This window comes from Salvelinus alpinus, chromosome 17 (assembly GCF_045679555.1).
Source record: "Salvelinus alpinus chromosome 17, SLU_Salpinus.1, whole genome shotgun sequence".
NCBI lineage: Eukaryota > Metazoa > Chordata > Actinopteri > Salmoniformes > Salmonidae > Salvelinus > Salvelinus alpinus.
The window spans coordinates 814,241-886,329 of NC_092102.1; the positions used below are offsets into that span (position 1 = coordinate 814,241).

Below are 72,089 nucleotides of genomic sequence, written 5' to 3' on the forward strand. Positions count from 1 at the left end.
GGTTTTTTGTCACTAGATGTCCCCATTGCACCTTTTTTGTACCTTTTGTTTTTCCCTTGCTCTAATTATTGTTTGCACGTATGTATGTCGTTCCCTTGTTAGTATTTAATCCCTGTGTGTTCCTCAGTTCCTTGCTCAGTGTTTGTATGTTAGCACCCAGCCCCAGCCCAAGCCTTGTTGTGAACATATATTTTTCTCTTGTTGGATTTTCCAGAGGTTCTCTGGTTTTGTTCTTTTGTATTTTGGATTAGACTTTTGAGGTTTGTTTTTCCCTTGCTGTTTTTACCACTTTGTGGATTTTCTTTGTATTTTGGAAGATATCTATTTTTTATTAAACCACCATCTCTAGTACTGCTGTGTCTGCCTCATCTTCTGGGTTCTGCCGATTTAGTGACTGTTTCTCGCACCGGGTCCTGACAGAAACACTGAGCCATTAAAATGAACCCAGAGGCAGCCAGTACCCAGGACTTTTTTCCCATGCTGTCCCACCACGAGGGGACTGTCCAACGTCACGAAGCTGCTCTGGTTCAGCAAGAGGCCTTAATGGCTGGACATTCTCAACTTCTGTTGGAGATGATGACTTCCATAAAGCAGATTTCTGATCAACTTTCTCCTGCAACCGCTTCTGCTCCAGTTCATCAGATTCAAGTGCCCGTGGCAGTTAACCCCCTGGCTGAACCTCGTCTGCCGCCTCCCCAACGGTTCTCAGGTGATCCGAGTGGTTGTAAGGGGTTTTTCACCCAATGTTCTCTCTCCTTCGAGCTGCAACCCTCGTCATTTCCCACCGACCGGTCCAAGATAGCATATATCATCACCCTGCTGTCGGAAAAAGCCCTAGCCTGGGCTACTGCTGTGTGGGATGCCCAAAGTCCCTGCTGTGCCAGCTACTCTACCTTTGCTGAAGAATTCAAGCGAGTGTTTCAAGGTCCTACCAGCGGTCCTGACTCAGCCAAACAGCTCCTGACTCTCCGCCAAGGTCGGCGCAGCGTGACGGACTATGCCATCCAGTTCCGCACGGTGGCAGCAGCGAGTGGCTGGAATGACGAGGCGCTCACAGTGTGCTTTTTGAAGGGTCTTTCCGACACCATCCAAGATGAACTGGTCACTCGGGAACCACCGGACAACCTCGAGTCCCTGATCAAGTTGGCTTCACGCATAGACCAGCGTCTGAGAGAGAGAGAGCTCAACCGTAGATCTCTCACCCTAGCTCCTATCGGTCCCAGCTCCGAGTCTCCACCTTTATCCCCGCTGACTCCACCGGAACCCATGCAGGTTGGACGCATCTCCCAGGCTGAGAGAGACCGCCGGATGAGGGAGCGATGCTGTCTATATTGCGGCAAACCGGGCCATTTCCTCTCCACGTGTCCCGGGCTCCAGGGAAAACGCACTCTCCCGTGCAGGCCTGGGAGGACGGTAACGGGAAACATAACCTCCTCTCATCCATCCAACTCCCGCCTGCTCATTCCAGTTACCCTTTCCTGGGACAACCACGAGCTTCCCCTTCAAGCCTTGGTAGACTCTGGAGCCGCAGGTAACTTCATGGATGGTGTCTGGGCGAAGGAGAATGGCGTTCCCTCTGAACCTCTAAGTGACCCCATAAGGGTTACTACGTTGGATGGAAGCCCTTTGGGATCTGGACTTGTCACTCGTGTCACTACCCCCTTGCGTCTTTCAGTTTCCCAACACCAGGAAGTGATGAACTTTCATCTGACCTCGTGTTCTGAGTTCCCTCTCGTCCTTGGATACCCCTGGCTTCACAGCCATAACCCTCACATCGACTGGTCTGTGGGCACTATCAAGCAGTGGGGTCCTACGTGCCAAGCCACTTGTATCTTCCCAAGTTCCCCGAGTTCCCCTCCCGAGTCTCTAGAATCCATCGACCTGTCCCGAGTTCCCGAGTGTTACCATGACCTCAAACCGGTATTTAGCAAACAGAGGGCCACCAAACTACCACCCCATAGACCTTACGATTGCCCCATCAACCTGTTTCCGGGCACCTGCCCCCCCAGGGGTCGGATCTTTTCCCTATCTCCTCCCGAACGAGCTGCTATGGATACCTACATCAAGGACGCTCTGGCAGCAGGCCTCATGCGTCCATCCACCTCGCCGGCGGGAGCAGGGTTTTTCTTTGTGGCCAAAAAAGACGGGGGATTACGTCCTTGCATCGACTACCGGGGACTTAATGGCATAACCGTCCGTAACCGCTACCCGCTACCCCTTATGGCCACAGCCTTTGAGCTGCTCCAGGAAGCAGTGGTCTTCACTAAGCTTGACCTGCGGAACGCATACCATCTTGTGCGGATCAAACCCGGTGACGAGTGGAAGACCGCTTTCAATACGCCTACTGGTCACTACGAATACTTGGTGATGCCCTTCGGCCTGACCAACGCCCCGGCTGTGTTCCAAGCGCTCATAAACGATGTGCTTAGGGATATGCTTAACATTTTCGTGTTTGTTTACTTGGATGACATCCTCATCTTTTCGAGCTCCCTTCAAGAACACACTAAGCATGTCAGACAAGTGCTCAAACGCCTCCTAGACAGCCATTTGTACGTTAAGCCGGAAAAGTGTGAATTCCATTCCTCTCGAGTACAGTTCCTGGGATTTGTAGTGGAACCCGGTCGAGTCCAGATGGACCCCAAGAAGGTAGGGGCGGTAGCAGATTGGCCCACCCCCAAGTCCGTTAAGGAAGTTCAGCGTTTCCTGGGCTTCACTAACTTCTACCGCAAGTTCATCAAGAACTTCAGCTCGGTGGCAGCCTCTCTCTCAGCTTTAACCAAGGGTGGCAACACAAGGTTTCTGTGGGGAAGAGAAGCTGAGACGGCCTTCCAAGGACTCAAGCAGCGCATCCTCTCTGCTCCCATCCTGACACTACCGACGGCGGATGAACCTTTTGTGGTGGAGGTAGACGCATCAGAGGTTGGTGTTGGAGCTGTCCTGTCTCAGAGGGGTGAAGACAAGAGGCTTCATCCTTGCGCCTTCTTCTCTCACCGGCTTACCCCGGCCGAGAGGAATTACGATGTGGGGGATCGTGAACTCCTAGCGGTTAAGATGGCATTGAAGGAATGGAGACACTGGCTCGAGGGGGCTTCTCAACCGTTTCAAGTGCTTACGGACCACAAAAATCTGGAGTATATCCAGCAGGCGAAGCGGTTGAACTCCAGACAAGCTCGATGGTCTCTTTTCTTCAGCCGATTCCAGTTTATTCTCACCTATAGACCCGGGTCGAAGAATCTCAAACCGGATGCCTTGTCACGAGTCTACTCTCCTGCCATTCGAGAAGATACTGACATGACTGTTCTTCCTGCCGCTAAGATCGTGGCTCGTGGAGGATACCGTGAAACAAGCTCAAGCCATCGAACCGGGCCCTGGAGGAGGTCCTGCTAATCGGTTGTTTGTTCCCAAGGCAGCAAGATCCCAAGTCCTTCTGTGGGGGCACTCCTCTCGCCTCACCTGTCACCCGGGCGTAGGTCGCACCTTGGAGTTCATCCAGCGTAAGTTCTGGTGGCCCACCATAAAAGAAGACGTTGCCACTTTCGTCAAGGCCTGTTCCGTGTGCTGCCAGGGCAAATCTTCTCACCTCCGCCCTCAAGGACTCCTTCACCCTTTATCTATTCCCCACCGACCCTGGTCCCATATCTCGCTGGACTTTATTACTGGCCTTCCTCCGTCCCATGGTAATACTACGATCCTAGTCATCATCGACAGGTTTTCTAAGGCGGCCAGGTTTGTTCCCTTGACCAAATTACCTTCTGCCAAGGAAACAGCTGAGTTGGTGATTAACCATGTGTTCCGAGTCTTTGGCATCCCGCAAGATATGGTTTCCGACAGAGGTCCCCAGTTCGCCTCAAGGTTTTGGAAGGCCTTCTGCCAACTCATAGGGGCCACGGCCAGTTTATCTTCAGGGTACCATCCGGAGTCCAACGGCCAAACTGAGAGGATGAATCAGGAGCTGGAAACCACCCTCAGATGTATGGTTTCCAACAACCCATCCACATGGTCATCCTTCATTGTTTGGGCTGAGTACGCGCACAACACCTTGTGCTCCTCCTCCACTGGTATATCCCCGCACGAGTGTCAGTTTGGCTATGCTCCTCTATTGTTCCCGGACCAGGAGGCAGAAGTCAGAGTGCCTTCAGCCTCGAGGTTCATCAGACGCTGTCGGCTTACGTGGAAGAAGGCCCGTCTTAATCTTCTGCGTTCCTCACAGCAGTACCAACGACAAGCCAACAGACGTCGCCGTCCCGGTCCTACCCTGTACCCCGGCCAGAGAGTATGGCTCTCAACAAAAAACTTACCGCTACGGGTGGAGTCTCGCAAGCTGTCCCAGAGATTCATCGGACCCTTTAAGATTGCCAGGAGAGTCAATCCCGTTACTTTTCGCCTGCACTTACCCAGATCCCTTAAAATCAATCCCACATTTCACATTTCTTTATTAAAACCTGTTGTTTTTTCTCCCCTTATTCCGGCAGGCAGACCTCCCCCTCCGCCCCGTGTCATCGGAGGCCAGTCGGCTTATACCGTCCACCGGATACTGGACTCCCGCCGGGTGCAGCGGTCCTGGCAGTATCTGGTGGACTGGGAAGGCTACGGTCCCGAGGAGCGCTCCTGGGTTCCTGCCAAGGACATACTGGACCCTGACCTCATTCGTCAGTTCAGGGCCCTCCACCCTGAGAAGGCTGGTAGGAACGTCAGGAGCCGTTCCTAGGAGGGGGATTCTGTCAGGTTTTGGCCAGGACTGTTCTGGTTTTTTGTCACTAGATGTCCCCATTGCACCTTTTTTGTACCTTTTGTTTTTCCCTTGCTCTAATTATTGTTTGCACCTGTATGTCGTTCCCTTGTTAGTATTTAATCCCTGTGTGTTCCTCAGTTCCTTGCTCAGTGTTTGTATGTTAGCACCCAGCCCCAGCCCAAGCCTTGTTGTGAACATATATTTTTCTCTTGTTGGATTTTCCAGAGGTTCTCTGGTTTTGTTCTTTTGTATTTTGTATTAGTCTTTTGAGGTTTGTTTTTCCCTTGCTGTTTTTACCACTTTGTGGATTTTCTTTGTATTTTGGAAGATATGTATTTTTTTATTAAACCACCATCTCTAGTACTGCTGTGTCTGCCTCATCTTCTGGGTTCTGCCGATTTAGTGACTGTTTCTCGCACCGGGTCCTGACACTTATGTATACACTCTAAATACACATTAAATAGTACATCAAATAACATGTATTATACAATTATCCACACACTCCTATCTGCAGTATATTGTGTATATTGCACAAACACAAAAAACACCACACACACACACATACTACTGACACCGGCATGCTCACCTACATTCCATAGATGATCTCATTGTGCCTATTCAATGTTGTTACACGTATGAATCAGATTATCACAATTTAGAAGAAGATGACCCCGACATACATTGCAGCTCTGCTTCTAGCTCCTAAGAAACTTTGCAGTATTTCTTACATTATTAGCCCAGAATGTTTTTGTGTTATTACATACGGCCGGAAAGAACTTTTGTCACAATACAGAGGCGGATGCAAGATGCAAGCAACGATGGTTTAATGAAACAGTTTACAGCATCAACAGGACAGACAGAATATACTCAGACGGAATCCAACCCAGGGCCTAGGGCGCATCCTCTGATGATAGCATGCTGAGAAATCCAAGGGAGTGTGTCCGGCTGGGTAGGAAGGAGCACAGCAGATAATCCACACAAGGGCGGCGAGAGAATGAGCACTGACACACGACACAACCTCAGGGAAGAAACAACGATCTGACAACAAGAAACACAGGTTACAGAACATATAAAGGGGAAGATAATTAATTCCAGCTGGCGCAGACAATCAGGCCAAGATTGGGAACCACGCCCACACAAACACGAGAGAGAGAGAGAGAGAGAGAGAGAGAGAGAGAGAGAGAGAGAGAGAGAGAGAGAGAGAGAGAGAGAGAGAGAGAGAGAGAGAGAGAGAGAGAGAGAGAGAGAGAGAGAGAGAGAGAGAGAGAGAGAGAGAGAGAGAGAGAGAGAGAAAAGAGAGAGTGAGGCAGTGGATTCATGAACCGTGACAATACCCCCCCACCTAGGAACGCCTCTTGGCGTTCCCAGGCAAATTTACCTGTCGATTGAAATCATCGATAAGGGAGTGATCCAGAATGTCCCTAGCGGGTACCCAACTTCTCTCCTCCGGACCGTAACCCTCCCAGTCTACCAGGTACTGGAATCCGCGTCCCCTCCTTCTTGAGTTCAAAATCCGATTGACAGAAAAGGTGGTCTCCCCATCAACAAGTCGTGGCGGCGGGGGAACCGGGACCGGCGGGTTAATGCGTGCCTGAAACACCGGTTTTATCTTGGACACATGGAAGGTAGGATGAATTCTCCTATACGCCGGAGGAAGCTTGAGCCGGACCGCCACCGGACTAATGATCCTGGTGACCTTGAACGGCCCGATAAATTTGGGGGCAAGCTTGTTAGAAACGGATCGGAGTGGAATGTTCCTCGTAGAAAGCCACACTCTTTGTCCAACGACGTATACCGGAGGCTTCGACCGGTGGCGATCGGCCTTAGCCTTGGTGCGCGCCCCCACCCGGAGGAGAGTCTCACGGGCTCTGCTCCATGCGTGATGGCACCTCTGGATGAAAGCGTGAGCGGAGGGAACAGTGACCTCGGACTCTGTACTGGGAAAGATAGGTGGCTGGTAACCTAAACTACACTCAAACGAACGAACAGCCAAAACAGTCCCGTGTGGTGCACATACACTGACACGAAAGACACAGGAGACAATCACCCACAAACAAACAGTGAGAACAACCTACCTTAATATGACTCTCAATCAGAGGAAATGCCAAACACCTGCCTCTAATTGAGAGCCATACCAGGCAACCCTTTAACCCAACATAGAAACACAACACATAGAAATGCCCACCCCGCTCACGCCCTGACCAATAAACACATACAAAACAAGAGAAAACAGGTCAGGAACGTGACAACTTTTGGATATCAGAGCGACAGTATTGCGACCAGCATTACGACCAGGAATACAACTTTCCCAAATTGGATCCTTTGATCGTACCCACCAGGGCAAATTAACTTATCCCAGAGGCTGCTCCAAGACGCCGCGGGCAGAGAAGAGATATTCAGATTAGACTTCCAGTCCGACTCAGGAGGCGTGCACACCATCCCCCGCTTCTGAGTATATTACTCACTAATGTTCAGTCTCTGGACAGTAAAGTAGATGAGCTCAGGGCGAGGAACTCCTTTCAGAGAGATATCAGGGACTGTAACATACTCTGTTTCACGGAATCATGGTTCTCTCCGGATATACTGTCCAAATCCACACAGCCAGCTGGGTTCTCAGTACATGGTGCAGACAGGAATAATGAACTCTCCGGGAAGAAGGGTAGTCGTGTATGTTTCATGATTAACTACTCATGGTGTGATTGTGATAACGTACAGAAACTCAAGTCCTTTTGTTCACCCGACCTAGAATACCTCACAATCAAATGCCAACCGTATTACCTCACAAGATAATTCTCTTCGGTTATAGTCACAGCGTGTATATTCCACCTCAAGCCAATACCATGACGGCCCTCAAGGAACTACACTGGACCTTATGAAAACTTGAAACCACATATCCTGAGGCAACATTTATTGTAGCTGGGGATTTTAACAAAGCAAATCTGCCGGTCCAGACATGATCCCTAGCCGCGTCCTCAGAGCATGCACAGACCAACTGGCTGGAGTGTTTACGGACATTTTCAATCTCTCCCTATCCCAGTGTGCTGTCCCCACTTACTTCAAAATTTCCACCATTGTTCCTGTACCCAAGAAAGCAAAGGTAGCTGAACTAAATGACACTTCTGTCATCATGAAGTGCTTTTAGAGGCTAGTTAAGGATCATATCACCTCTACCTTACCTGACACCCTGGACCCACTTCAATTTGCTTACCGCTCCAATAGATCCACAGACGATGCAATCACCATCGCAATGGACACTGCCTTATCCCATCTGGACAAGAGGAATAACTATGCAAGAATGCTGTTCATTGACTATAGCTCAGCCTTCAACACCATAGTACCCTCCAAGCTCATCATTAAGCTTGGGGCCCTGGGTCTGAACCTGTGCAACTGGGTCCTGGACTTCCTGACGGCCACCCCCAGGGGGTGAAGGTAGGAAACAACACCTCCACTTCGCTGATCCTCAACACAGGGGCCCCCAAGGGTGCGTGCTCATCCCCCTCCTGTACCTCCTGTTCACCCATGACTGCGTGGCTACGCACGCCTCCAACTCAATCAAGTTTGCAGACGACACAACAGTAGTAGGCCTGAATACCAACAATGACGAGACAGCCTACAGGGAGGAGGTGAGGGCCCTGGCAGTGTGGTGTCAGGAAAATAACCTCTCCCTCAACGTCAACAAAAGGAAGGAGCTGATCGTGGACTTCACCAAACAGCAGAGGGCGCACACACCTATCCACATCGACGGGACCGCAGTGGAGAAGGTGAAAAGCTTCAAGTTCCTCTGCGTACACATCACTGACAATCTGAAATGGTCCACCCAGACAGACAGTGTGGTGAAGAAGGCGCAACAGTGTCTATTCAACCTCAGGAGGCTGAAGAAATTCAGCTTCACCCCTAAGACCATCAAACTTTTACAGATGCACAATTGAGAGCATCCTGTTGGGCTGTATCACCGCCTGGTATGGCAATTGCACCACGCCCAACCGCAGGGCTCTCCAGAGGGTGGTGCGGTCTTCCCAACGCATCACCGGGAGTACACTTCCTGCCCTCCAGGATACCTACACCACCCGATGTCACAGAAAGGCCAAAAAGATAATCAAGGACATCAACCATCCGAGCCACGGCCTGCTCACCCCATTATCATCCAGAAGGCGAGGTCAGTACAGGTGCATCAAAGCTGGGACCGAGAGACTGAAAAACAGCTTCTATCTCAAGGCCATCAGACTGTTAAATAGCCATCACTAGCCGGCTACCATCCGGTTACTCAACCTTGCACATTAGAGGCTGCTGCCCTATATACATAGACATGAAATCACTGGTCACTTTAATAATGTTTACATACCGCTTTACTAATTTCATATGTATATACCCTATTCTATTCTACTGTATTTTAATCAATGCCACTCCACCATTCTTTTACTTTAGATTTGTGTGTATTGTTGTGAATTGTTAGATACTACTGTACTGGTGGCCTCCCGAGTGGCACAGGGGTCTAAGGCACTGCATCGCAGCCGGCCGCGACCAGGGGACCCATGAGGCGGCGCACAATTGGCCCAGCGCTGCCCGGGTTAGGGGAGGATTTGGCCGGCCGGGATGTCCTTGTCCTATCGCGCTGTAGCGACTACTGTGACGAGGCCGGGCACATGCAAGCTTACACGGTCACCAGTTGTACTGTGTTTCCTCTGACACATTGGTGCGGCTGGCTTCCGAGTTAAGCGAGCAGTGTGTCAAGAAGCAGTGCTGCTTGGCAGGGTCGTGTTTTGGGGGACGCATCGTTCTCGACCTTCGCCTCTCCCGAGTCCGTACGGGAGTTGCAGCGATGGGACAAGACTGTAACTACCAATTGCTTATCACGAAATTGGGGAGAACTAAAAAAAACTAAAATACAATTAAGAAATACCAAACTGTTGGAGCTAGGAACACAAGCATTTCGCTACACCCGCAATAACATCTGCTAAATATGTGTATGTGACCATTAAAATTTGATTTGTACCGATAATACACTGAGTATACAAAACATTAATGTTCTTTCCATGACAGACTGACCAGGTGAATCCAGGTGAAAGCTAAGATCCCTTATTGATGTCACTTGTTAAATCCACTTCAATCAGTTTTGATGAAGGGGAGGAGACAGGTTAAAGAAAGATTTTTAAACCTTGAAACATGGATTGTGTATGTATGCCATTCAGTGGGTGAATGGGCAAGACAAAAGATTGAAGTGCTTTTGGATGTAGAATAGATGCAAGGCGCACAGGTTTTTGTTAAGAACTGCAACACTGTTGGGTCTTTCACGGTCAATAGTTTCCCATGTGTATCCAGATTGGTCCACCACCCAAAGAACATCCAGCCAACTTGACACAACAGTGGGAAGCATTGGAGTCAACATGGGCCAGCATCCCTATGGAATGCTTTCGAAACCTTGTAGAATACATGCCCCAACGAATTGAGGCTGTTCTGAGGGCAAATATTAGGAAGGTGTTTTTAAAGGAAAGGTTGACCCATTTTAATTGTTATATTGTTTTGTGCATCTCTGAGTGATGTGCTATCGATTCCCTGGGTCATTTCATGTTTTCACGTGTATCTGAGCTATTGGCAATCAAGCACTCAGAAATCCGGCCTGTATGACATAGCACTGTGATAAAGTCGCTCTCACTACACTGGAAGTTAATAGGAATACGACTTTTAGATTGCGATAACATCTTTCATACATGTCAGATTTCAATACTGGCCGATGTCATAACTCAGGAGGATGTTTTCTCTGAATGACCCAGTGATCATATTTTTGCGATATTCCCACCTCGAGACATTTTTCATTTAATGAAGGGTCTAGCACATTTTTCCTATTTGTCTGCCTCTTTTGTCCAGGGCGCATTGCTTGGTGCCATTGCCAGAGAATGAATGAAGGAATGAAGGAACGTATGTATCCCCACCCAGCAGACAGTCGACCAATCGTGTTTACGTTGTCATGCTGCGTCACGCGGTTGCTAAGCTAATCGTCACGCAATCCCTTCTCAAAATCAGAGTATATCTCGACAAACGTGTCTATTTTCGTCAAAAGTACGTAATGTCACGATTCCAAAGCTATACGATATTACAGATAGCATGTTAATGATCTCACATCTTGAAAACGATTTGTAATGTACGTTGACAAAATTCAAGCTAATGTGGGATTTTTGAGCTAGCGCACAATAGACTCCCATTTACTCCTTGAAGGAGAGTGCTCCTTGTCCCAGAATTGTCCAGAATGCACGGTGTGGCTCATTGATGTACTATGGGCAACGCTTCCCATCTCCTCAAAAGTATATCTGCCGTTGCGAATGTCAGACTCCACTCTGTGAGGCACATCAGTCTGCAGGTTGAACATGGTGAGATTGTAGACACCTAAATTGATAGTGCAGTTTGTTTAGGCGATTTTACAGCTAACTAGCTACCTTACATGCTGATATAGTCTTTGGTATTATTGTGTGTAGCTACATTTGATAGCTACCTAGCTAGCTAGCCAGCCACCCCATAGAGAGCATTGCATTGTTGATTTAGTAGTCTACCTGAGCTGCAACAGATTTCCACAACAATTTTCCATGTTGCTACCAACCTTATTATGATGCCAAAATGAAACAAAAAATATTGTTCTCACATATTATTCTTATTTAACACTGTAAATTAAAGGAATTAATGGTTTTGGGAGTATTTTTCCTTTAATGTTTGGTATACTCAGTATATGTCTGTTATTATTGTAAATACTGTATATTTTTATTTTATAATTAACAAAGCTAAATCTTTTTTAGATTAATATTACTATTTGTGTTTATTCATCTTATTTCTATACATAAAAAACGATTGTAATATTGACATATATTGTACTCTTTCTCTAAGCACCACCACTATTGTTATCATTATTTATTTTTTACTGTTATTGTCATTATCTCACTTCGCTTTAGCAACAGTGGCTTTGTCATTCATGCTAATAAAGCTTATCTAGAGAGAGAGAGAGAGAGAGATTGCCAATCGTAAATAAAACCCATGTTTATTTTTTTTTTTTCCCTTTTGTACTTGAACTATTTGCACATAAGTATGACATTTGTAATGTCATTATTCTTTTGGAACTTATTTCACTTTTGTTTAGCATCTAGTTCACTTGCTTTGGCAATGTTAACATATGTTTCCCATGCCAATAAAGCCCTTAAATTGAAATTAAATTGAAATTGAATTGAGAGAGACAGAGAGCACAAGAGCAAGTGCTTTTTTCTATTTGTTCACGGCTCACATGAACTTATTTGACCCACACCGCTCCCTGTTGTCATCCCACAGTATTTGACCTTCATCATGATTTATGACAACCCGGTTCCCACGGTAACCCCGAGGAAACTCTCAGCCTCATTGCTTCTTGCCCAATTCCCAGAGAGAAATCTTGAACCTCTCAAAAGGTGACAAGATCTAACCGATGATATCAACTAACTGTCTTCTCAGTACATATTCATTGAACAGGAAAATACTGCAACAGAATACCCTGATGGCACTGATATTGTTTCAAGATATAGGCAAGTCATATTCTTTGCACTGTCATAGTTGTTACCTAGACTGATGCTCCTTTTTCTTTCCTCTTCCGTGGCCTGATCCTGTCCTGGATGTGTGTGTAACCAGCTTATTTTTGACACCCTGTAGGCCTAGGCTGTCTTAGTTCTGGAGCAGTGGGTTTGGAGTGGAACAAGTACCCTGCCTGAGGGGGATATGACGATGAAGAGTTCCCAACAGTTCAACTACTCTACTCATCAACCGTTCTGATCCGTGATTTCTGATGATGCTCTCAAAGGATTAGTGGAGGACTATGCTCTAGGGTTGATAAGGTTGTCCCTCATATTCCAATCCCATTCCACCAATCCAATCTATTTGAGTTGACAAAGATGATTGGATGCTTGCCTGTTGTTAAACATGGAACCACCAACCAGTAGATTAAATTAATTGAAAGTCATGCCCCAAATGTTACCTAATATGGACACTTGGCAAAGTCACTGTGAAGAAGTACTTGAGGCCATAAGCTTCTGAATTATGCAACAGTCATTGGTGTAGTAGACTGCTCCTATTAAGTTAAACGCATATAAAAACTAGGCGCTAGGACCCAGTGCACGTTAGCGCTGCTGCTGCCAGAAGATGGAGACCAGACGGGAGGGAACAAGAGGAAGAGGCGAAGCAAGAGGATTTACTCCGCCCAATTCTGTCCTCGTGAGATAAGACATTTTTGTTTGGACGTCTATGAGAGAGTGTCGGATTACGTGAAGCTTATTTGATCGAATATACATTTCATAATGTTTAGGCTGTTGCAAATGTAACGATATAAGTGGATGAACGTGGCATTCCGGCAACTTTCAGAAAAACTACTTAGTTGTCCCTGTTGTTCACATGTGTATCTGCACTCTCATTGGCTAGAATTGTCCCACCTGATCTCGCCTGCCTTCAATAATTGAGGACATGTATTTCCATTGTTAGAGCGGTCCCTCGGCTATCTTGTCGGCTAAATAGAACATATCATCTTTGAGAACAATGCAAGAGCTGTCTGGTAGTGCTACAGAGAGATTGAGATTGGGAACAGTTGTGAAAGGGATAGTAAAAAGCTAACCACATATTCCATTGCTTGTAGTAACAGACAATACCAGCCTGACGCAACGAGGAGAAATTGAGACACGGTGAATAGGTGCAGATAGAGAGTCGGGTCATTTTCCACGCAGGTTGAAAAGTATGCTGCAAATGAATGAATTTGATGTGGTGCTGAATTGGGTCATGCAGACCACAAGAAAAGCGAAAGACACACACACCTGCCTCCCGTTGCCTTGCAGGTTGAGCGGTGTGCGCTTTCCATAGAGGAACGGAAAATCTTGCCACCCATTACCAAACCGTAGAAGATAACGGTGTCAATTCTCCAGTGGCGCCGAATAATCCAAAACAGAAGAGTGCCTTTACGCACGGAACCAAACAGAGAATTACCAACACAGACGAGAAAACAAGACACAAACCCGGACCGCAATTCAGTTCACACTGTAGGCTATACTTTTTTCAGATAAAATAACACAGCATAATTGTGCTTTTATTATAAACTGTCATATTATTGACTCATTCGTTAATGTTGAAATATGATTCATTTAATTTAAATCAGAATAGATCAAAAACAGGAGATCTCGCCGACCAGACCCCAGTGAATCAACCGGTCAATTAAAGAGTGCAGGTGCTCCTTGCACCGCGCGAATGCAGGACCACGGAGGAGAGAGACAGGTCGCCAGCAGGTGAGTTTAGTTTCAACATCTGATCGGATTATCACACACAGATCATTTGAAAGTTACCTGATTAACATAGGCCAGCCATACATCGTGTAAATATGATGCAATGGCAATTTAAATCATAAACGCAATGAACCGTTATTTATTGGTCAGTATAGGGTTTGTTTGTTTGTAGGCCTATGATGCTTTAGGCTATATGCATCACAGAGAAAGATCCCTAATATTTTGCTGAAAAAGTGCATACTTTTTGGTGTAGTCTGAAGATTTCCAGTGGACTTGATTGTGGATTATTCATTCAGCAGATTGGGGTCATTAGGCCTATGTCCCATATATTTGAGGAACATTTTCTCTAGACTTTAACTATTCACCATGCAATGTGTTATCTTTGGGGAAAAGGTGACATCTTCATGATAGATTTAAGGGGCAAGGGTATGAGGTCAGGTCAATGTAAAAGTGATCTCTTCTGAACCAAACTCACTGCGACAACACCACCATCCTTTTCATCCCCCAAAAGGTATTAATCTAGTGCCTGTACATTTTAAATCAGGCAGGATATCCTTTACCGGGCAACACTCTGCATTTGCTATTCAGTACCATTATACACAAATAGATTAACGAAATGGGCACTCAGGAGGCATCATAAAGTGAGTGTACAGTCTGGTCAGTGGTGGTAATATCTCACTGGTAATGCCCTGAAATGCATTTAAATGAGTGTCTGACTCTATTGAACAAAAAACAATAGAAGCCGCAAGCCTTCTGGGGAGTAATGCACTCTAAATGAAACATGATGACAGCGAAGAGTTGGACATTCATTTACTTCACCATGTATTGCTTGATAACAAAACAATACTTCCTTGCCTTGACCTTGTATGGCAATAACAGTACCATACTTTGTTTAAACCTTTACACACGTGGAAATGGGCCTATATGGATAGGGCCAAATGTAAATGTTTCTAACTGAATAAATATAAAAAGCATATGCATGACCATGGTAGCAATTGAAAGAGAACACTTTGGAGATTATGGAGAAATTATCAGACCAAAGGTGAGGAGACAACAGTTCTCCTGACTGAAGACTGAATTCAAACATTAAAACTGTTAATTTTATGTGCATTTTACATTTACTGTACTTTTTGCAGCATTTGTCAATAATGAAATCTGAAAATACTCTGGATACATTCAGTAACATATTAACAATATTCATGAAAATGTTGAGGTAGGTGCAACATATAAGAAACAATTATTACAAAGGTTTGAGTGAGAGGCCTAACTGGTGTTTAGGCAATTAGGCAATCCCCACAAAACTTCCATTATAAATCTCAATCTGGGTCAGGTGGGCATCATTTGTGAACATGACTAGCTAGTTATACTAATATGATCTTACAGTGTTAGGCTTTCACAAGGCACTTCAACTAAACATATTGTAATTTTGGTGCACATAGAATCAACTCATGAGTGCAAATTTTCTTCAAAATATGACAAACATAGGTTCATTCTGTTTAGGACAACCCAGGGTATGACGCATGTCATCCTTGTAACTGTAAATCAAACATAGCGATCATAAATGTTGATATTGTAAATGACATGAGTTTTGAAATATGGAAATGGGAAGTGCACATTTGGACTCACGGGTGTGTGTTTCCATCCAAGGTCAGCCATACAGGGATTGTTACAGCCAAACCAATGATCAAGGACATCAGCTGCAGCTGCACATCTATGTAATATCATCAGACAAAATGAGAGTGAGAGACAACCAAATAAAACAGACAAACAAGGAATATTCAATGACCTTAAAATACACTACTGAATTCCAAGAATCAACACTTTTATTTATTATCATACGAAGAATGCCTGTGTAAATGGTTAGTGGGTTTGGGCGCAGGTTAATGTTTATTGTCATAAGTCTTGTCCTGGAGGGAGAATGGAGCGATTACATTTTTATACATTTTAATTATTATTATTATTTTTTTTTTAATCTCGTTAGTAGGGACGTCAAACGTTCAGCCTGCTGCATAGGACCTATGGATGCTCTAGTCTAGAGCACCTGGTTAAATTGTGCTTAGGAGGATTTTTTGAATCTCTAAATGGTTAAACTTGTGAAATATTTGATAATTTAAAATATGCGAGTTTGCTTTATTTACTATCATCCTAAATGAAGATATTTAATTAGTTTGTCATATCCAATTAATGTACAGTATATTACGCTACTTTACATGCCGTGGACAGTATGTGATCCTACCTTACACAAGCTGACATTTTGACCACATCGAATTGGGGGGGAAATTACACATCCTTTTTACCTCAGATTGTTGATGTTAGTATAAAAGCTTATAGTCACAATGACACGAGCAATTCCTTAAAACAGATCAATATCTTTGGCTTTGTACTGTTGATTTTGTCATACTCGCTGGGGGTCGCAGGACTTAAAACGCAGCTATCATTTTCTTTCTGAAATGGAACGGATAATTTGGACGGTCTCTTTATATAAATGTCGCTGGCCACACACCAATACACAGATTTGAAAGTCAAACTTTAGTCACTGTTGATATCCTATGGCCAGTCTTGATTCGTTGAAGTTAACAGAAAAAGTTGTTTGCTCCCTTTTTCCGTGATGGCGGTCTCCCAAAATCAACATCTGCCATTCCAAAATGTAGATAGAAGCCTTCTACAAATTCTCATAATCTTGTCACATCTAGCCACTGGGATTTTTGACCGTTCTTCAAGGCAAAACTGCTCCAGCTCCTTCAAGTTGGATGGGTTCCGCTGGTGTACAGCAATCTTTAAGTCATACCACAGATTCTCAATTGGATTGAGGTCTGGGCTTTGACTAGGCCATTCCAATACATTTAAATGTTTACCCTTAAGCCACTCAAGTGTTACTTTACTTTAGCAGTATGCTTAGGGTCATTGTCCTGCTGGAAGGTGAACCTTCGTCCCAGTCTCAAATCTCTGGAAGACTGAAACAGGTTTCCCTCAAGAATTTCCCTGTATTTAGCGCCATCCATCATTCTTTAAATTCTGACCAGTTTCCCAGTCCCCGCTGATGAAAAACATCCCCACAGCACGATGCTGCCACCACCATGCTTCACTGTGGGGATAGGGTTCTCAGAGTGATGAGAGGTGTTGGGTTTGCGCCAGACATAGCGTTTTTCTTGATGGCCAAAAAGCAACATTTTAGTCTCATCTGACCAGAGTACCTTCTTCCAAATGTTTGGGGAGTCTCCCACTTGTCTTTTGGAAAACACCAAACGTGTTTGCTTATTTTTTTATTTAAGCAATGTCTTTTTTCTGGCCACTCTTCCATAAAGCCCAGCTTTGTGGAGTGTACGGCTTAAAGTGGTCCTATGGACAGATACTCCAATCTCCTCTGTGGAGCTTTGCAGTTCCTTCAGGGTTATCTTTGCTCTCTTTGTGGCCTCTCTGATTAATGCCCTCCTTGCCTGGTCCGTGACTTTTGGTGGGCGGCCCTCTCTTGGCAGGTTTGTTGTGGTGCCATATTAAATTTTTTAATAATAGATTTAATGGTTCTCCATGGGATGTTCAAAGTTTTGGATATTTTTTTATAGCCCGACCCTGATCTGTACTTCTCCACAACTTTGTCCCTGACCTGTTTGGAGAGCTCCTAGTGGTGTTGCAGACTCTGGGGCCTTTCAGAACAATTGTGTGTGTGTGTGTATATATATACTGAGATCATGTGACACTTAGATTGCACACAGGTGGACTTTAACTGATTATGTGACTTCGGAAGGTAATTGGTTGCACCAGATCTTATTTAGGGGCTTCATAGCAAACGGGGTGAATACATATGCTCGCACCACTTTCCCATATTATTTTGGGGGGGGATTTTTTGAAACAGACTATTTTGTGTATGTCCATTAAATGAAATCCAAATAAAAATCAATTTAAATTACAGGTTGTAATGCAAAAAAATAGGAAAAACGCCAAGGGGGATGAATACTTTTGCAAGGCACTGTATTGATTAGGTTATTCCAAGTTTCTATGTGGCCTTTGAATAGTGTTAGTTTAAACAGCGCAACACCCCAAACGTTTGTCCCCTGTTCTATTGATTTCAGCGTGATATCGATGTAAGTGATTACCAAAAACATTACACTTACTGCGTTGGTGACCGACTTTAATCAAAATGCAACACTTAAAAATGTAGCTAGATGTCTTCTAGAAATTGTCCTCATACCAGTGATGTACACATTATTCCCGGATTCTGTGGGGTTTTAATAGGATGTGCAACCTCCCCATTGGGCGAACACTGGTTGAATCAACGTTGCTTCCACGTCATTTCAATTAAATTATGTGCAACCAACGTGGAATAGATGTTGAATTGATGTCTGTGCCCAGAGGGTCATCTTTCCCCTCTCGTGCAATTGATTTCAACATGATAAGCGATAGGAGTGATTGCTTTTCTCTTTCTGTTTTGGTGACCCCCGTATCAAAATGCAACATTCCAAAATGTAGGTGACTGTGTTCTGCAGGTTGTCGTCTAACAAAATATATCCAATTTCCATGTGGTTTTTGAGTTGTGGTAGTTTCGGAAGCGCATATCTCACCCTAATCGATGAGTGATTTATTGCCACTGGACAAAACAAGTAGCAATAGTGCGTGTGCAGTTGATACGGTGCTTGTTTTATCAAATACAAAGACTTATACTGTCTGATTACTATTGTTGCACATGTACTGTATGTGTAAATATGTTTAGGTTTTCAATATATCACAAACAGTTTTTCATATTGGTTATTGATTTGGACACTTAACTGTATTTTGACATTGGGCTATTTATCAATATGTCTTGTTAACAGAAAGCAGCAAAAGCATCAAGTTTCATGAATATAAATTGAACTTTCAACATTTATTTCCAAAGTTATTGTACGTAATCAGGTAAAAACTGCTGAATGAGTCCAAAAACATGCTGTGATTTGATTTACTTGTATGATATACCAGAAATCACCAAGATAGGCTAGCTGCAAAGTCAAAATTGGCTATATTGTAAATGTTCTGGATTTTCTTGTTGTTACTTTTTGTTTGGGATAGGCATTAGGGTTAGCAGTGTGGTTAGGGTTAGGTTTAAAATCAGATGTTATGACTTTGTGGCTGTGCTAGCTAGTGACCACTGCAGAGCTGCCTCCAGAAAAAAGATTAATGACGAAAAAAGCTGACCTGCAGTTTAGACATCCGTCTTAATCCAAAACAAAAATGTAACAGTTAAATAAGTAGTGTCTAATACAAATAATAAGCAGAATGTCAGGTGTTAGGGCTGGGCTGGAACAGAAACCTGCACAACCAGAAGATCTCTAGGAGTAAGGTTGGCCGTGCATGTTCTAGGCCTATGCATTGTTACTTTTTAACAGAATTGTTGTAGTCCTACAATCAATATTAACAGTAAACCAATGGCATGTAACCAATTGGAGATATACTGTACCCTTCAGTCTATTCAGGACTTGGGACTTTCATTAGGACCTTAATCCGCAGACAGGGTTTAGCAGCTTTCACAGGTCTCTGCAACTGAGATTAGGAAACAAAGAAATTAGACCAGGACTTGCTTAATTATTCTCAAGCGATATAACATTTGATATTTCGTTGCGATTGTGTTTTTGTATAGTCATAGCTAGTTTTGTCTTTGGGAATGGAAATCTGTTCATTATTTAGTTAGCTTGTATACTAGCTTGGTAGCTAACATTGTTGTTTTTAGCAGATAAAGCTATGTTTGTGTCATAAAAAAATATTGGATGGCTGTAAATCCTATTTATATGTAGCTAGCTAGCTAACGTTACCTAGAATAGATGGTTAACTTGATAAACAACTTTCCCATGTGCTACACATCATCGTGGCACCTTCACCTCCTGCTGCTAACTTTACTATCAATTCAGGTACTTCATCCCGCTGCGATGCTTCTTTGGGAAATCTATCAACTTTAATTTTGAAAAATAGATTTGTTCCCAGTCGTAAGGATCATCCCACCCTCAAATAATATGGTCAATATGCACATTTTCATCTCGAGAAAAAAATTAGACTATCTGTTTACAGCCACAATTGAACACTGTTGTCTACAAATGCACCAATAGTTATTTGGGTTTCAAGGTTCACTTGCGCTCCTCCTCAAAAAGCCTTTCAAAAATTGTATTGAGATGTGCCTTTGTTAAGTAAATCAGGTGTTCAATGAGGGGAAAAGGAGACTGGAGTGCCACTTTAAGTGTTCACTAGCAGCTATGAATGACTCACAGCACAGTTTCACCTTATTTACAGGAACATTGTTCAGTACCATACTGTATTATTCATAGTAGCCTATCATACACTGGAGCATATGATACATAATAGAACACGCTGTACAGCAAACATTATACACACCACTGCCCTGTAATTGTCACACATCTACTGTAGCCTATGTCCTGTGCAGGGGGCAGGTTGGACACGGGAGAGCTGGTAGGATGGTACAGCATGACGCACTTTGGTGGCAGGTAAGGCGATACACTTACAGTGTAGCTGCATGGATAGGTATGATATTAGAGCAGCCCCTGCAGCGGCTGCATTCCATTCGGAATCGACAAGGTCCGAGGAAAGGGGAAGAAAGCGAGTGATAAGATTGGACTGGATTGCGTTGCAGCCCCTCTGGCTCAGGAACCAAAAGTAGTCAACACAACAGCATGGATTGATGTCACCACAGGGTTGGCATTTGGTGGTAGGATCCCCCCATCGTCATGGTAATCCATCAAGATCTGGTTTTCTGGTTACATTGGTCCCCTCCAGCAGATGTCTGAATGCTTGGTAAATGGCCAAATTCCTCCTTAGTTCCTCCTCATCATATAATACAGCCAAACCGTCTCTCTCCCAGCCCATAGTAGACTCCAGTCACCTCCAGTACAGCCTTGGAGTCACAGTACCCCCATCCATTTCACATCAAAGGGATGGATTCTCCTCCCTGCCTCGGGGATGTTGTGTTTCGATACCATTCCATGTCCTCAATCCTATAGTGTCAGTCATAACATTAAACATTCCTACACTGTAGAATACATGCAAGATGAGGGGGTTCTATAATCTACAGTATATTTTCCTGTTGAGTGCAGTTATTTGACTGTTGAGTGGTTTTGTGTGTCTATGTCTTGTTAATTGCTTTTGTTTGATGTAGACTAGCTATTTCATGTTGAATGGTGATCTGTAGCTCTACAATCAGCGGTCTCCAACAGGTCGATCGCGACCAGTAGCTCGCAGCCCATCTAGGAGTAGCTCGCCAAACAATTCTGAAAGTGCATCTATTTTTCACGTGTTCCACCGCAAACTGTCATAAACAAATCTCACAAGTATCATACACATCAAGCTCCCTGCTACTATCCAATCAAATCCACATTAACATTATTCCACCCCTAGTTAGCCACAATTGGCTTAAAAAGCTAAACGTAACACAATATCTGCCAATTAATTTTCAGCAATATTGCCCCTGTATGTATGTGTGGTATGAGTGTCTGCTATGCACGTAGTGTAGCATAATTATATCATGATTGTATCAATCGGGTGGCCTTTTGTTTAGCAAACTCTGTCATGACAAATGTTTTGCAAAATGCACAATTAAAGGGGTATTACACTCAATTTGAAAGCTGGGAAAAATGTATGATTAGCTCACGACATGTTTCAGAATTTAAAGTAGCATTTGTAGTTAGCAGTAGCACACTGCCTAGTCTAGTGTCTCTGAATCGAACTGTTAAACTCACAATAGAGCAATTGTAGATGGACAGTTGACTGCTCTCTGGTTGTTTATCTTCGGGGTAGGGTTAGCTCTCGGTTCTGCGGTCCATGTGGTCCACTCATGCTGTTACGTAGACGATTCAGTTATTTACTACTGAGCGGTGGACCGCAGAGCTCTATGACACTCACTCAAGAACAGGACGCTCTGATTGAACAGGGTGTTTGTTGAGGTTATATGGAATGAAGTGTTTAGTTGTTCCTCTCAAGCAGGTCCCCAGTGTTCACAAAGTGTGATTGTGTGTGTGAGAGAGACCCTTTACCTGTTGTGTGAGAGACAGTGTGACCCAATGTATGTGTCCTTGTCTTTGACGGGAAACTGTACACAGCTAGATCATTCTTAACTGATAATGAATCTTCAGCTGAGACAAGAGGTAGAGTCTGTTTGGGCCTGGCAGAGAGAAGTGAGTCAGACCATGAAATCAAATGTTTTATTTCATTAGTCTATTGTTTACATTTCTCAAGAATTATTGGGGAGTTGGACTAAAAAAGCACTGAAGAGAGCAATCTCTCTATATTGATTTGCTGTGTGGACATTTGCTGTTTTAGACACCCACTCCCCATCTTTTCAAAGTTATTATGCCATTTCCCCAGAATGGAATGCAACAAATGTCCGTGTTTCATTTCATTGAAGGTTTTTCACCCCTCCAACCCATCAGCACACATTGCTGTTTGGCTAAAACCCAAAAGGTTACATTGGCCTAAAATAGACCTACAGTAATGATGACATGAATGCAGCTATGGTTGATACAAGTGAGCCACTCAAAATAGTGCCCCAGTTTACAGACAATTTGCCAAAGCTTTTCAACATAGTTATATATTTTTTATATCCATTATATTGGCTGATTTGCCTAAACTCAAGCATGCTAGCAGATACCCATAGACTTCCAGTCATTGCGCTATCGCTAATTAGCATTGGCTTGCAAAACTAACTCTAACTCCCTTCACACTGGCCAAAGAGACATAACAATTATATCGCTTAAACCCTTAACTTAATCAATCCCAGAACAACAGCAAAGGACCTTGTGAAGATGCTGGAGGAAACGGGTACAAAATAATCTATATCCACAGTAAAACGAGTCCTATATCGCCATAACCTGAAAGGCCTCTCAGCAAGGAAGAAGCCACTGCTCCAAAACCGCCATAAAAAAGCCAGACTACGGTTTGCAACTGCACATGGGGACAAAGATCATACTTTTTGGAGAAATGTCCTCTGGTCTGATGAAACAAAAATAGAACTGTTTGGCCATAATGACCATCGTTATGTTTGGAGGAAAAAGGGGATGCTTGCAAGCCGAAGAACACCATCCCAACCGTGAAGCACGGGGGTGGCAGCTTCATGTTGTGGGGGTGCTTGCTGCAGGAGGGACTGGTGCACTTCACAAAATAGATGGCATCATGAGGGGGGGAAATTATGTGGATATATTAAAGCAACATCTCAAGACATCAGTCAGGAAGTTAAAGCTTGGTCGCAAATGGGTCTTCCAAATGAACAATGATCCCAAGCATACTTCCAAAGTTGTGGCAAAATGGCTTGGAGTGGCCATCACACAGCCCTGACATCAATCCCATAGACAATTTGTGGGTAGAACTGAAAAAGCGTGTGCGAGCAAGGAGGCCTGCAAACCTGACTCAGTTACACCAGCTCTGTCAGGATGAATGGGCCAAAATTCACCCAACTTATTGTGGGAAGCTTGTGGAAGGCTACCCAAAACGTTCAACCCAAGTGAAACAATTTAAAGGCAATGCTACCAAATACTAATTGAGTGTATGTAAACTTCTGACCCACTGGGAATGTGATGAAAGAAATATTAGCTCTACTATTATTCTGACATTTCACGTTCTTAAAATAAAGTGGTGATCCTAACTGACCTAAGACAGGGAATTTTTACTAGGATTAAATGTCAGGAATGGTGAAAAACTGGGTTTAAATGTATTTGGCTAAGGTGTATGTAAACTTCCGACTTCAACTGTATATACAAAAGTATGTGGACACCCCTTCAAATGAGTGAATTTGGCTATTTCAGCCACACCCGTTGCTGACAGGAGTATAGAATCTAGCACACAGCCATGCAATCTCCATAGACAAACATTGGCAGTAGAATGGCCTTACTGAAGAGCCCTGTGACTTTTAACGTGGCACCGTCATAGGATGCCACCTTCGCTAAATGTCAGTTTGTCAAATTTCTGCCTTGCTAGAGCTGCCCTGGGCAACTGTAAGTGCTGTTATTGGGATGTGGAAATATCTAAGAGCAACAACGGCTCAGCTGCGAAGTGGTAGGCCACACAAGCTCACAGATTGGGACTGCGGAGTGGTGAAGCGCGTAGCTCATAAAAATCGTCTGTCCTCAGTTGCAACACTCACTACCGAGTGTTGACGTTGCGTCCAGAGTCATAAGAACTGATAGTCGGGAGATTCATAAAATGTGTTTCCATAGCCAAGCAGCCGCACACAAGCCTAAGATCACCATGCACAATGCCAAGCGTCAGCTGGAGTGGTGTAAAGCACGACACCGAATACAAACAGTGTAGCTATTCCCTCCGCAAGGCAATCAAACAAGCTAAGCGTCAGTATAGAGACAAAGTAGTTGCAATTCAATGGCTCAGACACAAGAGGTATGTGGCAGGGTCTACAGTCAATCACGAACTACAAAAAGAAAACCAGCCCCGTCGCGGACCAGGATGTCTTGCTCCCAGACGGACTAAATAACTTCTTTGCTCGCTTTGAGGACAATACAGTGCCACTGACACGGCCCGCAACCAAAACCTGCGGGCTCTCCTTCACTGCAGCCGACGTGAGTAAAACATTTAAACGTGTTAACCCTCGCAAGGCTGCAGGCCCAGGCGGCATCTCCAGCCGCGTCCTCAGAGCATGCGCAGACCAGCTGGCTGGTGTGTTTACGGACATATTCAATCAATCCTTATCCCAGTCTGCTCCTCCCACATGCTTCAAGAGGGCCACCATTGTTCCTGTTTCCAAGAAAGCTAAGGTAACTGAGCTAAACGACTACCGCCCCGTAGCACTCACTTCCGTCATCATGAAGTGCTTTGAGAGACTAGTCAAGGACCATATCACCTCCACCCTACCTGGGCCTAGACCCACTCCAATTTGCTTACCGCCCCAATAGGTCCACAGACGACGCAATCGCAACCACACTGCACACTGCCCTAACCCATCTGGACAAGAGGAATTCCTATGTGAGAATGCTGTTCATCGACTACAGCTCAGCATTTAACACCATAGTACCCTCCAAACTCGTCATCAAGCTCGAGACCCTGGGTCTCGACCCCGCCCTGTGCAACTGGGTACTGGGCTTCCTGACGGGCCGCCCCCAGGTGGTGAGGGTAGGTAACAACATCTCCACCCCGCTGATCCTCAACACTGGGGCCCCACAAGGGTGCGTTCTGAGCCCTCTCCTGTACTCCCTGTTCACCCACTGCGTGGCCATGCACGCCTCCAACTCAATCATCAAGTTTGCGGACGACACTACAGTGGTAGGCTTGATTACCAACAACGACGAGACGGCCTACAGGGAGGAGGTGAGGGCCCTCGGAGTGTGGTGTCAGGAAAATAACCTCACACTCAACGTCAACAAAACAAAGGAGATGTTTGTGGACTTCAGGAAACAGCAGAGGGAGCACCCCCCTATCCACGTTGATGGGACAGTAGTGGAGAGGGTAGTAAGTTTTAAGTTCCTCGGCGTACACATCACGGACAAACTGAATTGGTCCACCCACACAGACAGCGTTGTGAAGAAGACGCAGCAGCGCCTCTTCAACCTCAGGAGGCTGAAGAAATTTGGCTTGTCACCAAAAGCACTCACAAACTTCTACAGATGCACAATTGAGAGCATCCCGTCGGGCTGTATCACCGCCTGGTACGGCAACTGCTCCGCCCACAACCGGAAGGCTCTCCAGAGGGTAGTGAGGTCTGCACAACGCATCACCGGGGGCAAACTACCTGCCCTCCAGGACACCTACACCACCCGATGTCACAGGAAGGCCATAAAGATCATCAAGGACAACAACCACCCGAGCCACTGCCTGTTCACCCCGCTATCATCCAGAAGGCGAGGTCAGTACAGGTGCATCAAAGCAGGGACCGAGAGACTGAAAAACAGTTTCTATCTCAAGGCCATCAGACTGTTAAACAGCCATCACTAATATTGAGTGGCTGCTGCCAACATACTGACTCAACTCCAGCTCACTTTAATAATGGAAATTGATGGGAATTGATCAAAAATGTATCACTAGCCACTTTAAACAATGCCACTTAATATAATGTATATGTATATACTGTACTCTATATCATCTACTGCATCTTGCCTATGCCATTCTGTACCATCACTTACTCATATCTTTATGTACATATTCTTTATCCCTTATACACTTGTGTGTGTATAAGGTAGTAGTTGTGGAATTGTTAGGTTAGATTACTCGTTGGTTATTACTGCATTGTCAGAACTAGAAGCACAATCATTTCGCTACAATCGCATTAACATCTGCTAACCATGTGTATGTGACAAATAAAATTTGATTTGATTTGACCATTGGACTCTGGAGCAGTGGAAATGTGTTCTCTGAAGTGATGAATCATGCTTAATCATTTGGCAGTCGGACAGACGAATCTGGGTTTGGCAGATGTCCGGAGAATGCTACCTGCCCGAATGCATAGTGCCAACTGTAAAGTTTGGTGGAGGAGGAACAATGGCCTGGGGTGGTTTTTCATGGTTTGGGCTAGCCCCCTTAGTTCCAGTGAAGGGAAATCTTAACCCTACAGCCAACAAAGACATTCTAGATGATTCTGTGCTTCCAACTTTGTGGCAACAGATTGGGGAAGGCCCTTTCCTGATTCAGCATGACAATGCCCCCGTGTACAAAGTGAAGTCCATACAGAAATGGTTTGTCGAAATCGGTGTTGATGAACTTGACTGGCCTGCACAGAGCCCTGACCTCAACCCCATCGAACACCTTTGGGATGAATTGTAATGCCCACTGCGAGCCAGGCCTAATTGTCCAAGATCTGTTCTCAACCTCACTAATGCTCTTGTGGCTGAATGAAAGCAAGTTCTCACAACAATGTTTCAACATCTAGTGGAAAGCCTTTCCAGAAGATGGCAGCAAAGGGGGAATAAACTCCATATTAATGTCCGTGAGATTTTTGATGAGCAGGTGTCCACATATTTTTGTAATGTATTTATAAAAAAAATTGACCATTGTTTCCAATTAAAATCACAGTAAGGTACTTAATTGTTACCCAGAAATGATTTGATATTGAGATAAAAATGTCTGCATTGGACCTTTTAAAGTGTAAGAGAGAGATGTCCACTTGAAGTTGGAGACAGTTCCCATGGAAATGTAATGTTAATTTCACACCAAAATGACTAGAGATGAATAGACACTCAAACAGAACAGAATTGTAAGATAGATGAGACGAGGCAGGAGCGATCAATTATAGATTCAAGACAAACAATGTCTACACAAAACAATGCTATGTTTAGTAAATAACAAAATGGACATACAGGTAACTGCCGAAATAATGTAAACACTTTTTGTTTTATTTATTAATTTAAAAATAACATTTTAGGGGGTAGATCCGATTTAATATTACAGATTGTAGCTTCCATCAATGTAATTGTCTGCATCACTTCCAATCTCCCATATATTTTTGGGCATTTTATATATACACTGCTCAAAATAATTAAGGGAACACTAAAATAACACATCCTAGATCTGAATGAATGAAATATTCTTATTAAATACTTTTTTCTTTACATAGTTGAATGTGCTGACAACAAAATCACACAAAAATTATCAATGGAAATCAAATTTATCAACCCATGGAGGTCTGGATTTGGAGTCACACTCAAAATTAAAGTGGAAAACCACACTACAGGCTGATCCAACTTTGATGTAATGTCCTTAAAACAAGTCAAAATGAGGCTCAGTAGTGTGTGTGGCCTCCACGTGCCTGTATGACCTCCCTACAACGCCTGGGCATGCTCCTGATGAGGTGGCGGATGGTCTCCTGAGGGATCTCCTCCTAGACCTGGACTAAAGCATCCGCCAACTCCTGGACAGTCTGTGGTGCAACGTGGCGTTGGTGGATGGAGCGAGACATGATGTCCCAGATGTGCTTAATTGGATTCAGGTCTGGGGAACGGGCGGGCCAGTCCATAGCATCAATGCCTTCCTCTTGCAGGAACTGCTGACACACTCCAGCCACATGAGGTCTAGCATTGTCTTGCATTAGGAGGAACCCAGGGCCAACCGCACGAGCATATGGTCTCACAAGGGGTCTGTGGATCTCATCTCGGTACCTAATGGCAGTCAGGCTACCTCTGGCGAGCACATGGAGGGCTGTGCGGCCCCCCCAAAGAAATGCCACCCCACACCATGACTGACCCACCGCCAAACCGGTCATGCTGGAGGATGTTGCAGGCAGCAGAACGTTCTCCACGGCGTCTCCAGACTCTGTCACGTCTGTCATGTGCTCAGTGTGAACCTGCTTTCATCTGTGAAGAGCACAGGGCGCCAGTGGCGATTTTGCCAATCTTGGTGTTCTCTGGCAAATGCCAAACGTCCTGCACGGTGTTGGGCTGTAAGCACAACCCCCACCTGTGGATGTCGGGCCCTCATACCACCCTCATGGAGTCTGTTTCTGACCGTTTGAGCAGACACATGCACATTTGTGGCCTGCTGGAGGTCATTTTGCAGGGCTCTGGCAGTGCTCCTCCTGCTCCACCTTGCACAAAGGCGGAGGTAGCGGTCCTGCTGCTGGGTTGTTGCCCTCCTACGGCCTCCTCCACGTCTCCTGATGTACTGGCCTGTCTCCTGGTAGCGCCTCCATGCTCTGGACACTATGCTGACAGACACAGCAAACCTTCTTGCCACAGCTCGCATTGATGTGCCATCCTGGATGAGCTGCACTACCTGAACCACTTGTGTGGGTTGTAGACTCCGTCTCATGCTACCACTAGAGTGAAAGCACCGCCAGCATTCAAAAGTGACCAAAACATCAGCCAGGAAGCATAGGAACTGAGAAGTTGTCTGTGGTCACCACCTGCAGAACCACTCCTTTATTGGGGGTGTCTTGCTAATTGCCTATAATTTCCACCTGTTGTCTATTCCATTTGCACAACAGCATGTGAAATGTATTGTCAATCAGTGTTGCTTCCTAAGTGGACAGTTTGATTTCACAGAAGTGTGATTGACTTGGAGTTACATTGTGTTGTTTAAGTGTTCCCTTACACAATGCCAAAAAATATATGGGAGATTGGAAGTGATGCAGACAATTACATTGATGGAAGCTACAATCTATCTGGAATATTAAAGGCGGATATATATATATATATATATATATATACATACATACATACATACATACATACATACATTCATACATACATACATACATACATACATACATACATACATACATACATACATACATACATACATACATACAGTGGGGAGAACAAGTATTTGATACACTGCCGATTTTGCAGGTTTTCCTACTTACAAAGCATGTAGAGGTCTGTCATTTTTATCATAGGTACACTTCAACTGTGAGAGACGGAATCTAAAACAAAAATCCTGAAAATCACATTGTATGATTTTTAAATAATTAATTTGCATTTTATTGCATGACATAAGTATTTGATCACCTACCAACCAGTAAGAATTCCGGCTCTCACAGACCTGTTAGTTTTTCTTTAAGAAGCCCTCCTGTTCTCCACTCATTACCTGTATTAACTGCACCTGTTTGAACTCGTTACCTGTATAAAAGACACCTGTCCACACACAATCAAACAGATTCCAACCTCTCCACAATGGCCAAGACCAGAGAGCTGTGTAAGGACATCAGGGATAAAATTGTAGACCTGCACAAGGCTGGGATGGGCTACAGGACAATAGGCAAGCAGCTTGGTGAGAAGGAAACAACTGTTGGCGCAATTATTAGAAAATGGAAGAAGTTCAAGATGACGGTCAATCACCCTCGGTCTGGGGCTCCATGCAAGATTTCACCTCGTGGGGCATCAATGATCATGAGGAAGGTGAGGGATCAGCCCAGAACTACACGGCAGGACCTGGTCAATGACCTGAAGAGAGCTGGGACCACAGTCTCAAAGAAAACCATTAGTAACACACTACGCCGTCATGGATTAAAATCCTGCAGCGCACGCAAGGTCCCCCTGCTTAAGCCAGTGCATGTCCAGGCCTGTCTGAAGTTTGCCAATGACCATCTGGATGATCCAGAGGAGGAATGGGAGAAGGTCATGTGGTCTGATGAGACAAAAATAGAGCTTTTTGGTCTAACTCCACTCGCCGTGTTTGGAGGAAGAAGAAGTATGAGTACAACCCCAAGAACACCATCCCAACCGTGAAGCATGGAGGTGGAAACATCATTCTTTGGGGATGCTTTTCTGCAAAGGGGACAGGACGACTGCACCGTATTGAGGGGAGGATGGATGGCGCCATGTATCGCGAGATCTTGGCCAACAACCTCCTTCCCTCAGTAAGAGCATTGAAGATGGGTCGTGGCTGGGTCTTCCAGCATGACAACGACACGAAGCACACAGCCATGGCAACTAAGGAGTGGCTCCGTAAGAAGCATCTCAAGGTCCTGGAGTGGCCTAGCCAGTCTCCAGACCTGAACCCAATAGAAAATCTTTGGAGGGAGCTGAAAGTCCGTATTGCCCAGCGACAGCCCCGAAACCTGAAGGATCTGGAGAAGATCTGTAGGGAGGAGTGGGCCAAAATCCCTGCTGCAGTGTGTGCAAACCTAGTCAAGAACTACAGGAAACGTATGATCTCTGTAATTGCAAACAAAGGTTTCTGTACCAAATATTAAGTTCTGCTTTTCTGATGTATCAAATACTTATGTCATGCAATAAAATGCAAATTAATTACTTAAAAATCATACAATGTGATTTTCTGGATTTTTGTTTTAGATTCCGTCTCTCATAGTTGAAGTGTACCTATGATAAAAATTACAGACCTCTACATGCTTTGTAAGTAGGAAAACCTGCAAAATCGGCAGTGTATCAAATACTTGTTCTCCCCACTGTACATACATACATACATACAGTTGAAATCAGGAAGTTTACATACAACTTTGGTCAAACGTTTCAGGTAGCCTTCCACAAGCTTCCCACAATAAGTTCGGTGAATTTTGGCCCATTCCTCCTGACAGAGCTGGTGTAACTGAGTCAGGTTTGTAGGCCTCCTTGCTCGTTTCAGTTCTGCCCACACATTTTCACACTATACGATTGAGGTCAGGGCTTTGTGATGGCCACTCCAATACCTTGACTTTGTTGTCCTTAAGCCATTTTGCCACAACTTTGGAAGTATGCTTGGGGTCATTGTCCACTTCCTGACTGATGTCTTGAGATGTTGCTTCAATATATCCACATCATTTTCCTCCTTCATGATGCCATCTATTTTGTGAAGTGCACCAGTCCCTCCTGCAACATGATGCTGCCACCCCCGTGCTTCACGGGTTGGGATGGTGTTCTTCGGCTTGCAAGCCTCCCCATTTTTCCTCCAAACATAATGATGGTCATTATGGCCAAACAGTTCTATTTTTGTTTCATCAGACCAAGGACATTTTTCCAAAAAGTATAATCTTTGTCCCCATGTGCAGTTGTAAACAGTAGTCTGGCTTTTTTTATGGCGGTTTTGGAGTAGTGACTTCTTCCTTGCTGAGAGGCCTTTCAGGTTATGGCGATATAGGACTCATTTTACTGTGGATATAGATAATTTTGTTCCTCCAGCATCTTCACAAGGTCCTTTGCTGTTGTTCTGGGATTGATTTGCACTTTACACACCAAAGTACGTTCATCTCTTGGAGACAGAACGCGTCTCCTTCCTGAGCGGTATGACGGCTGCGTGGTCCCATGGTGTTTATACTTGCGTACTATTGTTTGTACAGATGAACGTGGTACTTTCAGGAGTTTGGAAATTTATCCCAAGGATGAGCCAGACTTGTGGAGGTCTACAATTTATTTTCTGAGGTCTTGGCTGATTTCTTTTGATTTTCCTATGACGTCAAGCAAAGAGGCACTGAGTTTGAAGGTAGGCCTTGAAATACATCCACAGGTACACCTCCAATTGACTCAAATTATGTCAATTAGCCTATCAGAATATTCTAAATTCATGACATAATTTTCTGGAATTTTCCTAGCTGTTTTAAGGCACAGTCAACTTAGTGTATGTGAACTTCTGACCCACTGGAATTGTGATACAGTGAATTATAAGTGAAATAATATCTAAACAATTGTTGAAAAAACTACTTGTGTCATGCACAAAGTAGATGTCCTAACCGACTTGCCAAAACTATAGTTTGTTAACAAGAAATTTGTGGAGTGGATGAAAAATACGTTTTAATGACTTCAACCTAAGTGTATGTAAACTTCCGACTTCAACTGTGTGTGTGTATATATGTATATTTGTATATATACATGTATGTATATATGTAATATATATTACTGTTCAAAAGTTTGGGGTCACTTAGAAATGTCCTTGTTTTTGAAAGAAAAGCACTTTTGTCCATTACAATAACATAAAATTGATACAGTGTAGACATTGTTAATGTTATAAATTACTATTCTAGCTGGAAACGACTGATTTTTAATGGAATATCTACATAGGCGTACAGAGGCCTATTATCAGCAACCATCACTCCTGTGTTCCAATGGCACGTTGTGTTAGCTAATCCAAGTTTGTCATTTTAAAAGGCTAATTGATAATTAGAAAACCCTTTTGCAATTATGTTAGCACAGCTGAAAACTGTTGTGCTGATTAAAGAAGCAATACAACTGGCCTTCTTTAGACTGGTTGAGTATCTGGAGCATACTTGTCCTCTTGCTCAGTTGTGCACCGGGGCCTCCCACTCCTCTTTCTATTCTTGTAAGAGCCAGTTTGTGCTGTTTTGTGAAGGGAGTCTACCATGGCTATGCTTCCATAGGATGACAGTGCCCCCATCCACAATTGAACACTTTTGGGAGATTCTGGAGAGGCGGCTGAGACAGTATTATTTTTCCACCCCAATCAACAAAACACCAAATTATAGAATTTCTTGTCAATTCATGGTGTCTCATCCCTCCTATAAAGATCCCAGACACGTGTATAATAATCTATGCCAAGGTGCATTGAAGCTGTTCTGGCTCGTGGTGGCCCAACTCCCTTTAGACACTTTATGTTGGTGTTTCTTTATCTTGGCAGTTAGCTGTACATGAGACAGATACACGAGACAGATACACAAACTGAGAACAACAAAAAAAGAGACCATTTGGCATTAGTCTCCCAGGATTCAGCTCTATTCTATTCTCAAGCCAAGAGTTTGTTCAGTAAAGGTTGTCTGGCTATTCCACTAGCCATCTCGTGTCTATGCATGTGGAGGTCCAAGCTGTTACCATTTTGATATGTGTGTGTGTGTGTGCACGCGCACGCTTACACAGGTTCTGTCTGTTTGTTAGTGTGAATCAGAGGAGGTTGGTAGGAGGCGCTATAGGAGGACGGGCTCATTTTAATGGCTGGAATGGAATTAATGGAATGGTATCAAACACATCAAACATATGGAAGCCACATGTTTGACTCCGTTCCATTTATACCAATCCAGCCATTACAATGAGCACGTCCTCCTATAGCTCCTCCCACCAGCCACATCTGGTTCAGACTCTTCTGGACCTTAAAGGGTATGTTTTTGTCCATTAGGGGCATTCTGGGCTTTAAAGGTAATATCTTCCCACTGGGCACACCACGTCATTGCAACATGAAGAATTGGGAAATATTTGGCAGATATGTTAATCAATGAGATTCCACCCTATTTTGACCCACTCAAAAAGACAGCCAAAAGTTTGTTGAATTCTTAATGTGTTATCACTATGCTTTCAACCATCGAAAAGCACCGCCAAATTCCAATGGAAAATCAATGTCTGATTTTTGGTTTACTTGTCACCTAAATGTGTTATCGCTGCACTTTCAACCATTTTTAAAAGCACAACAAATTTAAAATGGTAATACAATGTCATATCTTGTTTATTTATACAACAACTTAATGTGTTATCACTGCTTCATCTAATAGCACAACCAAATGACCTGGATTGCAGTTGAGATTACATTGAAGTACATGGTGCAAGTGATCAATGCCGTTTGAGATTCTGCACAGATTATTATAGCAATTGTGAAGATTTCCACAGACCTGCAACCCTGAACATGGAGGCTTTCTATGTATATGGTTACATAAGACGACATTTATTGTTACAGTAATCTAAAAATGTGGTCATGGATGTGTTACTCATTTTAAGGATGAATAAATAACGTTACATTAGTTTGTCAGGTATCCATAACATTAGACTATTTACTGTCTTAGAAAAGTAATACTGAATTGTGCTTGGTTGTCAACGCAACCAAATATCAACATTTGAAGGAGAAGTTTCTTCTGCTTGGAGAGCTCCATCTGTGCCACTGAGTCTGGCTATAATTCCAGTATGTCTACAAATTCATATGTTGGACTCCCGTTTCCCTTTCAACCAAAATTCTAAGTTAAAGAATAAGACTAAATCAAATCAATTTTGAATGCACTTTTAAATAGTTTTTGATTTGATTTAATCCTATTCTTAGATTTTTGGTTGAGATGGAGACGTAAATCCAACATATTTATTATTAACGTGTAGATTCCTTTTGAAATCAACCAAAGCTAGAAACCCTAGGCCTACATCTATTGTCTATTTTTTTGTTTAATCCTGGGATGAATTTAAACAATAGCTATTGATGACTTACCAAACGCTATGTAGGCCTAAATGGCTTCATTGATGATGTATGATTGATAAAGTATGGTTCCATTTAACTTCCTCTGTTGAACCTACCCTTTGGAATGACTTCGATAGGAACAGTAAATGTATTAAGTGGAGATTTCTCAGCAATCATTCTCACGATAGCACATTGGTTATAGTCAGTGACAAATATCAAAGCTAAGAAGGGCTTGGTTAAAACCTTGAATGGGAGACCGAAGGGATAGCTGTAGATAGATAAACTCTCCAGTAAGAGGTGCTGCCCAGTTTTTTTCTTATAGTGGATTTTACGTTGAAGATCTGACATTGTTTCAAAGGTACAAATTCAGCATATTTTATATAAGGTTTGTCTATGTTGAAAATGGATTACCATGATGAATGACATAATCCTGTGGTTGAAATTTTACCCTCAAAACAAAAGTTTACGTTTATGACTTTTTTCATTTCCAATGTATTTTCCACATCAATTCCATGTCACAATACATTGAAACAATGTTTATTTTAACCAATTTCTGCACAGTGGGTTGTCTGTTAGGGTTAGCAAGGGTAGTGCTGTGCTGACTGCTGCTGGAGAGGTCGTTTTTCAGTTCACAGCACATTAAACAATAATGCAGAAAATATGTAATTGCTGCATATGGTGATCTCTAGAGTCTAGTCTTGAGCATTGAAGGTTCAGAGGTGCTAAGAATGACATTTTATTATTTCACCTTTATTTAACCAGGTAGGCTAGTTGAGAACAAATTCTCATTTACAACTGCGACCTGGCCAAGAGAAAGCAAAGCAGTTTGACACATACAACAACACAGAGTTACACATGGAATAAACAAACACACAATCAATAATACAGTAGAAAAAGTCTATACAGTGTGTGCAAGGGAGGTAAGGCAATAAACAGGCCATGGTGGCGAAGTAATTACAATATTGCAATTAAACACTGGCGTGATAGATGTGCAGAAGATGAATGTACAAGTAGAGATACTGGGGTGCAAAGATAGATAAATAAATAAATACAGTATGGGGATGAGGTAGTTGGATGGGCTATTTACAGATGGGCTATGTATAGGTGCAGTGATCTGTGAGCTGCTCTGACAGCTGGTGCTTAAAGTTAGTGAGGGAGATATGAGTCTCCAGCTTTAGTGATTTTTTGAAGTTCGTTCCAGTCATTGGCAGCAGAGAACTGGAAGGAAAGGCGGCCAAAGGAGGAATTGGCTTTGGGGGTGACCAGTGAAATATACATGAATAGGAAATGTGAGACTGGAGTAGATCTGCAATCACCCATTTTAATGGCATCCATACTGTATTATCTAATTGACATACCTAATATTGAAGTGTTTTTATCCAAGTAGTGAAATGTGTGTATGAATCATTTGAGTGTGCAGACTCTTTTCAGTTATTTTACTGGCTCAATAAACTCCGGGACATGAGGTTCTCACACAAGTGAAACCCTTATATATCCATGCTGCCTCTCTTTCATAGGTGCTGAGGACAGAGTAGCACAGGGCAGAATGGGAGCGCAGTGGGGCATGTGGCCTTAACTGAACACTAATGTTGAGTCGTGAGGAAAGAGACCCGGTGGAGACGCTCGGCCTCCCTCACGCAGCGCCGCAGCTGCTCTCTGGGAGATATGGGAACACAATGGCCCTTTGATAGTGTCACTGCAGGACTGTGTGCACAGGAGCACACACACACATGAGTGCACAGACACTCACACACAAACAAACACATGCGGTACACACACACACACCAATATACGTGCAAACTGAGCTCACATAGTCACACACTTGTACACACTCAAACATTCACAACACATTCAGTGCACGCATTGATCCAAACCCAGACTCACACATAACACTCTATCAACACACCCACAAAGCACTTTGCATGATCCCCATATCCTGGTTCCCATTTAGAACATTATACTGCAGCTGATGGCATCTCTCTTCCCCTCATCCCATTCTGGGTCTCTTTAATCATGTTCTGCAAAGGAAATGAGGTGGCTGCGTCTTAGGTTCTGAGGTGTTTTTGTCTTAGTGGAGGCTGAGTAATGCAATTAGATTTGATGCCGGAGTGTTGCATGTTCCCCCCTGGAGACCTACGCGGCTGCAACTACAGCTAGCCAGCTAGCACTTAAGGAGTGCCAGTAAACAAACAGTCCTTCATCTACTGAGTTCATTATGATTGATGGGTCAGGAGCGGGATGGGGAGTCCGGTCTACTCAATCAGTTAAAACATTTTTGTAACCCAACCTGTTCAAAGCTATTTTTTTATAACAGCAAATGAGCTACATATACAATGAGTATACAATAGCATTTTAAGGACACCTGCTCTTTCCATGACATACACTAAGCAGGTGAATCCAGGTGAAAGCTATGATCCCTTATTGATGTCACTTGTTAAATCCACTTCAATCAGTGTAGATGAAGGGCAGGAGACAGGTTAAAGAAGGATTTTTAAGCCTTGAGCCAATTGAGACATGGATTGTGTATGTGTGCCATTCAGAGGGTGAATATATATATAATAAATATTTGAACGGGGTATGCATTGTCTATGCAGTATATACTCTATAGACAATGCACTGTACAGTTTTCACTCCTAGTCAGAAGACATGCTTTGACTTATGTTTATTTCTCGGTCTTGGCTCTAATCGTGACTGAGTACAGGAGTATATGTGTTCTGATAGAAGATACTTAGCGAGGCACACTTATATTTTGGCCTTGTTTAGTCCAAGCGTGTGAAGATCTGGCAGCTCCAAATAGTTGCACCCTATTGCAGTTTCTTCCCTCTAATTAATAATGTAATATTTATTACTTTCTTCCCACAAGATAGCTGAGTAATCTTAATTGGACGAGAGGAAGAACAAAGAACAAAAGCTGGGCTGTGGAAGGAGGGAGGGAGAAAGAGCCTTCAGTGAACTAGTCTCTCTTTGTCTGTGCGTGTGCGAGGGAGATTGCTCGCTTACCAATGGCCCATCTGTGTGGGAAATACACACTGATGGGGTGTGTGAGTGTTGTGATATCCATGCACAATAGATGACATCTCCGTGTGAGTCCAGCCTTATCAATAACCCTATCTGTGTGTACAATACGTAAACACACAGCACATAAAAACAGTCACACACAGTGACAAGATTAATACGTTAGTTTCTTTGTTTGTTAGGTCCGCCTTTTATTCCAATTAGCTCATCTTTTTCTTGTATATATATATTTTTTTTTATATTGAAGATTTACAAAATGTACATCGTTGTAAGTACAAAGGTTTGACCATATCCCAACCACCCTCCCTTCCTTCCTCCACACAACACCCCCCAGTCCCTTCCCTACCTCAGCCCACCCACGTCGATTCCCAAGCACTCACCCCATATACCCAACCTACCCCACACCCTCCTTCAGGTCCCAGAGATAACATCAAGTGTTGTTTTGTTAGATCAAATCCTTTTTCATATCCTGAAAGGTTCATATAGCATGCACGATCGATTTTGTATTTCCACTCGTTCAATTCGCAAAGAAAGGAATCTGTGAAATCTCACCCTAAACCAGTCAAATCGCATTCGTATGTATTCCTAAGAGATCCTAGAACGTAACGAGACTTCACTATATCATTAGGGGTGTAGTATATCCTATAGGTCACCATATTTGGTCAGAGAGCGACGCCTTCATGGCAGGCCGATGACGCGGACGGTCTTCACTTGAACGACTCTACCTTTGTCAAATAAGCACCAATTGGGGTCAAACAAAGCTGGCTAGATAGCCAATGAGCTGGGCTTTACGGGAGTATCCGGTAAACCATGTATCTGTCGTAAAATGTAGCTACTAACCTTGTACAACAGCATACCTTTTCATTTTGGACAAAAATTATAAGAATATTCAGAGTTATGAAAACTGGTTGTTTTGCAAATGTTGAACTTATAATATGGCTACTAATACTGGAAAAGCTAAATCAAAGTCCAAGTATACAGATTTGATGATATTCTTGCAGAAAAAATGTAATATGAATGCAAGTGTCTCTTTCACAATTTGCCCAAATGTACCTGGGTGACTTCACACTAAATGTCGTGTAGCTCGCTCATACTTCAAGTTACCCGTCTGAAGCTTTGCACATGCCCTGCTGCCATCTTGTGGACACTATTGGAATTACAACCAGTGTGATGGCTGGAACAGGGACCTTTCTGCTACATTTCAAAGATGATGGTAGAAAAAAAATGGTTGTTTTTTTTCTTTGTATTTTCTTTTACCAGATCCATTGTTATATTCTCCTACATTCAATTCCCATTTCCACAAACTTCAAAGTGTTTCCTTTTAAATGGTACCAATAATATGCATATCCTTGCTTCAGGGCCTGAGCTACAAGCAGTTAGATTTGGGTATGTCAGTTCGCCCCCTTTTTAATTTTTAATTTTTATCTTAACCAACAATGCAGTTAAAAAAATTAAAGTAAGAGATAAGAATAACAAATAATTAAAGAGCAGCAGTAAATAACAATAGTGGGGCTATATACAGGGGGTACCGGTACAGATTCAATGTGCGGGGGCACCGATGTCGAGGTAATTTGTATTTTTTACCTTTATTTAACTAGGCAAGTGGGTTAAGAACAAATTCTTAATTACAATAACCCACTGTTCATAGGCTGTCAACTGCCTTGTTCAGGGGCAGAACAACAGATTTTTACCTTGTCAACTCGGGGATTCGATCTCGCAACCTTTCGTTTACAGGCCCAAGACTCTAACCACAAGGCTACCTGCCACCCCAAATTGAGGTAATATGTACATGTAGGTAGAGTTATTAAAGTAACTATGCATAGATAATAACAGAATAGCAGCATCCTAGATGGGGAGGTAGAATCTGTTTAGAAGCCTCTTGGACCTAGACTTGGTGCTCCAGTACCACTTGCCATGAGTAGTAGAGATAACAGTCTATCACTAGAGTGTCTGGAGTCTTTGACAATTTTTAGGGCCTTCGTCTGACACCGCCTGGTATAGAGGTCCTGGATGGCAGGAACCTTGGCCCCGGTGATGTACTGGGCCGTACGCACTACACTCTATAATGCCTTGCGGTCAGAGGCCAAGCAGTTGCCGTACCAGGTAATGATGCAACCCGTCAGGATGCTCTCGATGGTGCAACTGTAAACCCTTTTTGAGGATCTGAGGACCCATGCCAAAATCTTTTCAGTCTCCTGAGGGGGAATAGGTTTTGTCTTGCCCTCTTCACGACTGTCTTGGTGTGCTTGGACCATGTTTATTTGTTGGTGATGTGGACACCAAGGAACTTGAAGCTCTCAACCTGCTCCACTGCAGCCCCGTCGATAAGAATGGGGGTGTGCTCGGTCCTCCTTTTCCTGTAGTCAACAATCTTCTCCTTTGTCTTGATCACGTTGAGGGAGAGGTTGTTGTCCTGGCACCACACGGTCAGGTCTCTGACCTCCTCCCTATAGGATGTCTCATCGTTGTCGGTGATCAGGTCTACCACTGTTGTGTCATTGGCAAACTTAATGATGGTGTTGGAGTCGTACCTGGCCGTGCAGTCATAAGTGAACAGGGAGTACAGGAGGTGACTGAGCACGCAGCCCTGAGGGGCCCCCGTGTTGAGGATCAGTGTGGCGGATGTGTGGTAACAACACATACCCTTACCACCTAGGGGTGGCCCATCAGGAAGTCCATGATCCAGTTGCAGAGGGAGGTGTTTAGTCCCAGGGTCCTCAACTTAGTGATGAGCTTTGAGGACACTATGGTGTTGAACGCTGAGCTGTAGCCAATGAACAGCATTCTCACATAGGTATTCCTTTTGTCCAGGTGTGAAAGGGCAGTGTGGATTGCAATAGAGATTGCATCATCTGTGGATCTATTGGTGCGGTATGCAAATTGGAGTGGGTCTAGGGTTTCTGGGATAATGGTGTTGATGTGAGCCATGACCAGTTTTTCAAAGCAATTCATGGCTACGGACGTGAGTGCTACGTGTCGGTAGTCATTTAGGCAGGTTACCTTAGTGTTCTTGGGCACAGGGACTATGGTGGTCTGCTTGAAACATGTTGGTATTACAGACTCAGTCAGGGAGAGGTTGAAAATGTCAGTGAAGACCCATACCAGTTGGTCAGCACATGCTCGGAGTATACGTCCTGGTAATCCCATCTGGCACTGCGGCCTTGTGAATGTTGACCTGTTTAAAGGTCTAGCTCACATCGGCTGCAGAGAGTGTGATCACACAGTTGTCCGGAACTCTCATGCATGTTTCAGTGTTGCTTGCCTCGACGCGAGCATAGAAGTTATTTAGCTCGTCTGGTAGACTTGTCTCACTGGGCAGCTCTCGGCTGTGCTTCCCTTTGTAGTCTGTAATAGTTTGCAAGCCCTGCCACTTTATATAATGTTTTCATACCCTACATTACTCATCTCATATGTATATACTGTACTCTATACCATCTACTGCATCTTGCCTATGCCGTTCGGCCATCACTCATTCATATATTTTTATGTACATATCCATATTAATTCCTTTACACTTGTGTGTGTATAAGGTAGTTGTTGTGAAATTGTTAGGTTAGATTACTTGTTAGATGTTACTGCATGGTCGGAACTAGAAGCACAAGTATTTCGCTACACTCGCATTACCATCTGCTAACCATGTGTATGTGACAAATATAATTTGATTTGATTAGACATCCGATGAGCGTTGGAGCCAGTGTAGTATTCGATCTTAGTCCTGTATTGACACTTGCCTGTTTGATGGTTCGTCGGAGATGATATTGGGATTTCTTATAAGCTTCCGGGTTAGAGTCCTGCTCCTTGAAAGCGGTAGCTCTAGCCTTTAGCTCAGTGCAAATGTTGCCTATAATCCATGGCTTCTGGTTGGGGTATGTACATAGTCACTGAGGGACGATGTCATCGATTCACATATTGTTGAAGCCAGTGACTGATGTGGTGTACTCCTCAATCCCGGATCATATTCCAGTCTGTGCTAGCAAAACTATGCTGTAGTTTAGCATCTGCTTCATCTGACCATTTTTTTACACACCGAGTCACTGGTGCTTCCTGCTTGAATTTTAGCTTGAAAGCAGTAATCAGGAAGATATAATGACGGTCAGATTTGCCAAATGCAGGGCGAGTTTTTAAAAACATTTTATTCCCTCTGGTTGCACATTTAACATGCTGATAGAAATTAGGTAAAACTGATTTAAGTTTTCCTGCGTTAATTAATGTCCCCGGCCACTAGGAGCGCCGCCTCTGGATGTGCGTTTTCCTGTTTGCTTATGGTGGTATACAGCTCATTGAGTGCTGTTTTAGTGTAGACAGCTATGAAAAATACAGATGAAAACTCTCTAGGTAAATAATGTGATCTACAGCTTATCATGAGATACTCTACCTCAGACGAGCAAAACCTTGAGACTTCCTTAGATATCGTGCACCAGCTGTTGTTTACAAATATGCATAGGACGCCGCCCCGTGTATTACCAGAGGCTGCTGTTCTGTCCTGCCGATAGTGTATAACCCGCCAGCTGTATGTTATTAATGTCGTCGTTCAGCCACAACACGGTGAAACATAAAATATTACAAATTTTAATGTCCCGTTGGTAGGATATACGTCCTTTTAATTTGTCCAATTCATTTTCCAGCGATTGAACGTTAGCTAGCAGTACGGAGTACAAAGGCAGATTAGCCACTCGTCGCCTGATCAAGCTGATATCTCAAAGTGCTGTAGAGAAACCCAGCCTAAAACCCCAAACAGCAGGCAATGCAGGTGTAGAAGCACGGTGGCTAGGAAAAACTCCCTAGAAAGGCTAAAACCTAGGAAGAAACCTAGAGAGGAACCAGGATATGAGGGGTGGCCAGTCCTCTTCTGGCTGTGCCGGGTGGAGATTATAACAGAACATGGCCAAGATGTTCTATTGTTCATAAATGACCAGCATGGTCAAATAATAATAATCACAGTGGTTGTCAAGGGTGCAACAAGTCAGCACCTCAGGAGTAAATGTCAGTTGGCTTTTCATAGCCAATCATTAAGAGTATCTCTACCGCTCCTGCTGTCTCTAGAGAGTTGAAAACAGCAGGCCTGGGACAGGTAGCACGTCCGGTGAACAGGTCAGGGTTCCATAGCCGCAGGCAGAACAGTTGAAACTGGAGCAGCAGCACGGCCAGGTGGACTGGGGACAGCAAGGAGTCATCATGCCAGGTAGTCCTGAGGCATGGTCCTAGGGCTCAGGTCCTCCAAGAGAGAGAAAGAAAGAAAGAAAGAGAGAAAGAGAGAGAGAATTAGACAGAGCATACTTAAATTCACACAGGACACCGGATAAGACAGGAGAAATACTCCAGATATAACAGACTGACCCTAGCCCCCGACACATAAACTACTGCAGCATAAATACTGGAGGCTGAGACAGGAGGGGTCAGGAGACATTGTGGCCCCATCCGATGATACCCCCGGACAGGGGCAAACAGGCAGGATATAACCCCACCCCCTTTGCCAAAGCACTGCCTCCACACAACTAGAGGGATATCTTCAACCACCAACTTACCATCCTGAGACGAGGCCGAGTATATCCCACAGTGATCTCCGCCACGGCGCCAACCCAGACAGGAAGATCACGTAGATCCTCACAAGGCACCCTGATCTCTTTCCACAAAATCTCAGTTTCCTTCTCCAGCGAATGACGGGGATGAGGGCCTGTTCGGGTGTTTGGAGTATATCTTTCCCGTCCAACTCATTAAAAAAAAACTCTTAGACTCCGGGATGCTGACCTTCTAGGCAGAGTTCCTCTGTCCAGTGTCTGTGTTCTTTTGCCCATCTTAATCTTTTGTTTTTAGACCCCTTCTAGGCAGAGTTGCAAAGAAAAAGCCATATCTCAGACTGGCCTATAAAAACAAAAGATTAAGACCGTCACGCCCTGGCCTTAGTTATCTTTGTTTTCTTTATTATTTTAGTTAGGTCAGGGTGTGACATGGGGGATGTTTGTGTGTTTTTGTCTCGTCTAGGGTGTTTGTATTGTCTAGGGGGTGTTTGTAGAGTTCATGGGGTTGTGTTCATTGTAGGTGTTTATGTAAGTCTATGGTTGCCTGGATTGGTTCTCAATTAGAGACAGCTGTCTATCGTTGTCTCTGATTGGGAGCCATATTTAGGCAGCCATAGTCATTAGGTAGGTTGTGGGTGATTGTCTATGTGTAAGTTGACAGTGTCTGCACTTATTGTTTGTATAGCTTCACGTTCGTCTGTTTGTTGTTTTGATTAGTTTGTATAGTGTTCGTTTCATTTTCATTAAAGAAGAATGTATTGTTATCACGCTGCACCTTGGTCCTCCTCACTTAAATGTTACGACGAACGTGACAAAGACTGGCAAAAGAACACAGACACTGGACAGAGGAACTCTGCCTAGAAGGCCAGCATCCCGGAGTCTAATAGTTTTTCTTAAATTAGTTGGACGGGGAAGATATACTCCTGTTCCCGGAGTCGCCTCGTCACTGTTGACGTTGAGACGGGTGTTTTGCGGGTACTATTAAATGAAGCTGTCAGTTGAGGACTTGTGAGGCGTCTGTTTCTCAAACTAGAATTACACCTGGACTCCTATCTGAAAGTATTGCCTTTCTCTAGCCTTTCAAAGATGATGAACAAAAAAATAAATAGAAAACGCATTGTTTTTTTGTTTGTATTATCTTCTAGCAGATCTAATGTGTTATATTCTCCTACATTAATTTCACTTTTCCACAAACTTCAAAGTGTTTCCTTTCAATGGTATCAATAATATGCATATCCTTGCTTCAGGTCCTGAGCTACAGGCTGTCATTTTAGGCAATAAAAAAAAAAAGGGTCTGATCCTTAATTAAGCCAATTATATTACTGTTGCCTGCCGTTTTAGTTTAATGTGATGGCAATGACATTTGTTTTGGATGATTATTAGGTGGAGGTCGCTAGCTAAATTATCTTCAACCTAGCTTAGATTTTCGCTAGCTAGCTGCTCTGTAAGCTAGGTTAACTTGCTAGAAAGTTAGAGAAACAAGTTGTGGAAAAAGTCACTAAACTAAACATGTTTTATTATCAACTGAAACAATATGTTTCTCCTGTCGTGAATGAAAAGGTCATATTTTCCCTAAGTAAATATGATGAACGAGAGACTAGGCTCTCTTCCATCTTGTCTTGGGTTGTGAAACTCTCCCTTTGGTCTCTGTCCAGTAGTGGAACAAGATTGCTTGAAGATTACATACAGTATGGTGTAAGGAAATGCATCACGATGTGTACGGGGCATAATTATTTACGTACAGGTAACTGCCAAAATAAAGGAAACACCAACATAGAGTCTCAATAGGGCGTTGGGTGACCACGAGCCATCAGAACAGCTTCAATATGCCTTGGCATAGATTCTACAAGTGTCTGGAACTCTATTGGAGGGATGTGACACCATTCTTCCACAAGAAATTTCATAATTTGGTGTTTTGTTGATGGTGGTGGAAAACACTGTCTCAAATGTCACTCCAGAATCTCCCATAAGTGTTCATTTGAGTTCCTTGCTCAGAACATGAGAACATATGAAAGCTGGTGGTTCCTTTTAACATGAGTCTTCAATATTCCCAGTTAAGAAATTTTTGTTTAATTGACATATGCGCTATTGTTGATGTTGCTTTATCTGATCACCACTGTGTATTTAAAAAAACGTTTTTCCCTTAGCACAGTGTAATACTGAACGCATTATTAAGAAACGCTATCTTACCTCTGAAGTTGCTACAGATTTTATTGAGTGTATGAACAGTACTCCACCACCTATTCTGCCTTCTTCATGTGAGGATTTAGTTGATAACTTTAATAGCAAACTAAGGGCAACTATTGATGCCATAGCTCCAGTAAAGTTGAAAAGGCCACATCCAAATGGAGAGCCCCTTGGATGAGTGAGGAAACTAATCAGTTAAAGAGAAATTGCAAATGCAGAGCAGAAGTGGAGAAAGTCAAAGTTGCAGGTTCATTATGATATTCTGAGAGAGCAACTTGGCATATATAACAAGGCAATTAGAAATGCAGGACGGACACATTTTTCTGTCTTGATCACTATTAATCAGTATAACTTAAGAGGGCTCTTCTCTACCATTGATGACCTGATAAATTCTACCCCCGCAAACCAATGTGAATTTGCGGCATATTTCAGAAATAAGATAACCAACATTAGGCTAGGTATCAGTCAAGCAAGAACTGATGAGAAGTTTGATATGTGCCCTAGCCTACCACGCAACGGCACTATGGATTTATTTTCATTGGTTGACACAGATATGCTCAGGAAAAGGATATCACAATTTAAGCCTTCTACCTGCCTTCTCGAACCTAACACTCTCTTCAAAACTGTTTTTAATTGCATATCTGAAGAAGTGCAATCTGTTGTTAATCAATACCTGTTTACAGGCACTTTCCCCACTGCACTAAACTGCAATGGTGAAACCCCTTCTGAAGAAGAGTAATCTAGATTGTTCAGCTTTTAGCAATTTTCGGCCAATCTCCAACCTTACATTCTTAAGCAAAATTCAGGAAAAGGTGGCAGCTGTAATTTTGAAAAATTACAATCTGGTTTTCGTGCCCAGCACAGAGACAGTGGTAAATGATCTTAGAGCCAACACAGATACCAAACAGCTCTCTGTCCTTGTACTCTCAGATTTAAGTGCTGCATTCAACACTGTTGACCATGATGTCCTTCTGGACTGACTGGAGAGTTGGGTTGGCCTCTCCGGTCCAGTTCTAAATTGGTTTAGGACCTATTTAACCAGTCAAGAGTTTTCTGTCACCCTTGGTGACCATAACTTAGAGAAAATACATAACACATGTGGCGTTCCACAAGGTATGATTTTGGGTCCGGTACTGTTCAGTTTTTATATATGTTACCTCTTGGCAGCATTATCAGAAAGCACAGCATTGATTTTCTCTGCTACGCAGACGATTCACGACTTTACATTTCTGTGTCACCAGAGGATTTTAGCTCCACGGATAAATTATTAGACTGTATTAGTGATTTAAATACTTTGATGGCTCACAACTTCCTCGAGCTAAATCAAGACAAGACCGAGGTACTTATTGTTGGAGCCAAACCACAGAGAGAGAATCAAGCAGCATATTTTAATTCACAGGCAATAAAGATAAAACACCAGGTAAAAAAAACCTAGGTGTTATTTTAAATTCTGAACAAAATTTCAAATCACATATTAGGAATGTGACCAAAATAGCTTTTTACCACCTGAGGAACATTGCCAAGAGCCGGCCATTTCTCTCTCAGGCTGATACAGAGACTTTATTACTGCAGGTAGCCTAGTGGTTAGAGCATTGGGCCACACACACTGAATGACATTCAAGGTCGAGTTGTCACATTTATGTGTGTTATTGCCAATAAGCCTGCTGTATTTAGCGTAACACAGTTTTTCTTGTCTCAGACACATGAATGTTATGTTGTCTGTCTGTGTTCTGTTCTGTCCCTAGTCTGCCCCACAGCGTCAAGGTGAGCCTGTCTCTGTTGGGGCCGGGCCGGGTGGGTGGTGGAGGCTCTCCCGACTCCAAGGTGGGCTACTGCGGTGGTGGAGGGGTGCCTGTGGAGGACATGCAGGCCCTGGCCATTACCTCCCTGCCGGGTGCAGACGTAGCAAAACACTACGAGCACATCCGCGAGCTGGGCAAGGGCACCTATGGCAAGGTGGACCTGGTGGCACACCGCACACAGGGTGAGTCAGAGGGCATGGGTGTGGTGAAGGGACATTGTTGGCGGCAAAAGTTAAGTCAGTTATCTACCACATGTTCTTGTCAAACTGTCACAGAGTAGCTAGCAAACGTCAAGATATGCCAAATAAGAGTCTAAAAACCACTTGAGGGCAAATAAATCAGATTTGACCATTCAGTCACATGGCCAGGAATCAGATTTCTGACTTCAAACCACCTACGAAGGTGGTTTGAAATGTGGCTTGAAATATCCGATTCCATGTGCTTTTTGGCTGTTCAGACTGCAGAATAAAATAAAAACAATAACAGATTCGAATCGTATCAGATTCGCAGAATCATCAGATAGAACAGGCATATTTAGTTCAATTCACTTAACTTCTACTTGCTACGCATCCCGGATCCGGGAGCACCCCCATCAGTAAAAAAAGCTGACTAGCATAGCCTAGCATAGCGCCACAAGTAAATACTAGCATCTAAATATCATTAAATCACAAGTCCAAGACACCAGATGAAAGATACAGATCTTGTGAATCCAGCCATCATTTCTGATTTTTAAAATGTTTTACAGGGAAGACACAATATGTAAATCTATTAGCTAACCACGATAGCAAAAGACACAACTTTTTTTTCTCCACCATTTTTTTCCTGCATAGGTAGCTATCACAATTTCGACCAAATAAAGATATAAATAGCCACTAACCAAGAAACAACTTCATCAAATGACAGTCTGATAACATATTTATTGTATAGCATATGTTTTGTTAGAAAAATGTGCATATTTCAGGTATAAATCACAGTTCTACATTGCAGCTGCAATCTGAAATAGCGTCGATGCAGCCAGAATAATTACAGAGACCAACGTCAAATACCTAATTACTCATCATAAATCATTTCTGAAAAATACACAGCGTACAGCAAATTAAAGCCCAACATCTTGTGAATCCAGCCAATATGTCAGATTTTTTAAGTGTTTTACAGCGAAAACACAATATAGCATTATATTAGCTTACCACAATAGCCAGAAACACAACCGCATTTACCAGCAGCAAATGTTAGCGATCGTAACAATCCAGCAAAAGATATATAATTGGACTAACCTTGATAAACTTCATCAGATGACAGTCCTGTAACATCATATTACACAATGCATATAGGTTTTGTTCGAAAATGTGCATATTTAGCAGCACAAATCGTGGTTATACAATGTGATCAGTAGCAGCATTTCATGCATTCTGGCCGGCGCCATCTTGGAGAAGCACCTAATCTAATCGATAAATAATCGTAAACTTGACTAAAAAATACAGGTTGGACAGCAAATGAAAGATGCATTAGTTATTAATGCAACCGCTGTGTTAGATTTTTAAAATTAACGTTACTAGACATACAGTGTGCGTTACAGCCAGACCAGTGCCGCAATAATGGCGGACAAATCCTTTTACATTTTTCCACATAAATACGGAATAACATCATAAATAGCTCTTACTTTTGGACGAGCTTCCATCAGAATCATGGGCAAGTTGTCCTTTGTCCAAAATAATCGTTGCTCGGTTGTAAAACGTCCTCTTCAACTTTGGAACTAGCAGCTAACAATAGCTATGTGGCGCAGACATGCCCAAATGTTCAAAACGCAATACTAAGGAAATTCCGAAAATCACAATATACTCGCATAAACTGATATAACTCGGTTTAAATAACTTCGTTATGATGTTTCTAACACCTATATTGAATTAAATCACAGACGGATATATCTTAGGCCTATAACGAGAGCTTTTGAGCATGCCATCCTGAGGTCCTCCTTTGCGTCTTGACGAACGTCGAAAAGAGCGCACCCCCCATGCCATGGCCTTTTATAAGGTCTGAGATCTACGTAGAAACTCCATTCCAATTCTCATTGGTTACTGACATCCAGGGGAAGGCGCGTGCAGTTCATGTCGACCCATAGGATACATACAGAGCTTTAAACTGATCTGAGAACAGAGCCTCGTTTTCAGACCTTCGCAGTTCCTGTCATGAATTTCGCTGCAGAAAGAGTTCTGTTTCACCCACAGACATAATTCAAACGGTTTTAGAAACTAGAGATTGTTTTCTATCCAATAGTAATAATAATATGCATATTGTACGAGCAAGAATTGAGTACGAGGCAGTTTAATTTGGGAACGATAAATGGTAATGTTGAAACAGCACCCCCTATATTGAGAAAAGGTTTACATGTCAGTTAAGTTCATATTGCCTTGCCTAAGATATTTGTCTGATACTGTACAGCGAGGTTATAATAATAAACTGAAACTAAAAGTAATCATGAAAAAACTATTTAGTAAACTGAAATAAAATAATTAACAAACCAGTTTGAAAAACTACAACAATACTGAAACTATTTTCTTTGTCTCCAAAACAAACTAAAATAACATTTTAGTTTTTCTTCTAAGCTTTGGGGGAAAAAATCTAATGGGGTTTTCAAGCTACTGAATCTGACGGGTAAATGCTGCCAGGAGATACCAATGTTTCAAATAGGTCTAGTTTGTATCCCTATTAGTCTCTCTAGAAAGACCGGTTATAATACTTCAAGGTCTGGGATATCCGAGATGACATCACTATCACTAGAAAAAATCGTTAGGTTGCTAACTTGATTCTTCTTATATGTCCTACTGAGGTGAAAAAGCATTGGATTGGTGTAAATATGGGCGAGAGAGAGTTTCCTTCCACAATATTTTTTTTGCACCAGTTTCAGCACTGTTCCTTTTAAATCCTAGTCACATTGATATTTATTTGATCATTTAAAGAGCCAATCAGCAGTAGAAAAATAACAAAGCATTTTCCCCGCCACAAGCTGAGGGATGGCTCTGGAGAAATGTAACCACTTTTAAATTCATAGGCAGCGCTATGGAAACAAGAACTGACCATCCATGATATCAAAATTCTATTTTTAACCATGCTTTAAGGCTTTACAGTGTTTGTTTACATTTACTTTGTTTATAAACATTGAAGTAAAACAAGCTTATATTTTGGGTTCTGATGGGGAATAACAGTTTAACTAAGCTCATGAGGCATTTATACATTATATTATTCAAGAATCAATATCATTAATTTAAGTAAAAAATGTATGAAGCAACTGCTGATTGCCCCTTTAAACCTAACCCAACCTATGACCTGATCTATCACCGTATTGCTGCCCCCTGGAAAAAACACACACACAAAAACTATACAACACAAATGGCTCCTAGCCTGGCTCACGTATACTTTCTGTCTCTAACACTAAAACTGTAACGTAATAATATAAAAATGAAATAATAATTACTTTATACAACTGAAACCTCCGTACCTTCAGGCTCTGATCAGGCCCTACACCCAAACAAGGGCACTGCGTTCATCCACCTCTGGCCTGCTCGCCTCCCTACCTCTGAGGAAGTACAGTTCCCGCTCAGCCCAGTCAAAACTGTTCGCTGCTCTGGCACCCCAATGGTGGAACAAACTCCCTCACGACGCCAGGTCAGCGGAGTCAATCACCACCTTCCGGAGACACCTGAAACCCCACCTCTTTAAGGAATACCTAGGATAGGATAAAGTAATCCTTCTAACCCCCCCCTTAAAAGAGTTAGATGCACTATTGTAAAGTGGTTGTTCCACTGGATATCATAAGGTGAATGCACCAATTTGTAAGTCGCTCTGGATAAGAGCGTCTGCTAAATGACTTAAATGTAAATGTAAATGTAATGAAACATGTCTAAAAACGAATTGAAACTAAACTGAATTCCAAATACAAGTCCCAACACTAATAGAAATAAAAACGAATATTAAAAAAAACGATAATAATCTTGCTATACAGAATGTTGATACAGTATGTGAGTTGTTGTAATGATATTAACTCAGGTGTGTGCTTGCTTCTGTGTGCGTGCATGGGCATGGTGATCAAAAATAATTGCATGATATGTCTTTTGTAACATAGGTCTGTGATCACTTTTTTTAAAGGGGGTAGATCAGCTTTAATATTGCAGATTGTAGCTTCCATCAACGTAATTGTCAGCATCCCTTCCAATCCGCCATAGTTTTTTTTTGTGTTATCTTCTGTCTATCTTCTGAAATGTTGCCAAACACATTTCCCTATTGGACATTAAAGTATTCATTCATTAATTCTGTCCATCACTGTGTGTACATATCAGGCACCAAAATGGCTCTGAAGTTTGTGACCAAGAGCAAGACGAAGCTGAAGAGCTTCCTGAGGGAGTACAGCCTGACGGGAACACTGAGCTGCAGCCCATTTATCATCAAAGTCCTGGACGTACTCTTCGAGACCGAGGATAGCTACGTCTTTGGACAGGAGTATGCCCCTGCTGGAGACCTGTTCGACATCATTCCTCCCCAGGTACTGTACTGGCACTGGATCGTACTTATCTCCACACCAATCACTGTTCTCCCACACCCAAGCCAATCAAGCGCAGTGTTTCAAAGCGTTGTGGTTCTGGGATTGGAGCCTTAGTGTACTGTAGGGCTCTCGTTTAATTTCAGTGGAGGGACTGGTACCCAGACTCAAAGGTTCTTATTCCAGGTTGTTAAAGATGAGTGCAATATAACGCTTAACAAGAGCCTCTTTGTCCCACTTTAGTCCCTCTACACCTCTTCTATTTCTTTCTCATTTCATTTCATTTATTGTACTTCATTTTCCTCCCCTACTGTAAAATGTAAAACTAACACCATTTTCTCTTTCTTCACTCCTTCCTCCTCTCCTCCCTGTAGGTGGGTCTTCCGGAGGAGATGGTGAAGCGCTGTATGCAGCAGCTGGGTCTGGCTCTGGACTTCATGCACAGCAAGAACCTGGTTCACCGTGACGTCAAGCCCGAAAACGTGCTCCTCTTCGACCGCGAGTGCCGACGCGTCAAGCTGGCTGACTTCGGCATGACGCGGAGAGTGGGCTGCCGGGTGAAGCGCGTGAGTGGCACCATCCCGTACACGGCGCCGGAGGTGTGCCGCGCCAGTCGTGCCGAAGGCTTCCTGGTGACCACCAGTCTGGACATCTGGGCGTTCGGAGTGCTTGTCTTCTGCATGCTGACCGGTAACTTCCCCTGGGAGGCAGCGCTGCCTACTGACGCATTCTATGAGGAGTTCCGGCGCTGGCAGCGGGCGGGGTGTCACACGGCGGCCTACCCATCCCAGTGGCGCCGCTTCACTGACGACGCCCTGCGCATGTTCAAGCGGCTGCTAGCTGCCGAACCTGAGAAGCGATGCGGTGTGAAGGACGTCTTCTGCTTTGTCAAGTACGAGCTGGTCAGCGAGCTCCGACGCCGTGCCTCCTGCCGAGCCAAGCGAGGCGAGAGGTCCAGTTCATCTGGTGTATGCCCTGCAGGCTGCACCTCAACCTCTTTGTCCTCCTCCTCATTGCGTTCCCACAGACACCCAGAGCCCTCCACTCCCCCAGGAACGACCTCCCTCTTGCGCCCAGCGCCCCTGAAGAGGAGCATCCTCTCTGATCCCCACTCCCCTCAGGAGGAGTCTCCTGGCCAGCACCACTCTTCTCTGGGTCGAGAGAAGACCAAGGGCCAGATGGTGATGGCTACTGCCATAGAGATCTGTGTCTGACAGAGACTGGATGAGCAGCGGTATCTGTGGGCGTTGCCATGGCGATAGGAACCTGCACAAGGTACTTGTAACGGCCATTTTGACTGGAGTTAAAGGTTGACGTATTAGAGCGCTGCCGAGAAGAAGCCAAATATCGAATTCTTGGCTGTGACACAGATTGGTATCAACACTCACGGCAGTACACTCTTGGACAAGTCATCACTAGCGCATGCGTTTGTTATTTTGATTTGTGACCTTAGACTGTTTTCTGAGTTGGAGAAGCGACATTCAAGAGTCCACTGACTGACGTCGTTTTTTTCACGGCAACTCGCTCCACTGTTCAGCTATTTTGCTTCTTAGTACACACATGAACACTGCTAATGATGCTAATAGAAACAGTTCTAGCCATTCTAAACATTGGGTTCAGTAGAAACACTCAATGCTCCCTGACGACACATTTCCATTCTGCCTCCTTTCTCCCGAATTTCTCTTATTTTTATATTTCTTCTTCTGCTTCTCTCTCTATATACATAATTACCTTTGACCTGGGGAGGCCCAAACCTTAGCTGATCTAGTGACATGCTTTAGAAAACTAGCTGATCAGAGGGCCAGCGATCCAATAGGTCAAACTGATCTTCTATCTAACTGACATATCGCTGAACGAATGGGATTCCACAGCAGTTCCGGCCATTTCCAAAGTGTGAAAATGGCTATGGACATAGGGGAGAATGAATTGTTTTTCAAAAGGTGAAAATATGTGAAGGTGACTCTCCAATGTAGCAGTTACTATGACAATGGGACATTGCTCATCTAGACTGTCTGAACTGAGACAGGACCCTGCTGTCAGACATCTCAGAACATCTCAGTGGTTACTTCCTGTCTCAGAGTAACTTCCTGTTGAGGGTTACAGGTGATTTCCTGTAGTAGACCACTGTTTAAAAGGACACATTTCATTCGGTAACAGTGCCTAATTAGTTCATACAGGCATCTTCCAATGTGAAAAGAAATGAGAAAATATATTATTGCTTCTGTTGACATTCAAATGCTTGGAAACTGTTATAGAATAGAGGGAGTGTTTATTTTATATTTGCTGTGTGTGTGTGTGTTGGGGGGGGGGGGGGCGGGGGGTTGGTGGGTGGGTGTTTGAACAACTAAAACACAATCTCTTTGTAAAGGGGAGAATTTAAAAAAAAAGTGCATTATAGATATTTACTATGTTAAGCGCCACACTGTATTATTGTCAGGTAGTTCAACCATGTAGCTCTATTAATATCGTTTGCTACTTGGAGAGGTAACAGGGATCAATGCACTGAATGTAGCAAAAATAATATGACATGTACAGTATATGAACATTCTAAAATTATAATGCTCTATAGTGGTGCATTATGGTGCCAAAAATGGGGTGGACAGTAGCAGCCTTTAGAGTATGGTTGGGATCGGACCAGGGCCTATTGGAATAGTACTGTTTAACACTTGTGTGATGTCTCTCCCTGAGCACATTCTGAACACTGTGACCGCATCATGACTTTAGCCCATCTTAACCATCAATAGTCCCGTTCCTCTGTCAATTCAACTCAATTAAATCAAGTACTTTACTGAGTTACTGCTTTACTGCGCACATGCATCCTGTATAACTTTACCAAAGCAATTCCAATACAATTGATCATAGATCCCATGTTCGCTCCAGGCTCCTCAAACTCCCAGCCAACCAATCTTCCCCCACTCTTCGTCCTTCACCTTCATCTTTCTCTATCTCTCACTCACTCGCTCTCTTCCTCCCTTCCCCATCTGCTTGTCTTTCTCCTGCACTTGAGTCTCTGAGCCATTCTGTGTTGTCTGGTAGGATGACCTCTCTCCCCCCTTTGGCATGCTGTGGGCTGATGATCAATTGAGGCCGCCAAACCGCGAAAGTCTCAGCTAGTGAAAAAATGTAAAAAATTATGTAAGCATCTGAAAAGCACACTGTGTGCTTTATCAAGCGTTCATCTCTATTTATCGGCTAAGTTGCTGCTACTGTTATGTCAGACAGGTGTGTTTGTGCGTGTCCAACCCTTCCCTTCTTTCCTTTCCACGATGACAGCCCATCATCCCTGTCGCTATAGTGACAGTCAGTGTTTTCATGGTTCATTTGTCAGCTCCTGTCCACTCCCGAAACATCAAACATAATTGGCTGGTCTAGTCGTTCTGCAACAACACCAGTATTATTAACAACACTGCCCTGCTAGCCATGAGTTCTCATAGCAATTGCCTTCCTTGTGTATTACATCACATATAATGTGTAGTATACAGTATGTCTGTTCTACTATCTCGTCAATGTCAGTCTCATTCTATCACATATACTATGTACATACATCTGTTGTACTGTTTACGTTTGTCAAAATCTGTCCAATTCACCTTCCTTATTCCTCCATCGTCTCTAGAACACCTACCTGCTAGTCATGAAGTCAGTGCCCTTGTCATACGTCACACTTTAAGGATGACCTTAGTCAGAGGAGAATGGTGGTTCATTGACCTCACTCTGGGCGGAGATTTTCTGTGATCACTCATAGGGTGAAGCATCAGTCTCCCATTGGTTGTAGAACATGTATTAGCTCTGCCTTAGGCCCCACTGTCCGACTGTGCAATAATGTAATTAATGACAGGGGTAGTTTAGAGACACTTGAAATGGCGGTCCAAATGCGTGCATAACTAGCCTCTACTTATGACAAGATGCATACACTGTTTTGCTGTGTGAAATTGTGAATATTTATAGTTTCGTTCGATATCGCACAACTGTATACATCAGAACAGTGTTATGTCAGTTGTCATAAGTGTCAAGTTTTTGTCAGACTGTTATAACAGGTTATGTAGGCATTATGATCACATTGTGTAATGTTAATTTTAGCTTTGTAGCCTACCGTTTACCTCAGTTATGTCCTGATCCTACTAGCTGGTCTCCACCAGCAAGTTGAATTATGTAAATGTACAAATGTATTAAGTCTTTAACACACAAACAAATAAAATGTTTAATATTGAGTTCAAATCAAACTTTGTGTACCAGAACTGATACAAACTTTTATTATTTTCGTCAATATGTTAAAATGACCAGTGCATTAACATCTATAAATGGCTGAATGTCTTTGTTTATCCCCTCCCCCTCTTTCCTGCATTTAATTCTACTCCGCCTATATGTGTATGCAAATCCAGTCCAGCTCTCGGTGTTTCCTTTCGACTGCACATTAGCTGAAGGTCAGGTCAAAGCGGGTCTCATTTCCTGAGTCTTTGGTCTGGTACATGTGCAGACCGCTTTAATAAGCTGACTTCCTGCTGAAAGACCAATTAACACATCCGTAGATAAGTTATCTGGCGGTCCTCAAAAAAGTGGGATGAGAGCGAGGCAGTGTGAATATCCCACCGCAAACGAGAACAATTATCAGCCACCCCCTGCAGCAAGTGTTAATGTTGTCTTCTCTGAGCTGAGGCATTAGCGGTATAGCCATATTGGGGCTGAGTTGGACGTCTGGGAAATGGTGGGTTTTAGCGGCTACTGTGCTAAGCTAAGCAGGTCAGACAGTACAGAAGCACTTGAAAGGTCTACGTGGCAGAGAGAGAGATGGGGTTAGCATGTGGAATCTAGCCATGTGCAATAGCCTGTTCTCCCGCTCTTTGAAGAGCTGGTGACCTGAGGTAACTAGCTACAGTAGCGACTGAATTGCAGGCTAATTGAGTTAGTATAAGACGCTCTAGTAGCCTATACCTCAGATCTTGCTGGAGAGAAATAGGATTTCTAAACCAAGGCTGTATGGAGCTGATAGGCAAGGATGGATGGAGCCTAGATGTTTCATGGATGGATGGAGTTGTCAAGCTCAGTAGAGGTGCTGTGGTGTTAAGCCCTGGCTTTGTGGAGATGCTAGCTAAATCGCTAGGAGGCAGAGGCGGCTGGTGGGAGGAGCTATAGGAGGACAGGCTCATTGTAATGGCTGGAATAGAATTAATGAAACGGAGTCAAACGTGGTTTCCATATGTTTGATGTGTATAAGACAGTTCCATTCACTCCATTCCAGCTAATACAATGAGCCCGTCCCCCTATAGCTCCTCCCACCAGCCTCTTCTACAAGTAGGCAGTTAGCAGAAATGGAAGACTGGTTTGTGATCAAGGGTGGTCAAAGGATGATATTTGGCAGTGTTGTAGTACTCGAGTTCAGGTCTCGAGACCACATATTGAGTGTCTAGGTCTTGCCTTGGTGTTGGATACATTTGTACTCGGTCTCACAGTGAGTACTAGTATCAGGAATCAAGACCCAGATGCAGACTGTCGAAGTAACACTGTTTATTGTAGCAACAGGGGCATGCAAAGACAGGTCAAGGCAGGCAGGGGTTGAAAATCCAGGGTGAGGCAAAGGTACAGGTGGACTCAGGATCAGGGACAGGCAGGGTTCAGTAATCCAGACGTGGAGCAAAGGTACAGGACAGCAGGCAGGGTCAGGCAGAGAGGTCAGGCAGGCGGGTACAGGGTCAGGACAGGCAAAGGTCAAAACAGGGAGGACTAGCAAAGAGAGGCTGGGAATCGATAGGAGCTGACAGGAAAACCACTGGTAAGCTTGAACGAACAAGACGAACTGGCAACAAACAGACAGAGAACACAGGTATAAATACACAGGGGATAATAGTGGAAGATGGGCAACACCTGGAGGGGGTTGGAGACAAGCACAAGGACAGGTGAAACAGATCAGGGCGTGACACTAGTAATTTATTCCCGAGACCAGCCAAGACCAGTGGAGTAAAAAACTCATAATTATTCCATTCAGTCAGTGCATAAAACCGCTTCGCCAAGACAAATATATACTCTTTTCGTTTAAACATTAATTAAAAGCCTTTATATCTATTACAGATATGTTTGCACAGTGGTGGGACAGGTTCGTGATTCTGAAAGGACAGCAAACGTAATACCAGCACACTCATGTAGGAGAACACAAAGGGCCAGTGAAACACAAAGGGCTAGTGGTGTAGTGGAGGGTATAAGCCGTATACCCACTTTTTTCAGTGGGCATTAATCTGTATTGATGCGTATCAAAGTAGTGGAGGTATACGACTTAGCAATTATGTAGTACAATAGTGAGATCATACACAAAGCACGTGAAATATATTCACATGCGCGCCGCACACAGCCTAGTTTCAGCGGAATATCATCTGAAGTTAGCAGCTCTCAATTGGTTTTGGCATGGAGCCGCTCACAGAAGAATAACATCGGTAGCCGTCAGGGTAGGAAAGATGTTTCAACTCATCTACCAGTAAATGCTAACTAATTCAACATTGGGTATGCAAACCAGGTATTGAAAAAGTTTTGTCCGATGTCTTGGTTAGTAAGTAGGCTATTTGTGACCAACCGGCTCGATTCAATCTTATGTCGCAAAATTTCAAATTGTGTTTTTTACATTTGATAAAAGTAGAAACTCAGAGGTAGAAAATGGTATATCAAACACTACAGTTGAGGAACGTTTAACCTGCATGTCTAAATCAAATAGCTGACTCATCACATGCTGCTGCTACTGTTTACATATAGCCAAGTGAGTTACTCTTTCTGTATTTATTCCTTGTGGTATTTATATTTTTCAATCTTTTTCTCTCTGTGTTGTTCTTCCCAACAATGCACAGAAAAATATAATTTTAACTTGAAAACATCATAGAATATGGATTGATGTAATATTGTGGTAATATTACCTCAGTGTTTGAAAAATGCACCAGAGACTAAACTGGAGGCTTGCTGTTGAAATGTGAATGCATCTGTAGCCATACAGCTGTTGTGCCTTTGAGGAGGCCCTCTTAACCTGGTTTGCGTCAGTAAATATCCAGCTGTATGAATGGGTAAATATGTTAAATGTGAGTGATTCACCATGGTTAAAAGGAAATAATTAGCAGCTTAGTAAATGCAAATCGTATTATTTCAATGTTTTCACAGCACGTTTGGGTGAAGCACAGGATGTTTAGGTGAAACGTAGTTACAAATTCTATGTGATGGTGGATGGTATTTTATAGTAATATTTTGACATTTCCACAACAGCGGAGTATCAGACACACTGTAGAAACTAGACTCCATCTCTGTGGAAAAGAGGGCACAATAATTTGCCATAGCAGTGGGAAACCCTGATGAGAAATCAGTTGATTCCATAAGTCACCAGACCCTCATATCTAACCAAGCCACCCAAGCAGACATGGAGAGTGACAACCTGTCCTACCTGTCCAAGGCTTTTAGGATTATCTCCCTATTGGAGGTAGAAAGAAGTGAATGAGCTTTCGAGGTGAGATGACAGTTCTGAGGCAGGATAAGGTGGTGCTGAGACAGAAACTGGCAACGGTCGAGAGCATCATGAGAGCGGTGGCTGACATCAGGGAGGAGCTACAGAAAGAGTTGTCAGTTGTCATAGAATTGCTTCAATACAAATACCACCATCCACACTAAGAGAACACAACCCCAACTACCACACCCTCACATCCCCTCATCAGCGGTAACACTGCTGCTCACTGTGACCCTCTGGAACTCATACAGACTCATACTGAGACACTTTGGAGAGAGGAAGACACTGAGAGGCCACCTGTGGTCCCCACTGCACTCCCACAGTGAAATGCTTACTTACTCATTGTGTATTTAGTCCTTGTGTTGTATATATATATTTTTTTTTCTGTGCATTGTTGGGAAGAATAACACAGAGAGAAAAATATTGAAAAATATAAATACCACAAGGAATAAATACAGAAAGAGTAACTCACTTGGCTATATATAAACAGTAGCAGCAGCATGTGATGAGTCAAAAGAGTTAGTGCAAAGAGGGTCTTATGACTTGGGGTTAGAAGCTGTTCTGCGTCCTGTTGGTTCCAGAATTGGTGCATCGGTACCACTTACCATGTGGTAGCAGAGAGAACAGTCGATGACTTGGGTGGCTGGAGTCTTTGACAATTTTTAGGGGCTTCCTCTGACACCGCCTGGTATAGAGGTCCTGGATGGCAGGGAGCTCGGCCCCAGTAATGTACTGGGCCGTATGCACTACCCTCTATAATGCCATACGGTCAGTTGCCAAGCAGTTGCCATACCAAGCGTTATTGCAGCCAGTTAAGATGCTTTCAATGGTGCAGCTGTGTAACTTTTTGAGGATCGGGCGCATGCCAAGTCTTTTCAGCCTGCCTTCTTCACGACTGTGTTGGTGTGTGTGGACCACAACAGCAGCACACAGGCAGAGCACCCTATCCAGCTAACAAAAAACATTCCCACTACTTTCGAGAATGTTCGTTCCCATAAGAGTCTCATTAGGTCATTATGTTTTTCTAGGGATGTTCCAGTGATGTGCAAGACTGACTGTTTCCAAGAGACCATTCCCTTAATTCTTAGGGCTAGGGGGCAGTATCCTGAATTTCCGCCTGACTGACGTGCCCAAAGTAAACTGCCTGTTACTCAGGCCCAGAAGCCAGGATATGCATATAATTGGTAGCATTATAGATAGATATAATGGATAGAAAACACTCTAAAGTTTCTAAAACTGTTAAAATAATGTCTGGGACTATAACAAAATTGATATGTCAGGCAAAAACACGAAGAAAATCAGACCAGAATTTATTTTTTCAGCTCCCAGGCTCTTATTATGGAAACCTATTGCTTTAACATATGTCCGTCACCCAAATTGCAATTCCTATGGCTTCTGGACCACCTGGACCAAATCAGTCTTTCGGCACGTGAGGGAGAAGGCGCACGCTTACGAATTTTACTTTCCTATTGAACATAGTACTTTCCGTGTGAAATATTATAGTTTATTAAAATTTTAGACTACCTGACGATTAAATAGGATTAAATAGAAACGTCGTTTGACTTGTTTGGATGAAGTTTACACGGTAGCTTTTTGGACTCCTTTGTCTGCATGTTGAACGAGTGGATTACTGAAATGGAAATCAAACAGACTTTTTGGGATATAAAGAAGGATTTTTATTTAACAAAACAACCATTCATGTTGTAGCTGGGACCTTTGGGATTGCAAATAGAGGAAGATATTCAAAGGTAAGTGATTTATTTAATTGCTATTTGTGATTTTGTGAAGCCTGTGCTGGTTGAAAGATATGTTGATGTGGGGCGCTGTCCTCAGATAATTGCATGGTATGCTTTTGCCATAAAGCCTTTTTGAAATCTGACAACGCAGTTGGATTAAAAAGAAGTGAAGCTTTTAAATGATATAAGACACTTGTATGTTCACGAATGTTTAATATTACAAATATTTATTTGAATTGCGCGCCGTCCAATTTCACCGGATGTTGTCGGCTTCTATCCCGCTAGCGGGACACCTAGCCGTTAATGTCAAACAGAATTTTCAATATTAATGTTCTAGACATGTTTCTTTGGAATGTTGCAAACATTTTCCAGAGTTCAGTATTCTGAGGATTAAAAACAAAAAATGCTGTTTAGAGAACAGCAAAAGCAACAACTAAAAATGACCCCAAGTATTAATTGTCACCGCAATATTAGGTTTAAACGTCTGTAGAACTGCGTGTACAATGTAAACAACTACTCAACCTCATCATGAATTGACTAATTTAGCCTACTTGTGGAAAGGTGCATACAGTGCAACATGAAATACTGAAATATAGATGCACAATACACACTAGTTTCAACAAGAATGACATCAAATGACGACATCAATGTGAAAGTAACTGGTGCATAAAACAGCTGACTTTGAATGCAAACTATGCCAGATAAATGCTACACATGCATTGAAATAAAAGGTATAGCCTTACATCAAATGACGTACTTAGGCCTACAATCGACAAGGACACATGAAGACAAACAAGCTCAACCAAAGAATGACGAAAATCATGAAATACAAAAGAAACATCTATACATTCCTTTTTAAAGGCACAGCTGAATGGACAGTGCCTCGGTAGCCTACAGGTTGGAATAGTGGAGCTCTGTAGAGTGGTTCTGAATGGACAGCGCCTCTGACTAGTAGCCAGCTATATAAGTATTTTGTTCGTGGGCAGTTAGACATTTTTGGGGCAATGCGTACAGTGCTTTCGGAAAGTATTAAGACCCCTTCACTTTTTCCACATTTTGTTACGTTACAGCCCTATTCTAAAATTGATTAAATGGTTATTTGTCCTCATAAATCTACACACAATACCCCATAATGACAAAGCAAAAACAGGTTTTTGCAAATTTATAAAACATATAAAACAGAAATATCACATTTACATAAGTATTCAGACCCTTTACTCAGTACTTTGCTGAAGCACCTTTGACAGTGATTACAGCTTTGTGTCTTCTTGGGTATGATGCTACAAGATTGGAACACCTGTATTTGGGGAGTTTCTCCCATTTTTCTCTGCAGGTCCTCTGCACAGCTATTTTCAGGTCTCTCCAGAGATTTTAGATCGAGTTCAAGTCCGGGCTCTGGCTGGGCCACTCAAGGACATTCAGAGATTCGATCCTGACTAGTCTCCCAGTCCCTGCCGCTGAAAAACATCCTTCTGCATGATGCTGCAAACACCATGCTTCACTGTGGGGATAGTGCCAGGTTTCCTCCAGTCGTGACTCTTGGCATTCAGGCCAAAGAATTCAATCTTGGTTTCATCAGACCTGAGAATCTTGTTTCTCATGGTTTGAGAGTCTTTAGGTGCCTTTTGGCAAACTCCAAGTGGGCGATCATGTGGTTTTCACTGAGGAGTGGCTTCCGTCTGGCCACTCTTAAGGCCTGTTTGGTGGTGCTGCTGAGATGGTTGTCCTTCTGGAAGATTCTCCCATCTCCACAGAGGAACTCTAGAGCTCTGTCAGAGTGACCATCAGGTTCTTAGTCATCTTCCTGACCAAGGCCCTTCTCTCCCGATTGCTCAGTTTTGCTGGGCGGCCAGCTCTAGGAAGAGTCTTGGTGGTTCCAAACTTCTTCCATTTAAGAATGATGAAGGCCACTGTGTTCTTGGGGACCGTCAATGCTGCAGACATTTTTTGGTACCCTTTCCCAGATCTGTGCCTCAACACAGTCCTGTCTCGGAGCTCTATAGACAATTCCTTCAACCTCATGGCTTGGTTTTTGCTCTGACATGCACTGTCAACTGTGGGACCTATTAGACAGGTGTGTGCATTTCCAAATCCTGTCCTATCAAGTTGTAGAAACATCTCAAGGATGATCAATGGAAACAGGATGCACCTGAGCTAAATGTTGAGTATTATAGCAATAATACTGAATACTTATGAATACTTATGTAAATAAGGTATTACTATGTTACATTTTTTTATTAAATTTCTAAAAACCTGTATTCGCTTTGTCATTATGGGGTATTGTGTGTAGATTGATGAGAAAAAAAATATTTCATCCAATTTAGAATAAGACTGTAATGTAACAAAATATGGAAAAAGTCAAGTGGTCTGAATACTTTCCGAATGCACTATATATGAAAATCATAACTTGCACGCAGATCTTTAGAAATGGTAGTTTCAATTTTAAACTGGCACTCCATTATGAAAAAGGTTGCTGAACTCCTGCTATAGGCTATATGAAGCCACCCTTGTGGAACGTGCATAAAGTGTACTGTGACAGTGTCCTTGTCTCCTGTGCTTCCCACCAACATTGTCTCGTGCGCTCAGGCCAGCTTGTCTCGTGTCTGATATTATGGTTGCCTACGCAGTAGTTGCACTCTCTGGTGATTATATATATATATATACCACACTATAGCTACATAACTTAGCAATATTTAATTACGTTTTGCCAGCAATATTGATCTGTAAGAATTCCTCATTTTAATTGAGGAAGATGGACAAGCAAGACTGATAGAGTGAGAGGTGGAAATTCATTATACCAGAGGCAGGTAGGCTACAGGTACGGATTAGGGATGCAGGCAGAGGATGATGATGAAGTATGTGTCATGCCTGCTCCCGCTCTTCCCCCGCCAGGCTGCCCTGCATTACGCACTCTTGCCACCATCATTTACGCACACCTGCCTTCCCTCGTCACGCGCATCAGCGATATTGGACTCACCTGGACTCACCCAATCACCTGTTTATTACCTCCCCTATATTTGTCAGTTCCCCAGCTCTGTTCCCCGCTGCATTAATTGTAATTTGTCTGTGTTACCCGTGTGCTGACGCTGTTTCTGTCTCGTTCTATGTCCGTTCCCTATTAAATGTTTGACTCCCCGTACTTGCTTCTCCTCGCTAGCGTCATCCCTTGACAGTATGCCTAAAAAGTTAATCCAAATCATTAATGATTACTTAGTTGGGCTATCTCAATTATCATTATGTCACTGCATGGCAATGTATATTTGTTATAGCCTACAGTTGTACTGTTTTCGAAGCCAAAACCAGGACATGTATTTTGTGGAAATGATCGAAATAGCAAGTTGTTCAGTTGTGTTTATTTTTATACTAATACATAAAACCAAGATTGCACTAGCCTACTGGGCAAATAAATACAATTATAAATTAGGTCTACAGCTATCACAGCTTATATTTTAATAGCAATAAAGTGACTTTCGGTTTCGAATGGTCACCAAAAATGCGGGCTTCCCCACCTCCCAATTAAATGAACAATAAAGGGAGACGGGGTGGGGGACGGTGTTGGGGGCTGTAACAATGGTGAGGTGTACATTTCAGGATAACTTAATGAAATGTCTCAGGCTGGACACATTGGCAGTCATGATCTCTAGTCTCTACCAAGTTTTGTTAACACCCCATGTTCCCCTTATCCTACAGTCAGTGGACAAATCAACTTTTGAGTGTTCAGAGATAAAACACTTAATTTCTTCTGACTGGCATGGAAGTGGCTAGAGTCTACAGAGGTGTAAGGTTAATTAGGAGTCTGAAAGTAGGGTATTTGATAGCGTAAACAAATACATGTATTTTCTTGGTGAGCTGAACTTTGACTGGTTATCATCTAGCTGTCCTCTCAAGAGGAAGCTTCTAACTGTCACGTTCTGACCAATGTTCTTGTGTGTTTTGCTTGTTTTAGTGTTGGTCAGGACGTGAGCTGGATGGGCATTCTATGTTGTGTGTCTAGTTTGTCTGTTTCTGTTTTTGGCCTAATATGGTTCTCAATCAGAGGCAGCTGTCAATCGTTGTCCCTGATTGGGAATCATATATAGGTGGCTTGTTTTGTGTTGGGGATTTGTGGGTGGTTGTTTCCTGTCTCTGTGTTTTCTCTGCACCAGATAGGGCTGTATCGGTAAGCCACATTTGGTATTTTGTATTTGTTTAGTGTTCAGTATTTTCGTAATTAAAATCATGTTGAACACGAGCTACGCTGCGTCTTGGTCCGATCCCTGCTACACCTCCTCTTCTCATGAAGAGAGGGAAGGCTGCCGTTACACTAACTGTGACTAATGCCTGTATTATGACCCAGGTTATCACTCATCCAACTACAGTGTATACCAATATTGTTGGATCTGTGACATCCACTTGTATTGATTATATCGTCACTAATGTTGCAGAGCTTTGCTCCAAAGTGATATAAGTTCCCATTGGCTGTAGAGTCATTCCATGTCATTTCAGCAGCAATGACACCCACCATCTCAGATTGCTCTAAAAATCGATCCTGTTTTTTATTTTTTTATTTTTTTATTTCACCTGTAGTTAGAAACAGGTAAGATTTGCATTCCTAACATATTATTTTGCTGAAATTGTATTTAATATAGGAGAAATTAAGGTTGTACTGAAATTAAGGTTGTACGAGACATGGCTATTTGCATGTGTAGGATTTAGATAATAATCTAATTATGAACCGGGCACTTAGCTGCTTCAATGACTGGTGTGCAGAAAAAGGGATACATTGTGAGTTTGGGAAAACAACAAAAACGGAGCTGAACATCATTCTACGGGACTTGTATGGTTCAGTAAGAAACATGAATGCCGAAGAATACGCTGGACTCAGAGCTGGTTTAAACCGACATATCAACGACCCCTCTCTCAATTTGGAATGGAGTATATAGAAGGACACCGAATTCACAACGAGCAACAATGTCTGTCGGCGTTAAAAAGTTGAGGGAAGAGGGGCGCTATAAAGCTGCGCACCAGTGGACGGCTAATTACGGTATGTATGTGATTCGGTGAGCGAGTTTATTAGCAAGTGCGTCGGTGATGTTGTACCCACAGCAACTATTAAAAACTTCCCCAACCAGAAACCGTGGATTGATGGCAGCATTTGTGCAAAACTGAAAGCGCCGAACCACTGCTTTTAATCAGGGCAAGGCGACCGGAAACATGACCGAATACAAAGCGTAGCTATTCCCTTCGCAAGGCAATCAAACAAGCTAAGCGTCAGTATAGAGACAAAGTAGAGTCGCAATTCAACGGCTCAAACACGAGAGGTATGTGGCAGGGTCTACAGTCAATCACGGCCTACAAAAAGAAAACCAGCCCCGTCGCGGACCACGATGTCCTGCTCCCAGACAAACTTAACAACTTTGCTCGCTTTGAGGACAATACAGTGCCAATGACACGGCCCGCTACCAAAGCCTGCAGACTCTCCTTCACCGCAGCCAACATGAGTAAAGCATTTAAATGTGTTAACCCTCGCAATGCTGCCGGCCCAGACGGGATCCCTAGCCGCATCCTTAGAGCGTGCGCAGACCAGCTGGCTGGTGTGTTTACGGACATATTCAATCAATCCTTATCCCAGGCTGCTGTTCCCACATGCTTCAAGAGGGCTACCATTGTTCCAGTTCCCAAGAAAGCTAAGGTAACTGAGCTGAATGACTATCGCCCCGTAGCACTCACCTCCATCATCATGAAGTGCATTGAGAGACTAGTCAAGGATCATATCACCTCCACCCTACCTGACACCCTAGACCTACTCCAATTTGCTTACCGCCCCAATAGGTCCACAGACGATGCAATCGCAATCACACTGCACACTGCCCTAACCCATCTGGACAAGAGGAATACCTATGTAAGAATGCTGTTCATCGACTACAGCTCAGCATTTAACACCATAGTACCCTCCAAACTCGTCATTAAGCCCGAGACCCTGGGTCTCGACCCCGCCCTGTGCAACTAGGTCCTGGACTGCCTGACGGGCCACCCCCAGGTGATGAGTGTATGAAACAACATCTCCACCCCGCTGATCCTCAACACTGGGGCCCCACAAGGGTACGCTCTCAGCCCTCTCCTGTACTCCGTTCACCCATGACTCCGTGGCCATGCACGCCTCCAACTCAATCATCAAGTTTGCAGACGACACTACAGTGGTAGGCTTGATTACCAACAACGACGAGACGGCCTACAGGGAGGAGGTGAGGGCCCTCGGAGTCTGGTGTCAGGAAAATAACCTCACACTCAACGTCAACAAAACAAAGGAGATGATCGTGGACTTCAGGAAACATCAGAGGGAGCACCACCCTATCCACATCGACGGGACAGTCGTGGAGAAGGTGGAACGTTTTAAGTTCCTTGGCATACACATCACGGACAAACTAAAATTGTCCACCCACACAGACAGCGTGGTGAAAAAGGCGCAACAGCCTCAGGAGGCTGAAGAAATTCGGCTTGTCACCAAAAACACTCACAAACTTTTACAGATGCACAATCGAGAGCATCCTGTCGGGCTGTATCACCGCCTGCTACGGCAACTGCTCCGCCCACAACCGTAAGGCTCTCCAGAGGGTAGTGAGGTCTGCACAACGCATCACCGGGGGCAAACTACCTGCTCTCCAGGACACCTACACGACCCGATGTCACAGGAAGGCCAACAAGATCATCAAGGACAACAACCACCCGAGCCACTGCCTGTTCACCCCGCGATCATCCAGAAGGCGAGGTCAGTACAGGTGCATCAAAGCTGGGACTGAGAGACTGAGAAACAGTTTCTATCTCAAGGCCATCAGACTGTTAAACAGCCACCACTAACATTTAGTGGCCGCTGCCAACAAACTGACTCAATCTCTAGCCACTTTAATAATAAAAAATGGAATGTAATAAATGTATCACTAGTCACTTTAAACTATGCCTCTGTATATAATGTTTACATAACCTACACTACTCATCTCATTTGTATATAATGTACTCTATACCATCTACTGCATCTTGCCTATGCCGTTCGGCCATCGCTCATCCATATATATTTTTATGTACATATTCTTATTCATTCCTTTACACTTGTGTGTATAAGGTAGTTGTTGTGTAATTGTTAGATTACTTGTTAGATATAACTGCATGGTCGGAACTAGAAGCACAAGCATTTCGCTACACATTAACATCTGCTAACCATGTGTATGTGACAAATGCCATTTGATTTGATTTGTAACTGTTAGCAAGCTAAATCATTTTAATGTACCCTGACGATATAACCGGTAGCTATGTAGGCCTAACTATTAGCTAACGTTATTTTGTCTTACATTTCAAGTCACACAAAAGAGCCAATAGGAGTGAACACCCTCGCAAAAATGCTGCCAAAGATCTGCAAAATAGCTGGCCCGTCGCAGATTTACACAAACCCCTGCCTTCGAACCACCATAATCCAGAAACTGTCGGATGACAGAGGCACGAGAAATATTGTCTGTCAGAGGAATCTTCAAAGTTACTGGAGGCCAAATCTGGAAACGGTGGAGCACTATTCTCTCAGACAACACAGCAGCAGCTCCCCCAGTTAAAAGAACGACATCCATTTCCAGCAGCGTGGAGCCAACAAACGACAACATGGGCAAGTCAACAACAAACAATAACATGGGACAATTTTTCATTCGTGTACAATAAATGGCAACAGTCAGATCAACATGAATAAATAATTGGCATGTGTTAGTCACTCTAGAAGTGGCGCTGAAGCTATTTTTTTCATACATTTAACGTAAGCTATCTAGTTAGCCTGTGGTTGTTGCATAGCAACCAGTCCAGCAACGAGACTTTTGTCCGGACTACTTTTTCTGGCAGAATGTATTTATTATTGATTTATTTATTAAAGCAACATTTTCAATTTAGATGTGTAGTTCCTTGCCTTACTGTCAAATCAAATCAAAATCAAATGTATTTAATAAGCCCTTCTTACATCTGCTGATATCTCAGTGCTGTACAGAAACCCAGCATAAAACCCCAAACAACAAGCAATGCAGGTGTAGAAGCACGGTGGCTAGGAAAAACTCCCTAGAAAGGCCAGAACCTAGTGAGGAACCAGGCTATGATGGGTGGCCAGTCCTATTCTGGCTGTGCTGGGTGGAGATTATAACAGAACATGTCAAGGGTGCAACAGGTCAGCACCTCAGGAGTAAATGGCAGTTGGCTTTTCATAGCCAATCATTCAGTGTATCTCTACCGCTCCTGCTGTCTCTAGAGAGTTGAAAACAGCAGGTCTGGAACAGGAAGCACGTCCGGTGAACAGGTCAGGGTTCCATAGCCGCAGGCAGAACAGTTGAAACTGGAGCAGCAGCACGGCCAGGTGGACTGGGGACAGCAAGGAGTCATCAGGCCAGGTAGTCCTGAGGCATGGTCCTAGGGCTCAGGTCCTCCGAGGGAGAGAAAAAGAGAGAATTAGAGAAAGAAAGAAAGAGAGAAAGTGAATTAGAGAGAGCATACTTAAAATTACACAGGACACCGGATAAGACAGGAGAAATACTCCAGATATAACAGACTGACCCTAGCCCCCCCGACACAAACTACTGCAGCATAAATACTGGAGGCTGAGACAGGAGGGGTCGGGGGACACTGTGGCCCCATCCAACAATACCCCACGGACAGGGCCAAACAGGCAGGATATAACCCAACCACTTTGCCAAAGCACAGCCCCCACACCACTAGAGGGATATCTTCAACCACCAACCTACCATCCTGAGATGAGGCCGAGTATAGCCCACAATGATCTCCGCCACGGGACAACACAAGGGGGGGGGGGGGGGGGGAAGACGGGAAGATCACGTCAGTGACTCAACCCACTCAAGTGACGCACTCCTCCTAGGGACGGCATGGAGGAGCACCAGTAAGCCAGTGACTCAGCCCCTGTAATAGGGTTAGAGGCAGAGAATCCCAGTGGAGAGAGGGGAACTGGCCAGGCAGAGATAGCAAGGGCGGTGTTGGCAACCGGTTTATAAAAGCAATAAGGCACCTCGGGTAAGCTAAGGGCTGTATCCAGGCACTCCGCGTTGCGTCTTGCTTAAGGCCTTATTGCTTAAGTATAGTACCCAACATCCGATTTGGACCAAACTTCGTCCTACCAATGAGCAAGACATGAGGAATCAAAAGAAACGGTCAAAAGCCCCTCACGGAACCCCCCCAACCTCCTCCCCCCACGGACCCCCCCCCATACCCCAAGTCCAATCCCAGCCCAATAACCAGTATACAGTATCAATTGTCTTTGTTTGACAAGTAATATAAAGATGCAGTTTGGAGCATTGATTCTTCAAACTATGTAATGTATTCCCTGTGAATCTGGTGAGAATGTTTTCCCCCTGTTCAGAGAAATGTGTAATTTTTTCAACAATTTGCAAGAATATTTTTACAAATACTTAAATTGCTGGACCTGGATTTTCCTCACATCAGACCAAACGGTTCGGACGCTACAGACTGAAGTTTGCACATCGGCAGTACCGACTTCAGAGGAGTTCCGTGGAGCTTGTGTGAGTCGAAGAGCAAAACGGAGAACACCACGACTGACTAGTTATCCCACATTCATTGCACATTCATCTGCATGGTGTTTAGTTAGCAGGCCAAACCGTGCAGACGTTTTCGTGAGAAGACCGATTTTCGGGATGTCTCCTTTTCGGGATGTCTCCTGGTCTGACAAACAGCGCTGTAGCTCTGCCACTTTCCACCGCAGATGCGGAAGGCCGACGTGCGGATAGATTGAGACGCAGCCCATGCAGAAAAACTGATATCTCTAGCTTAAACTGATGATTTTGATGGGGATTTGTTTATTATGATTGACTCACTGGTACGTCAACAGACGTAAGGATTTAATCAACTCTAGTATAGCCTCTTTGAGCTGTCATTGTGATTCTCTTTGAGGTGTCATTGTGATTTATCAGACAGTCACAAATTTGATGGGCCTATGCACAATTCACTACAAGGGCATCTCTGTCATAGATATGAAGTCTGTTAACAATTCAGAGGCAAGAGGGAAAATCTTCTCCTGTCCTAGAGCCTAGGCTATTTTCCTATCCAGTCCCAATCCCAATGAAACCCAAAATCTTCTGTCTCGCATGAAAATTCCTAAGTTTATAGGTTGCATTACCAAAGCATATCAAAATACCGCTGGCATAGTGACCATATCTTGTTTTTAAACACTTTAAATCGGCACTTCCGATATTGAAATTTGGTAGATTTTGGGGAAAATGAATCCCTAGTGAGAACTGTTGGAGCCCCCTGGATCGACTATGAATTGAAAATGTGTATGGTTCAAAGAAATGATGCAAAAAAAGATGGCAAACAAGTCTGCTCAGCTGATTGGTTGACATACTGTCAATTGAGAAATGTTTCAAAATGTTGCTAAAATAAGAAGACATTTTATTACCAAAACAAGATAAATGAAATAAAAAATCCACGGTGAAATACTTTTGAGCACCTTTAAAGATATTATGGGCCGAAAATCCCATTCTTGTCTATAGTTAATTGAATTTGATTGGTAATTTATAACACAACCTTTTGACATAGCCAATCATTTCATAGACTATTTCACTGGTAAAGTGGACAAACTGAGAAGTGAAATGAAAACATTGCACAGTGAACCATCATATTTTTGTATAGAAGATCTTATAATGAAAAAGAAGGATTGCGGTTTGGAATTTGGTCAAGTTAGAGTGGAAGAAGTGAAACATCTATTGTTATCCTTCAATAATGATAAGCCACCAGGTATAGACAACCTATGGTAGCGGACCATGCCATGTCTTTAACCAAAGCCTAAAGGAGTGTGTGTGTCCACAGGCATGGAAGGAAGCTTAAGTAATTCCGCTACCTAAAAAGAGTAAAGCACCCTTTACTGGCTGATGATGAAAATTATGTTTGAACAAATACAATGCTATTTCAAAAAAAATACAAGTTAACTACTGACTTTCAGCTTGCGTATAGGAAAGGGCACTCAACTTGTACTGCACTCTCAGATAACTGATGTTTGGATAAAATAAATGGATAATAAGATGATGGTTCAAAATATTCTCTTAAACCTAAACCTCAACTGAAGTGGTGCATAAAGGGTGTGACCGTTGAGCACGTTGAAGAAGCTGAACTCATAGGAGTACAATTGGATGGTCAGTCATCATGGTGAAGTCATATTCACAAAGTTGTCGCGTTTTTGACACAAAGCTCAGTGGAACTTGTTGTTCAGGTTCTGGGCCCCGGTTTCCTGACTGGTGGAATTTAAGCCTACGAGTGTTTTAATGATGCATCTTTCCTACAACGGCTGAAGATTTAACA

At 43.4% G+C, this 72,089-nt stretch overlaps 1 protein-coding gene across 2 annotated transcripts; it reads left to right on the forward strand.

The window, feature by feature from the left end:
- The first annotated feature begins 12,895 nt into the window (after window positions 1-12,895).
- LOC139541920 (serine/threonine-protein kinase SBK1-like) lies at window positions 12,896-53,856 on the forward strand. 2 transcript variants are annotated; one of them, XM_071346817.1, is made up of 5 exons: window positions 12,896-13,764; window positions 13,881-14,007; window positions 46,970-47,208; window positions 51,361-51,563; window positions 51,935-53,856. In XM_071346817.1, the coding sequence occupies exons 2-5, from the start codon at window positions 13,970-13,972 to the stop codon at window positions 52,772-52,774; spliced, it is 1,320 nt and encodes a 439-aa protein (XP_071202918.1). In that variant the 5' UTR covers window positions 12,896-13,764; window positions 13,881-13,969; the 3' UTR covers window positions 52,775-53,856. The 2 variants fall into 2 exon arrangements, with proteins under 2 accessions (XP_071202918.1, XP_071202919.1); XM_071346818.1 differs by having other exon boundaries at window positions 13,886-14,007.
- Window positions 53,857-72,089: the final 18,233 nt, after the last annotated feature.

Excerpts from the sequence above, each read along its gene's own strand:
- LOC139541920 (XM_071346817.1), top strand. The coding sequence starts at position 13,970 with ATGCAGGACCACGGAGGAGAGAGACAGGTCGCCAGCAG. Across the intron at positions 47,209-51,360 it reads GGTGGCACACCGCACACAGG|GCACCAAAATGGCTCTGAAG; the intron begins GTGAGTCAGAGG and ends TGTACATATCAG. Across the intron at positions 51,564-51,934 it reads TCGACATCATTCCTCCCCAG|GTGGGTCTTCCGGAGGAGAT; the intron begins GTACTGTACTGG and ends TCCTCCCTGTAG.